Genomic DNA, 70,952 nt, shown 5'->3' on the forward strand with positions numbered 1-70,952 from the left:
GGGATTGGTTTGCTTTGCCCTCCAGCTATGTTTAAAGTATGCAAATAAGGTGTACAGATTGGAAGGCTGGGATTGGTTCGCTTTGCCCTCCAGCTATATTTAAAAGGAGCCATATCAGACGCAGAGATGGACGATCCCAGGACCATCAAGAAGGAAGACCATGAGTGCAGCATGAGACCCCTACCTAGAAAAGCAGCAACTGCAGAGGTGATGGGGCAGAGGCAGTGACATGGAGAGACAGAGCCGCTAAGGGCTCTAGGCCAAGTGACCACATGGCTGAGAGGCTAGAGTGAGAGGGCCGATGAGAGAAGTTGTCTGACTGGAGAACGGCTGCGTCCTGAGCTGGTTTTGATCCTGAATTGTACCCTGCTCACTTCCCTTAATAAACCCCGTCATTGTGAGTGTTGTTCTGAGTTGTGTGTGGCCACTGCACTGGCTTATCAAACCCAGATGTGAGGCAGAGAGCGCTGTGGGGTTAGAACAGGGTAGAGAAGGCTGTAAGGTGGAAGCATGTCTGAACCCCGCTTCATAGGACTCAGCCTTGGGGTGATGTTGACTTTGACTCTCTTTCTCCCCTGTGAAGCCAGGGAAAGTCAGACATGGTCCCCATTCAGTGTTTGCAGCCACAAGGGCCCCATCTGCCCCATTCCTGGCCTTCTACAATCTGTACTCCATGAGTCACTGATCCTGCCCTGTGCCCTGTGGCCTCACGATGGAGGCTGAGAACCCTTGGCGACCAAGACTCTCAAGGCCACTGGAAGCTTACTGTCTAAACCGGAGTCAGCCTACCCAGTTGGTAGAAGGGGCCATTCCACCCTTAGTCCTGGGATGGAGGAGCCCCAGACATCCGGGTCAGCTGGACCATGACAGGGTTGTCTGAGTTCATCTCCAGAATGGTCCTCAGGACTGCCACTGTCCACCGACCCCAGTGTCCGAGGCGAGTGTCCAGGTCTGACTTAGTACCGCTGTAAAGGGACGTGCCCACAGCGGAGGGGTTAAGCCGACAGACATTTTGTTTCTCGGTGTTGCTGGTTGCAGTCCTTTCCACTGTACGAAGTAAAAGCCCACGGGGCGTTCAGGGCTCTGACCTCTCAGGAGCAGACACACGAGCCTGGCTTCCAGGGCCTCTGGGCGGGTCTAACCCACCAGCTGTTCACATTAACGGTCTGTGCCACCTAGAAATTGCCCACGGTTTGGGAATTGGTTCAGGGCTTGGAATTGGTTCTTTCTGTTTCTACACTGCCGGGAATCTCCATTCCCTCAACACCCACTGCCAATCCCCAGGTCCTAACAGCCCACAGTACAGAGGAGAGCGACTTCCTAGGGTTTCCGAGGCTGTACATTTTTAGGGGAGCAGAGTACCTCATCATTCTCTCCAGAGTTACTGGTGGGTTTGAACCCCATGAGCCACCAGTCAGGAAACCCAACACAGTGCCATGGGGCCAATTCTGACTCGGGAGTGATGCTGTACCGGGGTGGAGGGAGGTGGGGGGGACGTTCAACAGGAGCAGAAAGCCTTCTCTCGCTCCAGCAGCAGGTGGTGGGTTTGAACTGCCCACCTTGCAGTTAGCAGTCCAGTGTTTATCCTATACCGCCAGCAGGGCTCCTTGTGTCTACCCTAGAAATGTGAGGGGGCTTCCGAAAGCTCATGGGCAAATGGAATGAGATGATCATAGAGATTTCCCATAAACTGTTGAAGCCCCTTCATACTGAATTAGAAACAGCTTAACAAGACCCCCAGGTGATTCATAGTAAGAATCACCTGGGACTCTTGTTAAAATGTAAATTCTGAATCAGTCCATCTAGGGTGGACATGCAAATCTCAGCAGAGGGTCAACCCTGAATGAACCAGTTCAAAGGCCTGTCTGGAAGACACAGCTAGACTGGGGACAGGAAGACAGAGCGGCTGGGGTCGGTATTCCCTCCGACGGAGGCCAGATGACAAGGTGTGAGCTCAGGTGTTTCCAGGAGACCCTAGGGCCTGAGGGACTTCCTTCGGGAGGCGCCTGTGTAACCACATGTGGGTTTGAGAAGGAGAAGTAACAGTAAGTCTACTGCCTCAATCTCTGCCCTGGCTCCTTGGCCACATCTTCCTTTCTGGACCACCAAGCAGCCTCTTCTCTGTCCTTCTGGCCTCCAGTTTGACCCCAGAAATATCTTCCCAAGACCCATATCAGACCCTGTCCCTGAGGGTCAAGTTCAAGTTAGGCACTCTGGTCTAAGCCCTGCTCATCTGGTCCATGCTGATCCACTTTTACACCCTTGATACTGAATGATGCTGGACTGCGAAGTCGGTTTGAATCACAAGGTTCAAGTTCACCAGTCGCTCATTGGAATCCCCATGCAGGATCGCTCTGACTTGGAACCAACTCAATGGCACTTCACAACATACTGAATTATGGGGTCCCTGTGTGGCACTGGGGGTAATGCACTGGACTGCAAAAGTCAGTTTCAAGCTCACCAGTTGCTCCTCAGAAACTGTACACAAGGTCGCTATGGGTCAGAATTAACTCAATGACACCAGCAACATACTAAATGACAGAGTCCTGGTGTGTTGCTCTGGGTTAATGTGCTAACCCACACGGTCAGTTTGAACCACAAGGTCGGTGGTTCAAACTCACCAGCTGCTCCTTGGAAACCCTACACAGGGTCACTGAGTTGGAACCAAGTCTACAGCACTTAACAAGTGTGACGCTGTAGGATAACACACTGGACAGCGAGGTCGGTTTGAACCACAAGGTGGTGGTGTTGGTGGTTATGTGCCATGGAGTTGGTTCTGACTCAGGGTTTCCGAGGCTGTAAATCTTTACGGGAGCAGAAAGCCTCATCTTTCTCCCGCGGAACAGCTGGTAGTTTCAAACTGCTGACCTTGAGGTTAGCAGACCTATTCATAACCACTACACACCAGAGCTCTTTGAACCACAAGGCAGACAATTCAAACCTACCAGCTGCTCCTTGGAAACCCTACATAGGGTCACGATGAGTTGGAACCAAGTCAACAGCATATAACAATAAACAACAACACAATACAAGAGTCCTTGTGTGGCACTGTAGGATAAGCACTGGTCCACAAAGTCAGTTTGAACTGCAAGGTCGGTGGTTCAAACTCACCAGCTGCTCCTCAGAAACCCTATGCAGGGTTGCAATGAGTAGGAACCGACTTGACAACACTTAACAACACCACCACAATAAGCGTCCTGGTCTGACACTGTAAGCTAAGCACTGGCCCACAAGATCACTTTGAACTGCAAGATTGGTGGTTCAAACCCACCAGTCGCTCCTCAGAAACCCTATGCTGGGTTGCAATGAGTGGGAACCGACTCGACAACACTGAATAACAACAATAACACAATACAAGTGTCATTGTGCGGCACTGTAGGATAAGCACTGGACCACAAGGTCAGTTTGAACTACAAGGTTGGCGGTTCAAGCCCTATAAAGGTCACTGTGCGTCCGAAACGACCCGTTGGCACTTAACGACAACAAACACTGAATTATGACGCCCCTGAGTGGTTAGATGTCATCAGTCACTCCACGGGATACAGATGTGGATGTTTGCATCTGGAAAAAATGACAGTCTTGGGAATCCTCCGGGGAATTCTAGTCTATCCTATGGGCTTGCTGTGTGTTGGAATACACCCAATGGCAACTGATTTAGCTGCGGCACAGGGGATATAATTGGTGAAGCGCTCAACTCCTAGCCAAAGTGTTGGTGGTTCAAACCCACCCATCCCAGAGAAACTCTGGAAGACCCACCCTCCACTGCCAGTGAGTGGACGCCAATTCACAGAGCCTCTGAGTCGGGTTTCCGAGGCTGTTTGCCTTCCCTGGAGCAGACAGCCTCTTGTTTCCCCTGCAGGGCAGCTGGTGGGTCTCAACTGCCAACCTTGAGTTTAGCAGTCCGGTGCCACTAGTTTCTTACCTTGAAAGACCGGCCTGGGGATCTGCCGCCAAATGTCAGCCTTGGAAATCCTGGGGCGCACACTTCTTTGCACGCACGCCTCCCTGCAGCTAGCAGCTCCAACTGTTGACCCTTGAACTACGCGGAGGTTGGGGGTGCCGACCTCCGCACTGCGTTGAAAATCCTAGTATCATTTACCCTAGACCTTTGGACACCTTGGGTTTCAACTACACTTGTCTATTTTTGTACGGATTCTTCTTTCCTGACGCCGTGGCTAGAGCTCCCGCGTTGCTTAAAACGCCGCGTGAAGGTAACCAGCTCCGCCTTCATCGCCTCCACCTGGGCAGGTCAGCGCTCCGGTACCCTGGAGATGATTGGCGTCACCTGGTGTTTTAAGCGGGTACTTGCAACACCTGACTTTACCGCCGTAGCACCCAGAAAGTACACAGAAAACCTCTGTGCAGAGGTTTAAAAAACCTGGAGATGTGTGCAATGTTTGCAGGAGCTAACAGTGTCTCCTGGGGAAAGGGAGGTGGTGGGACCGGACAGGCCGGATCGTGATTACACAAGCTGGATCCTGATTGGACAGGCCGGATCCTGTTGTACAGGCTGGATCCTGATTGGACAAGATGGATCTTGATTGTCAAGGCACCTAGATCGTTTTCACTCCCTCAACCCAGGTGTCACCAAATCAGAACCCAGTCGCCTTTGGAAATTGTGTTTCCCTTTTGATGCACCTCTCCCCACCAATACCCCTCATCTCAAACCGCCTCCTTCTGGTAGGCCAGAAACGTCTGCGTCCCTGAACTCACTCTAGTCTCTTCTGGATTCAAGTGTCGACTTCCGCTGCTTCAGTCTTCCAGGATCTTCATCTTGCGCTCAATAGTCAACATTCCGTGGATTCCTCCGCAGGTCAGCATCAGGGCTTTCTAGACCTTAAAGGGCAGACTACCATCGGTCCTCACCCACCCCCCCCCCCCCCCCCACACACACACACAGACTCTGGGCTGGTCTATGACTATGACCTCTTCAGCTTGTGAACAGTGGTTGCAGGTTGGGGCAGGCTCTCAGGGAGACACTTCTGAAGCCCAGAGCCGTCAGATCCGAAGTCTTGCCACTTTGCTCCAGAGATCACGCTACCTGGCCCTGGCTGAGGAGCTAGACATGAGTAGAGCAGCCACCTTCGAATTTCAGCCCCGTAGACACCACGTGGAGCAGAGCCGAGTCTGGCCCCGAATTGTGGGGAACAATCCTTATTGTTTTAAAGTCACTAAGTGTGTGGGTGTGCAGGGAATCAAGTGACAATACAACACCGTGGTTAAGATGAATGACTTGATACATTCCGTTAAGTCCTACACGATGACTAGGTGGGGTGGAAATAAGGTGCTATGGCCCACCTGTGGACTGGGCAGATTGCTATAATAAATTAGGTGCATGGAACCCATGTGTGAGTTGTTGTTAGGGGCCATCACGTCTACGCCAACGCATAGCAACCCTAGCTACAACAGAAGAAAGCACCTCCTGGTCCTGAGCTACCCTCACAATTGGTGTTACGCTTCAGTCTACTGCTTCTGTCATTGTACCAATTCCGTCTCGATGGAGGTCTTCCTTTTTTTCCACCCTTCGCTTTACCAAGCATGTCCTTTTTCAGGGACTCCCTCTTGATAACATGTTCAAAATATGTGAGATGAAGTTTTAACCATCCTGGCTTCTAAAGTACGTTCTGACTGAACTTCTTCCAACACAGATTGGTTTTATCTTCTGGCAGTGCATGGTTCTTTGAATCTTCTCCTCCGACATGTAACTCAAACGCACCAATTCTTCCTTATTCATTGTCCAACTTTCACATGCATATGAGACCACTGAAAAATACTATGATTTGGGTCAGGTGCACCTTCATCCTCAAACTGGTATCTTTGTTCTTGAACACTTTAAGTATTTTAAGTCCTCTTCGCTTTTAGCAAGGTTGTATCATCTGCATATGGAGGGTTGTTAATGAATCTTCCCACATATGCCACCTTCTTCATATAATCCAGCATCTCGAATTATCTGCTCAATATACAGTCTGAATAAGTAGAATGAAAGTACACATCCCTGACACACACCTTTTCTGATTTTAAACCATTCATTACCCCTTGTTCTGTTCCAACTGCCTTTTGGTCTGTGTACAGGTTCCTCATGAGCACAATCAAGTGTTCTGGAACACCCATTCTTCACAATGGCTTGTCATGATCCAGTCAAAAGCCTTTGCATAGCCAATAAAGCAATCACATCAAACAGCTTTCTGGTATTTTCTGCCTTCAGCCAAGATCACATGATGTCAGAAATAGTCCTAGCTTCATATCCTTTTCTGAAACTGGCTTGAATTTTTGGCACTTCCCTGTCGATGTATTGTTGGCAACTGTTTCTGAATTATCTTTAGCAAAATTCTACTTGCATGTGGTATTAATGACACTGTTCAATGATTTCCACATCCCATTGGGTCACTTCTCTTTGGAACGGGCACAAATATGGATCTCTTCCAATTGGCAGAATAGATACTTCGTCACTTTGTTGGCAGAGTTTAATTTGTACCTCACCAATTCTTGGCACCTAATCTTTCGCTAATAGCTTTCAGTGTAGCTTGGTCTTTTTTTCTTAAGTATCATGGGTTCTTGGTCATATGCTGCCTCTTGAAATGGCTGAGCATTGGCCATTTTTTTGGTACAGTAACTCTGTGTACACCCTCCAACTTTTTTCCATGTTTCCAGCATCTTTCAAAATGTTGCCCATAGCTTGGACATTGGCTACCCAAAATGGGGGGTGGATACAAAGGCAAGAAGTGACTGGCTTACAAGCTTTCAAGAGGGAACCTAGATCCAGAGGGTGTGGAGGAAGGTAGAGTCTCCAGTGAGTGGTGTCCAGCCTGTCCAGGAAGGGCTGATGAAACGAAATACAGATGGGTCTCTTGTGATGCAATAGTGAATAATTGTTATCAGGACTGATTGTGAGGGTTGGAAATCTAAAGGTGGACATTTTGTAGCAAAGAGGGGAGTGATTAACTTATCAGTCTAGGAGCGGAGGACCCTGGGACCATCAATGGAGAAGAGCGAAGAACGGAATCCTACCCAGAGAGGTAGTGAGGACTGAGATGGAGGCAGAGAAGACAACGTCAAGAGATGGTGAGGCTGGGGACTCTGGATCAGGAAATGGAAAGGGGCTGAGGACTGTGGTGGTGAGGGGGTGCAGGCTTACAGGCTACACCCCTTGGTTGGGCGAGGATGCATGGACAGGATGATAACTATGCCAATGAAATGATGGATGATGGAATGAATGTAAAGCTGATGTTCTCCCATGTAGACTATCACACAATTCACAATAAAACATTAAAAAAAGAAAGTTGCCCATAGAATCCTTCAATATTGTAAGCTGAGGTTTGAATTTTTTTTCTTCAGTTCTCTCAGGTTGAGAAATGCTTCCCTTTTGTTTTCCTAACTCCAGATCTTTGCACATTTCATTGTAGTACTTGCCTTTGAAATTTTTAATTCAGCTCTTTGACTTCATTTATTCTGGTTGCTTTAGCTTCTTCTCTATGCTTAAGTGCAAGCTTCAGTTTTCTGACATCCACTTTGGTCTTTTCTTTCTTTCCTGGCTTTTTAATGATCTTGGCTTTCTTCCTGTATGTTGTTTTGAATGTCATCCCACAGCTCTTCTGATCTAATTAATGCCCAATGCCTCAAATCTGTTCTTGAGATGATCTCTATATTCAGGAGGAATGTGTCAAGGTCCTTTTTTGGCTCTCAATATTGTCAAGTTGGTTCTGACTCATAGTGACCCAGTATACAGTTTGCAAGGTTTTAATTTTCCCCAGCTTCAGCCTGAACTTGCATATGCAGCAGTTGATGATCTGTTGTGGGCTACCCCTGAATGGTTTTGGCTGATGATACAGAGCTTTTCCACAGATGGAGTCAATGTGATTTCTGTGGGCTCCATCTGGTGAGGTCCATGTGTAGAGTCGTCTTTTATGTTGTTAAAAGGTATTTGCAATGAAGTCATTGGTCTTGCAATGAGGCGATCTCCAGCCTCATTTCTACCACCAATCCTTTTGGTTTGTTTCCAGCCTTTGCATTCCAATTGCCAGTAATGATCAAATACGTCTTGATAGCATATTTCATCAATTACAAACTGAAGAAGTTGGTAGAATTCAATTTCATCATCACTGGCTTCAGTGGTTGGTGTGTAAATTTGAGTAAGAGTGGTATTAACTGGTCTTCCTTATTGCAAAGTGCTTTATTGTTGTCTTTCTTATAGCTATATGGATATTATCCGATCACAGGTACACTTGTACTTCAAGATACATCTTGAATTGTTCTTTTTTATGATGTGATACCCTTCCTCTTCAACTTGTCCCCAGCATAGTAAACCATGATTGTCAGATGCAGAATTGTCAATAGCAGTCCATTTCAGCTTAGTAATGCCTAGGATATATTGATTTTTATGTATTCCATTTCATTGTTTACCATTTTTACTTTCCTAGATCCATACTTTGTACGTTCCATGTTCCAATTATTAATGGATATTTGCAGCTGTTTCTCTACATTTTGACTTGTGCCCTATCAGCAAATTAAGGTCCCCAAAACTTTACTCCACATCGTGACGGTCGATTCTACTTTGAGGTTGACGTCTACTTTTCACTGCCTTCTAACCTGATGGGTCATCTTCCAGCATTATAGTCCTTAACGTTTATATTCTCTGGTATTAACAGCTGACAGTGTTCTGCAGCTCTTCCTAAGGTTTCCAGTGGTTAGACATCCAGAAGTCGTCTGCGGTGACTTCTTAATCTGGATGCTTCTCTGAAGCCTGTTCACCGTTGGTGACCCTGCCAGTGTTTAAAATACTCATGACATACCCTTCAACACCACAGCAACATGCAAGCCATCATGGTGACAAAGTGACATACAGATGTGGGGTGGGACCATGGAAACTGGTCCGTTTTGCCATTCCACAAAGGAGATCTTAACGGAGAGTCAATCCCAAAGCAGCAGGGGACTTGACCATCAAGAAGATGCAGGAGTGACGCACATGCTTTGGACCTGTGGTCCCTGCGCTGAGAACCACCTGGACACAGGAAAGCGCTGTAACGCCGGAGACTGTGTGAGGTCAGGAGATGCGATGGCAAGCCTGGCCGAGAGGCAGAAGCAGAACCAGAACTCTGTGAGACGTGGACAGGAGAGTCCAGTGCCTCCAGGAACGTCTTGGGGGAGCGAGAGGACTTTGTAACACTTACCCCGAGCAGGACAGAGGCCAGGTAGCCTGCTGTGCCCAGAGGGGTCACCTGAAGGCTGAGCATGAGCTGTCCTAACCCCAGAACCACACGGTGAGTCATAGCTGTCATACCTGCCTAACCACCGTCACTGTGAGTGCTGTAGTCTGTGAGCTGTGTGTGTGTGGCCATTGCAGCTGAGTATTGAACATAGCAGAGACATGAGGGGGAGTTGGTGTCAGAACTGATAAAGAAGGTTGAAGGGGGGAGGCTTGTCTGACCTCCACCTCACAGGAATCACTGTTGGGCTGTTGGTTTTGATCCTTTGCCCTCCTTGGAAAGTCAAGGGGTCAGAGGCCTCGACTTGCTGGCTCTTAACCATTGTGGTGGTGATGTCATTGTGAAGTGTCAGGGAGTCGGTTCCAGCTCATAGTGACCCTGTGTAGGGTTTTCAAGGAGCAGCTGGTTTGAACTGCCCACCTTGTGGTCCAGAGCTTATCCCACAGCACCACCCCCGGACCCCCTAACCACTGTATATGTGGCCAAAGTCTGCTCAGGCAAAACCGTAGCTGGGAAAGGAAAGGGAGAGCTAGAGAAACAAGGAAGGCAAGAGTCCGTCCACACACCCAGTCACACGGACAAACCGTGAGGGCAGTCTTGGGTCAGGACAGAAACATCTGTAATGACACATCTCTGGGCAACTTCCCAATCCTTCCTTTGTTTAGAAGTAAAGTCCCTGGATTTTGGGGGTCAGGGCCAGCTGGGGAGTCCTCTGTCCTGGCTGCATTCCTGGGGGTTCCTGAGTGTGCTGCTCCTCTGGGGGACACACTGTGAAAAACAGCTCAGTAATCAGCTCTCCCAGGGAGACCCACAAACCTGTCTCGGAAGCAGCACAGTCAGAGAGCTCCTCAGACGCGCGATGCCGAGAATTGTCTCACCACTGTCATCAGGGAGGGGCCAGGCCCCAGAGGAAGACATCCTGTGGGCAAGTGGAGGGTACACAAAAAAGAGCAAGACCCCAGTGAGACAGACTGGCACAATGGCTGCCACAGTCGCTCAAGCAACAACTGTTAGGGTGGCGCAGGGCCAGGCTGCGTTCCACTGTTGCTCATACGGACACGGTGACACCTAACAACAACAACAACAACAGAGAAGGACACAGTCCACGGCCCTGCTGTGACTGATGAGTAAGACCAGACAACAAGAGTATTTCTAGACCTTTATTTCTCTGTGAAAAGGGGAAAAAGAAAAAAAAAAAAGAGGAAAATAAAAACAACACAGCTGACACAAAAAAATCACTGAGGGGGGAGGAAGGGAGGGAGGGAGGTGGAGAAGTTGCCGGGGGAGGGGCCCTCGACCCAGCATCAGGAGGCGGTGAGCCGGGATGTCCGGGTCTCTCCCCGGCTGGAAGGGTCCCCGCCTCCCAGGGCTGCGGGCCTGTCCTGCCTCGTGCTCCCCCAGGCCCCTGGGAGGTGGACAGTGAGGTGTTGTCCCAGGCTGCGGGGGGGCGAACCGTGCTGGGGGAAGGGGCCTGGGGTCAGACCATGCACAGGAAGTAACAGCCAAAGACCCCAACTGCCTCCCCAAGGTAGAGGCGCTGGGGAATGGACACTGGAGGCCGACGTTGGCCCTCTTCCAGCTTCAGGCCAGAGACAGGACTGCGGGAAGAGGAAGGGGCACCAGTCAGGAGCTCATTCTCTGGCCACGGCTCCTAATCCTCCCTGCCTGGGCTCCCCGACCCCTCACCAGTCAGAGCCTCCTGGGCAAAGTACTTGACGTCCACGTCCTGGTCCTGGCTCAGCTTCTCCAGCACAGGCTTGACCTCGCTCTGCAGTGTGCTGGACGGGAAAAGGCGGAGGGTAGGTCAGCCGGGGCTGGGGCCACACCTGTCAACAAGTCCCTGACAGGGGCCTCTGGGGCCCACAGGCCTGTCCTGTAGGGATCACTCACTCAGCACTCCCGGAGATCCACTATGTGTTCAATTCTAACAGGGGTCTGGGGTTCACACTATCAGCTGCTCCAGGGAGAAAGATGAGGCAGTGTGCCTCCCTGAAGACTTACAGCCTCATCCAAACCTACTCTGCCCTTGTGGACGGTGTCCACAGTCCCTGTGGTCAGCTGCTCCCTGAAAGGCTGGAGGCTCCAGTCCACCCCGAATTCACAAACCTACCAGGCACTGCACTTGGTCACACCTACCCGTCAGTGAGGGCAGTGCTAAGACCACAGGCTTCAGTGGGACTGCGGCCTAAGAAAGGCCTGTGGATTGATCATGTGACTCGTGGGGGCCGCAGGGAGGTGGGTGCTGACTCAGGGCAGCTAACAGCTGTGAAGCCGCTGCCCAAATCCAGAGCAGGTCTTGCGGCACGCCTCCACCCAGCACGAAGCACAGAACCAGCATTCTCCCTTCACTCTGGACTCATGGCGACCCTGGGTGCGCGAGAACACAACACTGCTCATCGGTCCTGCACTAGCCTCACCAGCCGGGCCCACTGCAGCTGTCCCTCCTTTGCCAAGCATGAGGTCCTTCCCCAAGAAGCCGTCCCTCCTGGGAACACATCTGAAGTGTATGAGACAAGACTCAGCATCCTCACTTGTAAGCGACCACGACCACTGTCTCGGGAGAAGCAAACACTTGTTTCTCTGGGCTGACGACCTTCCCAGGAGGGAAGGGCTGCCTCACAAGGCAACGGAAGCCCTGGCTGGCCACATGCGCACAGCACTGTTGTTGCCAGCTCAGTCCTTCCGGGTGGAAGAACAGACACGGTGCTTCGCTTCCGGAAAGACCACAGCCTAACTGGCCCCTGGGGCGGCCAAGAATGGGAACGGCCCTGCCCAATAGCAGCGGTGGCGCCCTTCTCCAGGCTCACTGGCTGCAGAGCCCCCTTTGCAGTGTCTGTTCCTCTTTCTGCCCATCTCTTGCTTTGGGGGTCCCTTCGCCTTACTGATCTGTAGGGAGGGGTCTTCTCTGAACTCGAATCCACCAGCCCCTCAGCAGGAGACAGTCGAGGCTGTCTGCTCTGGGAAAGGTTTACAGCTTCAGTAAGGCTACACGGGTTGGCACTTAATACCACCACCATGGTGCATAGGAGGAGCACTGCGGTTCTGGAGGATAAGCACTGGACTGCTAATCACGAGGTCACCAGCTACTCTGGGTGGGGCTTTCTGCTCCCATACAGACTCAGCCTCAGCCTCAGCCTCAGCAACCCTACACAGAGTCGTGATGAGTCAGAACCGACTTGAGGGCACACAACCACCACCGTCTTTTGATGGACAGTTCTTCATTTCACTGAAGGTCCATTCGACAGTCCTTCTCTTTGGTCAATGCTTTGTTTTTCCCGACTTTTTACAGGACAGTTGGTGACACCCCATTCTCACCGTCCCTGTAAACATCACCCACTGCCCGGGGAGCGCCCCATCCCGTCTTTCCAGTTCCTGTTGTCATGTGACCCAGCAGCGCTATCTGGAGAGAACCTAATGCTCAGGGCAGACCTCTGACGGCTTCAGCTGCACTATTTGGCTTTAACAAGACTTCAGGCTGAAACAGAGCAAGTTTCAGGGTTCACCCACCTTCCCTGGCTCCAGAAATTACATGTAGCTTTTGAGCCCCATGTAAAACTCTATGTCTACCCCAAGACATAAAAGATTCTCTCAGATTTTCCTCTAATAGCAGTTTTTTTCCATCTTTCTGATTCTGGTCTGTCATCTCAAATTAGTTTTTGTTTATAGATGAAGGTGAAAGTCAAGGTTTCTCCAATGGACCCAGCACCATTTATGGAAAACTCCCACATTTCCTAACTGTAGAGATGCCTGCTGTTATGTATGACAAGTGTGTTTCTCTCCCCTCAATTCACTTCCATTGAGTTACCTGGATAGCCAATGCCACAACGTTAAATGAAGTCTTGATAAGCAGTGTTACGTTCTCCAGTGCGGTGGGCTTTGGGGCCTCCTGCCTTGGCTGTTCCAGATCTTTGCACTGCCATGTTAACTCGGAACCGACCCGTCAAATTTCCACTAGAAAAGCAGCTGAGCCTGACTTTACTGGCTCCAATCTCCAGACTAAGTCGGGGTACTGCCCCCCTATCCCCCCAGATAACCTGTGTGGGCCTTCCTCACTGTCTCAGAGCAGCACTACTGCACGTCTTTATGCAACTGCTACTTTTAACTACATAAATATATTAGTTTACTATGCAAATAAGGTACATAACCCCTTTATAAGAATTGGACAATTTATTATGCAACTAAGGTGCCTACTGCCTACTGAAGAGATTGGTCAGTTTGTGGTTTTGGTGAGAAGACTGTGCTTATAAAAGGGCTACCTTTTAGGGGAACCTGACTCCCTAAAGAGCTGGGAGCAGAGCACAGCCTTCGGACCTGGAGTCTCTAGGCCCAGAAGACAGGCCAGGTAGTGCTCCCAGCAGCAGCCACAGCTGACTGACCTGGGGCTGAGCAGAGCTGGCCCCCCGGCACTCGCAGTGGGCCCGGTGGAAGTCGACTGCCTGGCCATTTGGAGGCACCTGCCTCTCAGTCAGCAGCAGCCTCTCGGTCAGCAGCAGCATGCTGACCGTGTCACTCGAGGACTAGGTGGGGCCCACTTTCTGAGTGTTGCTGCTTGTACAGACCTGCTAGCCCTCTCCCCTGTCACGCCATTCCATGAGGCTGTTGTGAAAAAGTGCTGTTGAGTTGGTTCTGACTCATAGCAACCCTGTATACGGCTTCTGAGGAGCGGCTGGTAGGTTTGAACTGCTGACCTTGAGGTTAGCAGTCCAGTGCTTATCCTACCGAGCCACACCAGGTCATTTGAGGAAACGGAGATGTAGGAAAAGGATAGGACAGGCCAAGGACATAGAGCAAGCAAAGGGCAGCAGCTGGTCTCCAGCCCTGGGCTCTAGCTTCAAGAGGAGGGAGATGGATGGGCCCAGAACTCGGCCCTGCTGGTGTTTGGGGGCCTCACCTGTTGTCCAGGATGGGTCCTATCTTCTGTAGGGACTTGGCCACGTTGAAGCGGACATTGGCGACGGGGTCCCCAGCCATTCGCAGGACGGTGGGCAGCATGTGCTTGGTGGTGATGTCCTGTCCACAGACCTCAGACAGGACCTGGGGGCCAAGTGGCAGACAGAAGCTCACCTGAAGTGCATGGCTAACACCCTTCCCTGACCAGGCCACTTCAGGGACTGCGGGCCCTCGGGAAACAGCCCAGATGACCCCACCCTCTAAGGCCCCCTAACACACCTCCTAATATCATGACTCTGTTCCTGGGCTCTCCCAACCCTGACTGCCCCAGTCCCACCTCTTTGTCCTCAGAATTCCTATAAAGCCTTCAGGAAATGGAGCCGTGATCCTACTCTAGGGCTCTCTCTCCTCTAGTGCGGGATCTTCAAGTCAGGCAGGGGAAGAAATGAGCAGAACACTTAAAGACTCTTTCCCCCACCCTCCAATCCCTAGTAAAGTGCATGGTTTATATACAAGCAAGTCACGGAGGCAGACACTGACGCCCAGACAGGAGCCCTTCCTGTGACCAGAAGCTGCTTCCAGCACTGGGTCTGTGGAGCCACACTGATGCTCACAGTCTGAGGAGTTCGGGACTCGGGTATCAGTATCGGCATCTTACAGGGAAGAACAAGCTACAGCCTTCGGCATTCTGGTCACTGTCCCAGGGCCCATGGTGAGCGTAGCAGAGCTGGCCCGGAGTCTGCCCATGTACCCGTTAAGGTCGTTTATCGACATGCACACATACAGCGTCCAGACAAGTCTGGAGGTCACTGGAGGACCAGGTCACGTCTCCTCGTCCTGGTCTCCCACCCCCAGAAGGGCCCTGTGATCCTGACTCTGGGATCCCCAACCTGTGGCCCCCAGGACTCCTTTCTGTGCCCCAGACTCCAACTACTTCCCAAACCCGAGCCAGGAGGACCTGTGGGGCGCCTACACCTTCCCTTCTCTCCCAGGAAGCCCTCAACCTTCCCCTGTTCCCAAGGTTCGGGGAGGTGGGCAGGTGGAGTGCTCACATTGATGCAGAAAAGCGTGGTCATCCGGTGCAGGTAGTTGGGGTCTCCAGACATGGCCAAGACTTTGGGGATGATGGTGGCATGGGCCCATTCCTTCCCAAACTTTTCCACCAGCTTCTTCAGGTTGCTGGTGGCCGCCTCTCGGATGGCATAGACTGCAGAGGAAGCTGGGTAAGCAGGTGGCCAGGCCCGAGGGGAAGGACTGCCGTGGGCAGGGAGGGACAGCACAGGCCCGGGCCACGTACTAGACTCATACGAGTGTTTCCTTCTCAGACGCCACCTTCTAGAGGGGCCAATGACGGGCCTGCGCCCTCAGTACACGGAAGCTCCACGGACAGAGCGCGCTCTGTGTGCGGTGGCCCTGCGCTCACTTCCCGTCTCTGTCCCATTTTGGTCATTCTCTTCACAGCCCTAACCCTCCTCCTCTCACGCTGACTACAGGGCGAGGGCGGCGGCGGCGGCGGCGTGACTCTACATCAGCCGGAAACCAGAGCTCACAGGACTCGTTTTATCGTGCTCTCTGCCTCACTGCTGTGCTCTGGCACCAGTGATCCCAGCCATGGCTGATGCAGAGAAAGGGGGACTTTACTCCAGTCACTCTCATGCTCTGTCCAGAGCGGCCCCAATAGTGTGGCCTGCTATGTCCTGCAAACGGAGGGACTGTGGGGCCGAAAGGAGGGACTGTAGGGCCGGAAGAAGGGACTGTGGGGCCGGAAGGTGGGACTGTGGGGCCGGAAGGTGGGACTGTGAAGCCGGAAGGAGGGACTGTGGGGCCGGAAGGTGGGACTGTGGGGCCGGAAGGTGGGACTGTGAAGCCGGAAGGAGGAACTGTGGGGCCGGAAGGCGAGCCTGTGGGGCCGGAAGGCGGGACTGTGGGGCCGGAAGGTGGGACTGTGGGGCCGGAAGGTGAGCCTGTGGGGCCGGAAGGTGAGCCTGTGGGGCCGGAAGGCGGGACTGTGGGGCCGGAAGGCGGGACTGTGGGGCCGGAAGGCGGGACTGTGGGGCCGGAAGGCGGGACTGTGGGGCCGGAAGGTGAGCCTGTGGGGCCGAAGGCGAGCCTGTGGGGCCGGAAGGCGGGACTGTGGGGCCGGAAGGCGGGACTGTGGGGCCGGAAGGCGGGACTGTGGGGCCGGAAGGCGAGCCTGTGGGGCCGGAAGGCGGCACGACCTGCTCACACTGACACAGCCCCGAGGGGGGGTTACCACACCCAGGTCGGCCTGCTTGGCAGCCCCTCCTTCTATCCTGTACTTTGCCAAGATGCTAAAAGGTAAGTCCCAGGGGATGAAGGGGTGACCCCAGGCACCTTGTCTCTCCTCCCTGGCCCCGGCTCATCTCCAGTCTCCCACCTTCCTGCTGGAGCCACTCACCGTGATCCACCAGCCAGGCCATGCACAAGGAGTTGAGCTTCTCGTCAAAGAATTCCACTCCCTGCAGGAGAACGGGGGTCACGGGGGTCACAGGCAAAGGCAGCCCAGGTGTTTCTCCCCCTTGCCCTCCTCTCCTCACTCCTACGCCTGGCACCACGGCTGATCCTGCTGTCTCCCCTCCAAGGGCCCCCAGGCCGCCTCACTCACCAGCTGTCCGGCCAGCAGGGGCATGTACTCGATGATGGCCAGCCGCACCCGCCACTTGGCGTCCTCGGCCAGCTCCACAATGGCGGGGAGCAGGGATTGGGACAGCTGGCGGATGCCGATCACCTCGTTGACGCAATCCAGGTTGGAGATGATGTTCAGCCGCACCTCGGGGCACTGGGGGGGACAGGAAGGGTCTGAGAGGACGCTCGCACACGGCCACCCGGACAGAGCAGCAGGAAGGTACAAGAGGAATCTCATGAACTGGGCACACCAAGACGTGGAGACTCGAGGGTCAGGAGGGGAGGCCAAGGGCGATGTGCTCCTTCTGTCTGAACACAGGTCCCCGTGTGTCAGCAACACGGCCTCAGTAGAGAACGCTCATTCTCAAATGAATTAACGTTTCCATGGATTAAGGCACAACTGACAGTGCTGAAAAGAGACAGAAGGAGGGTGTGGAGGAAGCGCACGCAGCCCTCATGTCCCACTGGGGGCTGAACAATGATGATGCTGTTACAGAAAAACCTGGGGGTTCCTCAAAAATCAAACAGAATCACCAAACCCACTGCCATCGAGGTGAGTCTGACGCGCGCACCCCAAGAGGACAGGACAGATCTGCCCTAAGGGTTTCTGAGAACACGAATCTTTAGGGAGGTAGGCTGCCTCATCTCTCTCCTGCAGAGCAGCTAGTGGATTCAAACCACCAACCTTGCAATGTACAGCCCAGTGCTTAACACACTACACCACCAGGGTTCCAAAATTACCATACGGCCAAGCAATTCTACTCTTAGGTATACACCCCCAAACATGAAGGCAGGAACGCAGATTCTTGTACACCACGATTCACTCTGAGTAACTGAAAGGTGTAAAGAACCTAAATGTCCATCAATAGATAAACGAATACAGAAAATGGTCCGTCCACACTACGGAATAGGACTCACCCAGAGAGAGACACAAAAGTCCTGATGCCTGCCAGAGCACAGATGAAACCCGACAACAGATCAGTCACAAAAACGACAAATACTATATGATCCCACCTGCATAAACCAGCAAACATTTGTCATGTGGATTTCTACCATTCTAGAACAACTTTAAAAACCACGTGAACTACCTACACCACCAGGTAGATGGACTTGCTACACTACTGGGGGACCTGAGCGGAGTCTACACAGACATGGTGAGGAACGAAGCCCCGCCCCAGACTGCCGGAGAACAAACACGGCTGTCTTGGGAGAATTCGAGTGGCGAGACTTAATCTCTTCTTGTCCCCTGGACGTGTTATGAGGAAGACGACCTCATGCTTGGTGAAGCAGAAAGACGACGCTCTTCGGAGATGGGCTGACACGTGGCCACTACAGTAGGTTCAAGCAGAACCAAGACTGTATGGGGGTCAGAGTGCAGAGGGCGTAGATGGTGCCAACACTGTCAAAGCAGTCTGTCCTTGCCCCACATGTGGGGTCTCTCCTCGGGGAGGGACAGCAGTCTATCCTTGCCCCGAATGCGGGGTCTCCCCTCAGGGAGAGCCGTATATGACCTGTGTGTGTGGGGGGCTGCAATGGAGGGCAATGCTTTGGTGACGGCCATCCTCCCCACTTGTGCTCCCCACACACAACACAGGAGCGCTGACGGGCTGGACTGGTTTAGGGCATTGCAAGCATAGGAGCTGCACACAAGCCGCCCACCAGTAGTAGGTCCCCCATATGCCCAGTCACCACCAAGGCCAGCCCCCACACCACACAGTGCCTGCTGCCTCCAGCCCAGCCCAGAGCCCAGTCTCTGCCCAGTCCCAGCAGCACCTCTGGCCCCTTCCCCGGGCTACCCTGTCCACACTTGCAGCTTTCCCTCCCACTACCCATAGGGGTAGGTCCTCTTTCTGGAGTGTCTGGTCCTCCAGGATTAGGGAGGACGTCTCCTGAGCCCCTGCTCTCTCCCAGGGTGTGACTCAAGTCAGCGCCTTCACCCAGCGGCACCACCACGCTCAAGTACACAGCATCCCCTGTGCCAATGGTCTGCGTCCAATCTGGAAGCATGTCCTGCCTCAGTTCTCCCTGACCTCTGGCTCTGGGATCTGAGTCTGCAGCTTCCACAGGCTGTGAGCAAGTGAGGGTCATCAGCCCCTGCAGCTACCGTCTGGGAACCAACTTTAGAAAGACAGTGGCGAGTGGACATGCGGGCCTTCCTGGCGCCCTTACCTCGTCCTTTAGTTGTGCCAGGAACAGGGGTAGGAGGTGTTCAATGGTGTTGTCTTTGCCCAGGATTGGAGAGAGGCCCATGATGACCGAGGCCAGGGCCGACTTGACGTGTTGGTTGGCGTCTGACACCAGCTCCTGGAGGAGAAGGGAGTGGGGGAGCCCCAGGGGTCAGGGCAGCCCTACAGGAACAAGTGGCCACCGACAGCCTGCACCTGCCCTCCCGCTCACGGAAGTCCTGCATACGTCACTTGCTTAGTCAAATGGCCTCGACTTTTCACAGTTCCAGCCCTAGTCCTAAAGGTCCTGGATTATTGGTTACCATGATTTGGGTGAAAGTTTACCTGAGTTTCCATCACTACACAATTCATACACGCTTTGTATCGTGACACAGACTGCAGTTCCCCCTTTCTCCCTGCGGTTCCCGTTTCCCTTCGTCATTCCTGCCTCCTGAGCTTTAACCCTGGGCACACACTGCCTCTTGGTCTCCTGGGGCTGACTGCTCTAAGGAACCTTCCCTGGTGTTTCCACTCCTCTTACAACCTGCCTTGTGTGGCTGCAAGCTGAGCTGTAGGAGCGAATTCACTTCCAGGCTTGAAAGGTGTCCAAGGACCACAGTCTGGGAGAGTCCCAAAGCAGTTTGGACAAACAGTCAAATGATCTCCACAATCAGCCCAGCTCAGATTCTGCTTCAAATCCAGGAGCTGCCCGGCCCTGACAGTCTAGGAGGCTAGACTCCCCAAAGCCCAACTCCCATCCCTTCTCCATGGGCTCCCGACTGTCCCCTCCGCCCACCGAGCTCCCCTTACCTTGATGCAGGGTAGAATCTGGGTCATGATCACGTTCTCCCGGCAATCGGCAGAAAGATTCTCACAGAACTCTGTGGGTGAGGACAGGAGGGGAGGGTGGTTGAGCCCTCAAGTTCTGGTTCCATCCCGGCCCCTCTGACACCCACCTGTCCACCCACTCGCTTGCTGTGTTCTCCTCGCCAGCACCAACCTTTGACCTTGTGGGAGGCGGCGGCCCTCACCTCGGCCTCACAGTCCTTCATCAGGTTCTGGAAGGCGGGGACCAGGTCTGTTTTGGTAATCTCAGGCCCCACCGCTTTCTGGAGCTGCAGACCCGGGAAGGGGAGAGTGAGAGGCTTTGGCAGGTACAGGCAGGCTTACAACTACCCTTTTTAAAACATCTCTTTAGTAACATGAGGGGGCTTCAAAAAAGCAAGAGAGAACACAAGGGCTGAGAAGCAGTGCTGGGATCGACTGCAAGCGCCCAGATGTGAGGCCCTGCCCCTTCCCCTGAGGCCTCAGCTTCCCCAGCTGTTGGACCACATTCAGGCCACGCCCACCTCTGTGAACTTGTCGGCCACCATGTAGCGGACACGCCAGGACTTGTCCTCAGCGGCCTGACGCAGGGTGGGCATCACCAGGGCCTCCAGGTCCTCCTGGGGCAGGAGCTGGGCAATGTTCACGCATGCCTCCACCGCCAGCAGCCGCACCGAGTCCTGCTCGTCAGAGGCCAGGTTGGAGAACATGGGGATGATCTCGCTCTTGACATTGTCCAGCTCCAGCACCTTAGCGAACTCCCCCAGCTTGGAGGCTGCGGCCCGCCGCACCATGGGGGTGTCATCTGAGCACAAATTCCGGAAGTACCTGGGGGGTGGAGCGGGGGTCAGGAGCAGGACATCAGGGGTACCACCATGCCCTATCTCGAGGTGGGGAGCACAGCCTGCCATCACTCCAAGGACCCAGACCCACGGGACCAAAAGGCCTGACCCTCCGCCCACGTGCTGCCGTGAGACTGAAGGCGGTTCTGTGAGTGAAGCCCAGTGGCCGACTGCCTATAGCCGCTCACACAGCCACCAGCACAGCCGGGGTTTGTGGGCCCTGATTTCCGAGACAACTGGGATGGGTTCACACTGCCAAACGTGGGGCTGCAGCTGAGTGCTCAGCCACTGGTACTAACAGGGACTCCATGTGTTCACCGTGTTAGAGTCTGTAACTAAGAAGCGCGTGCGCACAGCCGTACACCAGCTTTCCGGGGAGCCTCCTTAGCTCACTCCTGCGCACAGTGCTCAGTGTGGGGTTGGCCAAGGGACAGAAAGAAATAATCAGGTGAATGGGAAATTTGGATCCAATCCAGTTAGGGGCAGCTTCATGCCTTCTTGCTGAAGGAAGGCAAGCCTGAATAAAGGAGGCAGACCAATGCCAGGGTGGCCAGTGGTGGGTAGGGTGGACAGGAGCCCTGGGGCCTACAGTAACACCAGGCGTGTGAGTCGGATTCTGCCCCTAGCACATCGCTGTTTCGACTCGGAGGAAGACACAACGTTGTTCCTGTTTCCTCCGCGACCAAGCAGGCAGAGCCAGGGTTCACAGCCAGCCATCGACCTCTATCTGGGTGTGAGCAGGAAAAAGGGCTGGGGAACTGGCGGGGGTTTGAGCTCAGGTTGGCCCAAAGTGGGCACTCACTGTCGAAGTTCTGCTTTGACCGCACTGGACACTCGGGGGTAGCAGACAGAGAAGAGGCCACAGGCCGAGGTGCGGGAGGTGAACCAGTCGCCACCCGCCAGTCGCTTCACCAGCGGCACGAAGTGGGCCTCCAGGTCAGAGGGCGAGTGCTCGTGCGAGATGACCCGCAAGGACTCCACGGCCTTGTCCCGCACCACCGTCTCCTCCACTGTGGCCAGCGACTCCAGGGGCGGCTGTGGCACAAGACATGCATCACCTAACAGCACCTTCCCCGTGCCCATTCCACCTGCCCCTCCTCTGACACCCACCGGAGCCTCCACACAGAGGGCTTCCCTAAAATGCCGGTGCTTACTCAGGGGTCCCTGAACCTCAGAAATCTGCACCACATTCTCCTGAGGAGAGGTCTGCACCTTGATTGTCTACAAGGACCCAGGGCAAGCCCTGATGTGCAGGATGCCAAGCCTTTCTTCTGAGGTGCCTCTGGGTGGATTCAAACCACCAACCTTTGTTAGCAGCCACACATCTCACTGCCAGCCAAGAATGCCCACAATGACAATGGCATGTACTGCCAACATCGTCTAAGCAGGACCAGTGCAGCCACGGTTTCAGGGGGTGCAGTTTTCATTCACTAAGTCTTATTATTATCTAATTCTAGAAGAGGACACCAAGGCACAGGTGTCTAACTCATCCCAGCCACGGACTGCTAACAAAGCCATCTGATGCAGCCTGGCTGAACGGCTGAACTGCCGCCCTAAGATCATTTTAAACCTTAACCCTAAAATGTTCCCGGAAGTCTTCTCAAAACCAAGCCACAGCGCAGGTAACTGGTAGGTAAGAATGTCTGCTTTGAACATCGTGCTCTTTGAAGCTCGCTCTCTGGGATCAAAAGGACTGAAGCAATGGGGGAGACTGGAGAGGGCCTCAGGGGGCGGTGAGTTCATGTGCATGGGGGGGAATTTGGAAAAGGGGATGAGAATGGCTACGCTGCTTCAAGAACGTCACCAATGTCAGCCTGCTGAGCACGCCACTTACAGGTATGCATCACGAACGTCTGCGACAGGTCCTGCAGCTAGCTACGAGGGTCTGGGACTTGGCCACTGTGCAGACACCTTGTATGCCCTGTCCACTCCGTGTTTGTGGAGATCTGGTCTACCCTGTCCACTCTGTGTTTGTGGAGACCTGGCGTGGCGCTGCAGGACCAACACTGGACTGTGAACCACAAGGGTGGCAGTTCAAACCTGCTAGCTGCTCCTTAGAAAGCCTATACAGGGTTGCTGTGAGTCGGAACCGACTTGATGGCATTTCTAACATACATCAGAGTAAGCCTGCACAAACTGCTCTGTCTCTCCGTTAGCGCCCGGAGCCTGAGGCTGGCTGCCCTGTGTGTGCTGCCCTCTTCTACACTCGGTGAACTGGCCTGATCCACCGAGTGGGACGACTAAAGGACAGGCACCTCAATGCCCACAGCCCCGCAGACAGCAGCCAGCACGCTAGCGTTCTCCGCGCCCAGCACTGAGCTGAGAGCTTGCCAGACACATCTAAGGGTGGGCTTCAGTGCCCCCGACTGACAGCAGAGGACAGTAGTGCAAGTGGTGGAGTCTGAGCAGCCTGGCCAGTGCCGTGGCCAGTGGGTGCGTGGGGAAAGGAAGGGTGCCGCCCGTGTCTCTGCTGTTGTTACAGGAAACATCCCCACCGACAGAATCCCTGCAGTGCCTGGTGGCACAAAGGGGAAATGAGCTCCACTAATGACCCTACGGTTAGAGGTCTGAGTCCACTAAAGAGAAGCCTTGGAAGAAAAGTCTAGTGATCGATCTACTTCCAAAACCAGTGACTATAAACCCCTATGGAGCGCAGTTCTGCTCCAACACACATGGGCCGCCATGAGCTGCAATTGGCTCTACAGCAACCGGTGACGGCCTCGCCCCAGCCCGGTCCAAGGAGGCCTCTCCCCCATTCTCCCCTCCCTGTCCCTGGCTGGCAGAAGCCTGGCTGTGACTCCAGGGAAAGGCCCCTCCCCACCCTCAGACTCACCAGCAGACAGTGCACGAACTCTGGGCCTCCCACCAGGGCGGTAAAGGTCCCCAGCTGTTCTGCCAAGGCCAAGAGGACCTCATCCTCATCGTAGATGGTATCTGTGGGGGCCAAGACAGACCCCATTACAGACCCACCCAGCTCAGATGCAGCCCTCGGCTTCCGCCGATGTCAGCAGTCCTGGTCTCCCTGTGCTGGACATGAACATGATTGTGGGGTTGGAATTCACACTTGTACTGTGCTCGCTTTATGACGTATTTTTCACAAACTAAAGGTCTGTGGCAACCTTGCACTGAGCAATCCAGGGGTCTCTTCTCAACAGCGTGTGCTCACTTCATGTCTGTGTGAGCCACCTGGGTCATTCTCAGACGACACCACCTGCTAACAGAGCCTGGTCTTTCTTCCGCAGCACCTCCGGATGGGGGACATTATGTGAGGCTCCTTCCTTCTTCATTAAAGCCAAATCTGCAGTGTCCTGGCTCTGTGAGCCTGTTCTGTCTGAAACAGTTGCCTTCTTTTCTGACACGTTGTATCTGCCCTTCGTTAGTCTCAACATTCTGCAGCGGCTGCTAGCCCAAGGCATTCCTGGAGACTCCAAGAGCTTAAAGCTGTCTTTCTCTGAATCAACTTCCGTTCAGTCTTATGGCTCCCATACTACTTAGATGCCCCATCATTCATGAGTTCCAGACAGATTACACAGAACTATTTAAATGTACTCAAAGTAAGGCTAGTGGCGTAAATTGTTAAATACTTGACTACTAGTCAAAAGGGTGGTGGTCCAAAGCCAGGCTTGGTGATCTGCTCCCAGAGGTGACAGCCGTAGAGCTGTGTAAAGAACAGAGCTGGCCAACTCGGCACACACAGGGCGCCCTGACTCGGATCCCACTGAAGGGCAACACACCACCAGGCGGGTGAATCTTCACAAGGACCTGCGTGGGTATCACATGACTGTCCCCACTGAGAGCTGAGGAAAATGGGGCTGCATACTGAGCCCAGCATCTCTGCTCTGAGCCACTATCTCTTCCCTGACAGAGTCGGCCTCTGCCCTTCTCTCGTAACACAGAACCTGCATGAATAAAAGGTGTATTTTTTGACATCTCATCTCCCTATCCCTGAACCTGTGGTATCAAATCCAGACCACCCCCTGACACTGGAGGCAGGCAAAATCCAACCCAGCATTACCCAGCTCCCCCTGCACCTCTCTTCACGGTGTCCCTCATCCTGGTAAATCCCTGTGTTCGATCCCATCTCCATCTGGGCCCCAGGAGTCTGTCTCATACCTGTAAGGAACGGCAAGAGCTCGCTGCGGGTCCTTTCGACACCAAGGGCCAAGGCGATGGTGGACAGCTTCTTGATGCTGTTGAGGCGAAGCTAAAGAGAGCATGAGAAAAAGAGGAGCACAAGTTAGAAAGCCCAACTACGTCCTGCAGCTCTGGGCCCAGACACTCTGGGAATCTTGTTAAGTTTGTGATATTGTTTCCAAGTGCCAACAAGTCTGTTCCAACTCATAGCGACCAAGCATAGGGTTTCCAAGGAACCATCAACTTTGTGGTTAGCAACCCAGTGTTTACCCCATAGCATGACATACAGTAAATCCTGTGTAAGGTGGAAACCATCAAAGAAGGAAAACGCAAGTCTTTTCCACCAATAGCAACAGAAGAGCACTAAGGTGGCACTGTCAAAGGTGGGGAACTTGAGCGACCCAGAACGTGACCAAGCTGCAGAGTCCTGGCTCACACCGGCCTCAGTACAGTTAAGCTGGCAAACACCTAGCTGGTGGCTCTGTGGCCTGAGCAACACGGTAACATCAAGGGGGGCAGGGGCAGCAAAAGCTTCCTGTAACCAGCTGATGGGGCTCTGATGGGTGTCCCCTGACCACTGCCTAAAGCTGCAGCCACCTCCTCCCCAAGCCCCATCATCTCCTTTCCGCTTAGCACCACACTAGCTCTGGATTCCTGGTGTGGCGCTGTAGGATAAGCACTGGACTGCGAACCACAAGATCGGTGGTTCAAAGCCTTCAGCTGCTCCTTGGAAACCCTGTATAGGGTAGTTATGAGTTGGAATCAACTCAACGGTACTTAAGAACAATATACTATCATTCCAAGTGAAACTTCACCTCTCATACTTTGGACAGCTTATCAGGAAGGACAAGTTCCCGCAAAGAGACATCATGCTTGGTCAGGTAGAGGGTTAGTAACACTCAGATGGACTAACCGACATCATTCATGGCAGCCATTGTGAGGATGGCGCACGACCAGCTTGCTCCCTTGTGTACACAGGGTCACAGTGGACATTGACACCGCAGCACCTAACCACAATGGATGATCTGAAGCCCCTGGGTGCTATGAACACCTCAGTACAGGATTACGAACCAAAAGGATGGTGGTTCAAATCCACCCAGAGTTTGGTTTAACAAAGGCCTGGAGAGCGACTAAGAAATCAGCCACTGAAGGTCCTGTGGGGCGGTTCTGCTCTGACATACATGTGACATTGACGGTCCTGTGGAACGGTTCTGCTGACATACATGTGACACTGACGGTCCTGTGGAACGGTTCTGCTCTGACATACATGTGACACTGACGGTCCTGTGGAGCGGTTCTGCTCTGACATACATGTGACATTGACGGTCCTGTGGGGCGGTTCTGCTCTGACATACATGTGATACTGACGGTCCTGTGGGGCGGTTCTGCTCTGACATACATGTGACATTGACGGTCCTGTGGGGCGGTTCTGCTCTGACATACATGTGACACTGATGGTCCTGTGGGGCGGTTCTGCTCTGACGTACATGTGACACTGATGGTCCTGTGGGGCGGTTCTGCTCTGACGTACATGTGACATTGACGGTCCTGTGGAACGGTTCTGCTCTGACATACATGGGGGCACTAGAATTGGAACTGAATCAAAGGCAACTGGATAGTCTCGCCCACCCCCCAAGTTATGATGGGGCTCTATTCCAACAATTCCATCGTGGCAGCTCTGACATTAAATCACTGTTTTTTCCTTTAGTTTTCATTATTGTTGTCCTTTATTAGTAGTCTCTCCATAAATTCTATCTTTGTCTTTGGGGGTTGGAAACATTACTTATAATAAACTTACAGGTATGATGATACTGCCAAACTACACACTGCAACATTGTCTGTAGTACACACTGTTGTTACACAGTTGCTAAGTATTGCTAAGAGTCAGTTTCAACTCCGCATCCCACCCTGTATAGTGTCTCCGTGGATCCACCACTGACTTTATGGTCTAGTGCATCAGCCCACACCAAGACTCCAAGCATTAACAATGAAACGGGGGTGGGGGTGGGGGGGGGGGGGGTGGTGCGCAGCCACAGGTGTGGTTCAGGAAACTTGAGGACTACCCACTGGCATGGAGTAGATTACGACCCACAGAGACGCTGCTGCGGGCAAAGTACAACGTCCCACAGGGCTTCTGAGGCTGTGACTCTTTACAAAGCAGACGGCCTCATCTTTGTCCCAGGGAACATGTGGTGGGTTTGAACCACCAACCTCTTGATGAGCACCAGCAGGGCGCACTGACATTAGAGTTTACTCTGTAAGGTCCTGGGCCGAGCACCCACACACCTGACCTCCTCTCATCCTCACAACAGCCCTGTGAGGCTGCATCTAGAAGCAACCCCCAGTACCAAGGGGGACATAGGCTCAGCTAAGGAGACACGGGGCGGGAAGTGAAGCCACGAGCAGGAGCTGATGGCAGCGACAGCGGAACGGAAGTGGGAGTGAAGTTAGCAGAACGCTGACACCACTGCCACAGTGGGCTGGACAGCTGGGGATGCACAGCTGAGTCACTTCCAACCCAGTGACCTACAGGACACAGCAGAACCGCCCCATCTTTCTCCTGTGGAGCGGTTGCTGGGCTTAAACTGCCAAACTTGCAGAAGCCCAGTGTTTAGCCCACTGCACCACCCAGGATGCTAACCCAGGAGCAGTGATTCCAACCCAGCTAGATCCTCAGCCCTCTTGTCTCTCCATGGCTCCTGAGCTCCCAAACTACAGCCAGAGCACGCTGAGGTAGTGGTGTGTGTTCGTATGCACGTACGTGCGTGCATGTGTGTGCGAGCACATGCGCATGGGAAGGCACGCCCAGCTGAGTGAGCGGCAGGTGGAATCTCTTCCTGGCCCCACACACCTGGACTGTGATTTGAAATTAGGTCAGCTGGTCGGTCCTGAGGCCTCTCCCAGGAACATGCATGCAGCGTCACTGAGCAACAGGCCTTCAGGGAAGGCGCGCAGGGGCACAATGGTAAAGCGCTGAGCTCTCTGCTCCACAGGGGAGCGATGGGGCGGCTGCTTCTGTAACGACGACACCCAAAGCCCACTGCCACTGAAGGGTTCTGACCCATGTTGTTAAGTGCCATCAAGCAATGCACAGTGACCCCCCCGTACAGGGTTTGTGTGGAGCAGCTGGTGGGTCTAAACCACCAACCTTGTGGTTCAGTGCCTATCCTTCTCCGCCACACCATGGCTCATAATTCTTTATAGGGTGGGTTTCTGAGGCTGTAAAATGTTTACGGGAGCAGAAAGCCTCATCTTTCTCTCAAGAAGCAGGTGGTGGTTTGAACTGCTGACTGCAGTGAGCCGCCCACTGCTTATCCTACAGCGACACCAAGGCTCCTTGTAAAGATGACAGCCTCAGAAAAAGTCCGTAGTGGAATTCTGCTCCTTCCAAGTTGGAACAGATGCAATGGCAATGTATGTGGGCGTTCTGGACTTCAGGGAGACCTGTGACTCATTTTCAAAATGCTTCAAGAGAGAAAGAACACGTAGCAAGAGAGAGACGTACAGAAACAGACCAACAGCTAGAGTTACAGAGTGTACAGGAGTGGGCGTGGAGGCTGCGTTTGGCCCACAGGCTGTGCCAGTCTACCTTCTTCCCACGGGCTTGAAAATGTTCACGACACACCCGGAGAGCTTGGCCGGGCTGCCTGTGTCTTCCTCTGAGCTAGGGGACAGGGAAACGCATGCCTGGGCCCAGGTCCCAGGGGCTGCAGAGGACTGCTAACAACATGAGCCCGTGACCCTGACTGACTGCTGACAGTGTGCTGGGCAGGGCTCCCACCTTCAATGAGACCGGAAGCGCCACTGGAGCCCCATGTGAAGGTGCGCAGGGACGCTGACCTGCAGGGAGGCACAACCTCCCAGGCACCTGACTCTCTCGTAATTCATAATTGCAACATCACACTGTCATTTGGAAAGATCCCCAAGGGCGGCCCCGGGAGAAAGAATCTGGGAGTCTCTCCCAGGCCTCCATTCCTTCTAGCCAGCCAGCTGTGGAGATCCTGCTTCTGATTTCATTAAGAATACCTGCTGCTTTCTTCTGTTCCCAGGGCACCGCAAGGCCCCTGGATGGTATGAAGGGTTTGCACTTCTAAGGCTGACAATTTGACCCCATCCTGTGGGGCAGCAAGAGGCAGGTCTGCACACGGCTTCTATTTAACACCCGATGAGGCAGTTCACCTCTACAGCACAAGGGGCTGCCACAAGCTGGGAGCTGACTCGAGGGCAGCCAGCCGCAACCACAGATGGTTATGATTCCTAACACAACCACATTCACTGCCACCGCGTCACCTCTGACTCAAAGTGACCCTGTTTAAGGGTTTGAAGCTGTAAATCTTCACAAGAGCAGGATGCCTCATCTTATCTCCCACGGAGCAGCTGGTGGATTCGAACTGTGGACCTTGTGGTTAGCAGTCCAATGTAGAACCCACTACGAGATTTACATTTCAGTAAGCGGGCAGTGAAAATAAAGACGTGACTGTTTTTCCATTCCTATCACTGGACTCAGTTATGAATCAGGCTGCTAACCTCAGGGTCAGCAGTTTGAGACTACCAGCTGTTCCATGGGAGAAAGATGAGGCTTTCTGCTCCCATAAAGATTTACAGCCTCGGAAATCCTGTACAGGGTCGCTATGAGTCGGAACCAACTTCAAGGCACATCACAACAACAACGACATCACTGGACTCACCCTGTAATGAGAGACAGACCCCAGGTTAAAAGCTCAGGCACTGGACTATACTGCCAGTCCTAACATGCCTGCTTGCAGAAGGCATTTTCCAGTCGCCTTCATGCTGCAAGTCACCAGGTGACTAACATCCAGCCATGGAAACCCAAGTGGAAAATGGTGAACAGGACTTCTAGTGTTCTGATGGGGGCATGGAGTGGCCAGCTTTCTTCCCTCCTTCCTGAATGAAAGGGGGCTGTGATGGCTGGAGCATCAGCAGCTCCTCTGGGGCCATTCTGTAATCTGAAGTGGGGAGAAAGAAGGAATATGGCAAACGTGCAGCAAGCAGAATACAATGGTACGAGCCCACGGCCCTACAGCTTGAGGTTGTCATCAGGCTGCGTGAGCATGACTCAGAAATAAACTTCGAGCTCCCTTAAGTCCCTGTTATTTAGACTTTACCAGTTACTGACAGCCAAGCTTAGTCCCAACTAAATTCAGCACGTGACCTCATTCTGGAACAAGAGACACAAGGGCAACTGACCAAGCAGCTTCCCTGAGTGATTCCTTTCCACTGGTTTAAAAGAGAAGCACAAGAGCTCTGCTTTCAACAGGGCGCCATGAGAGGAGACGCCGAGCCACCTTACAGCCACACAAGGCAGCTGCCATCATGACAGCTCCGACTCACGGCATGCGGCGTGTGTCAGGCAAGACTGCGCGCCATGGGGCTTTCAATGGCTGCTTTTCCAAAGATCACCTGGCCGTTCTTCCAAGGGGCCTCTGGGGAGCCTTGAACTACCAACCTTTCAGTGAGCAGCGAGTCAGGCACAGTAGCAAGCCCTCCAGCCCTATTCTTACCACTGTTTCTTGTGTGAGAGCAGAGGAAAAAAAATGAAAATTAGCAACAGGAAGGAAAACAAGTGACCTCCCCAGGGCTTTGGAAAGCAGGGCAGCAGAGGAGGGACGTCCGTGTGGGAGCCTGCTGTCCCAGTTAGAAGGTGACCTGTCTCTGGACAAGGAAGCCTGGGACCAGTTTGCACTATCGAAGCCAGAGCAGTGCTGGGCGTATTAAAAAGCCCGATTAGAAACCATTTTCAGTTTTTAGGAGTGCTTACTCTGTACCAGGTAGACAAAGCCAGGTGAGTTACACGTTTCTCACATGGATGTTCTGCCAAGCCTGGGAAGTGGACACTACTCTACGTTCTCTACGTTCAGTTCACAGGTGAGGCGACAAAGGCCCAGCATGGTGAGCCAGAAGTGAACCAAGTTCACCTTTTCACCGCTCTCCTCTACCTTAGCTGGGACACTCAGTGCCCACTGCTGTCCAGTCCAATCCACAGTATCTGCAGGGCAGAGGACTGTCTCACGGGGTGGCCAGGACGCCACATCTTTCTCCTCAGGAGTGGCTGGTGGGTTTGAGCCCCTGAACTTTTGGTTCGCAGCCCAGCACTTCAGCAGTGTGCCACCAGGGCTCCTTAGTCATCCAGGTGATTCCAACTCATAATGACCCTGTGGGGTTCCCGAGGCTGTATCCTTCAGAGAAGACAGCATCATCTTCCTCCCACAGAGGAAGCCACAAAAGGCCAGCCACTGACCTTTTGGTTGGTAGTCAAGTGCTTTACCCACGGCACCACCAGAGGCCCTTTGAGATTCTCAGTGATCACCAGATCTCCCAGTTCTGCTTTACCAAGTTCCCCCAACACCACAATGAAACCCATGGGGGTCAAGTCTGTGCTGACTCGCAGCGACCCGGGAGGACAGAGGAGAACTGCTGAGACCACCAGCCTTTACAGGAGCTGACTGCCACTTCTTTCCCCTGCGGACTTGCTGGGTTCGAACTGCCGACTTTTGAGTTAGCAGGCGAATGCTTACTCACTGAGCCACCGGGGCTCCTTCCAAGTCTCCACAACCCATGAAAGAGGTCAGACGCAAGGCGGCAGCATCTTAGATTGTGTGTGTTCCGACTCCCAGTGACCAGCTGGTGGATCTCAACTGCCAATCGTGAGGTGACCAGTCCAGTGCTTACCCTACACAGGCACCTGCTGTGTCTCTCTGTACTTGGTCTTGTTTAATTCCTACAAGAACCCTGCCAGGTATACATGTATTTCTACTCTTTTTACACTTACAAGAAAACCAAGGCCCACAGGGTTCGAGGGACCATAAAGTGGGCCAGGCCAGGGTTGGAATCCTGCCTCCAGAGTCTGCACCCCGTCTTCCCTCAGTGCAGCCTCCCCACTCACCCAGGTCTGCCCTCAGCCGTGGGCCATGCTGGGGAGGGGGTACACAGAGACCAGCCTGGCTGAGGTCCTTGATCATGCCCTAGTCCCCTCACTTACTGGGGCGGTGTGGCTGGCCCTCGTTTATGCCACCAGCAGGATTTCAGAGGGAAGATCCAACAGCAAATCCCGAAGAGGCCTTACAGCCACTCCTGGACGATGAGGGTTCTGAAACACGGAGGGAGCCTGCCAAGGACCGAGGAGACAACCACGACCCCAAGTGTCATAGTCGAGCTATGTCCCCCCAACACACATGCCCACTCAGGGTTTGACAGTGATGCACCCTGCCCTGGACAGTGACTGGTGTGTGTGTGTGTGTGTGTTTGTGAGTTCTAGCGGTACAGGCTGAAGGAACTTTAAGGCCGTTCGTTGGTTCTGGTCCAGATGCTGCTGCGAACCTGCACTTTCAGCACAGACACTGCAGACACACTGACTCAGTGTGTGAACCCCTGTTCCCAGAGCCCCTGGGGACACTGGTGAGTAATAAAGCTGAGTGAGCACCGCTGTTCTCCCACTGCTGGCTCAGAACTGGTCCCTACCCACATCACTACAGCTTCTGGGTTACATGCTGACCTATGAACCACAAAGTCAGCAGTTCAAACCCGCCAGCCACTCGATGAGAGAAAGATGAGGCCATCTGCTTCCAGAAAGATTTATATTCCAAGAAACCCAAAGGGGCAATTACACTCTTGTCTTACAGGGTCACTAGGAGCCCGAATTGATGACTCCAAGGCAGACGGCTCGAGTAGGGAACGCGTTACAAATGCACATACTCTTCAGAGCCTCTGATTATTTTCAAGTGTCGTAAAATCAGTTCTAACTCACAGTGACCCTATATAGGTCATTCTATAGTGGCCTACATTTCCAAGGAGCAAGTGGTGGATTTGAACCGCTACCCTTGTGGTTAGCAGTTCAGAGCACTCGCTGTGACTCTGAGCCCCTAGAAATGTAAAATAATACATTTGTGTTGTTTAAGCCACTAAGAAGGCCCTGGTGGTACAGTGGTTAAAGCACTCAGCTGCTAACCAAAAGGTCAGTGGTTCAAACCCACCAGCTGCTCAGGGAGAGACATGACCTGGCAATCTCTTCCCATGAAGATTCCAACACGGAAAACTCTACGGGGCAGTTCTTCTGTCACGTGGGGTCACTATGAATAGAAACCATCTGTACAGCACCTAACAACCACAAGCCACCAAGTCTGAGGCAATCTGCGACAGCAGTAATGGGACTCAAAGAAAACACACACACGAACATGAAGTCTGAAGACCCCCAAACTCCTTTGTGTCTCCTTTGGGCTGTCTCAGAAGCCAGCTCTCCTCTCAGGCTCAGTACCACAGACATGCTGGGCTGAACTGTCCCTGCAAGTGACCCTGTGTACTGCAAGGTGTTTAGCAGCATCTCTGAGCTCTCCCACTCCCCCAGGTGGGACAACAAAAAACGTCCCCAGGAAAGAAACGACCCTGGCAGACAATGACTCCATTTTTCACATGTGACTCAAGCGTGTGAGAAGGCTGCACTGTTTGCAGAAACTTTATAGCATGTACCTGACTTACATGAAAACCTAGCTACTGCCATTTTCCATTCCGTTCTAGAAGGCTCTTCTCCACCTTCTTCCCAGAGCTGGCTCCTCCTTCAGGACTCACCTTGAGCCTCACAGGGCACTCCCTAACGGCATGACATCAAATGCATCTCCCCCCACCCCCACTCGACTTGCACAAGAGCCTCATGTTCTCTACCTGCCTGCACCAGGTCTTTGCCCAGACGTCACCCCAGCAGGGTCGGCCCTGATGACACGGGTGAAAACTGCTCCCATCTCCCCCTAATTGTCTCCATGCTATTTATTCCAACCGGATACAGTTACCATACTGTCCCCACATCATAGCTCCGGAAGGCCAGGAAATTTTGCCTGTCTTCTCCCTCCTGTATTCCTGAGCCTAGAACAGTGCCCAGCAGAACAGCCGGGGACAGATGTTAACTGACTTGTGATCACAACACCCTGTTGTTTCCTTCCTATCACTTCTCGCGGTAGCTCTGTTGACATGGTTCACACATGTCTCTCGCATACCAGGTGGTGTATACTCCAGCACCATACTTGATACATGTGGTCATTGTTGTTAGGCGCCTGGGAGTGACTTAGACTCCCAGTGAGCACATGGGCACCTAGCTGAACAGTTCCATAGGGTTCGCAAGGCAGTGACCTCGCGGAAGCTAATCACCAAGCTTGTCTTTCAAGGCACCGCTGGGTGGCTTCAAAATGGCAACTTTTGGCTTATAGTCAACCACTTAAGCATCCACACTGCCCAGAGACACCTCCCTGATACATTCAAAACAAAAACCAACTGCTGCCGAGGAGATTCCAACTCATAGAGAGACCCTGCAGGGCAGAGAAGACCTGTCCTCCTATGTTTCCTAGACTGTAATGTTCACAGATGGGACTGCTGTCTTTCTCCCTGCGGGGCACCGACCTTTGAGGCAGCAGAACCCTCTAAGCACTGTGCCACCAGGCTTCCCATCTGAGAAATACCAAGGCAGCAAACTCATGCCATCAAGTCCATGCTGACTCACAGCATCCCTGGGCAGGGCTTCTGAAACCGGACATCTTGTATGGGGGCAGACGTCTTTCTCCTGTGGAGCAGCTGATAAATGGCAGGTGTTTAGAGAACACCTTAATCCAAACAACTATTCAGTTGTTTGGATAATCATCCTCACTGGACAAAAGAGGAAACCAAGGCTTAAAGGAACTAATACATTCACATCACATAGAAAGAGGAGGCAGAGCCAGGCCTAGGACTGGAGCGTGTCTGACTCCAGAACAAGAGTCTGAAACCTCCATGGCTGAGCTCAGCTTTGGCAGATTTCCCAGTACATCCCCGTCAATGTTCTAACTGGGGAAATTGAGACCCAAAGGGAAGATGGCAGTCTTCCACCAGCACTCCCAGTAGTGACAGTTAACATTTATTGGGCCCTCGCAATAGGACACACACCAATCTGTCTTACTTGCATCAATTTCTCATTCAGTCCTCAAGACCGCCCAGTGAGGCCGGGGATACCAAAAGGGCAAATTTTATGGAACACAGAGGTTCAGAGAGGCTAAGGAATTTGCCAAGGCCACACAGCGGGTCTGGGATGCCCATGGGCACTCACATTATGAACTTTCACAGAGCCCTGCTATGCTGTTAGTTGTATCAAGGATGAGTCTGACTTATGGAGACACCACATGCACTGAGGAGAAACGCTCCATAAGGTTTTCAGGGCTGGGATCTTTGGGAAGCAAATTGCCAGACCTTTCTTCCGAGGTGCCCCACCCATCCACTGGACAGCACAGAACTAACTGCCCCATGGGGTTTCTAAAACTGTCTTCTTTACAGAAGCAGACTGTCCTCTCTGGAGGGTTTGCACCACCACCCTTTGGATTAGCAGACAAGGGTTTAAGCACGGCACCACCTGGGATTCCCAAGGTGCCCGCCTCACTCTTATCATTTCCTCAGCAGGTGGGGCTCAGGGTACTGGGCCAGCTTATTCTACACACACACCCCACAAAAAGACCCGCTGCAGTGTAGGAGATGCCAACTCACAGCCACCTTAAACGGCACCGGAGAACTGCCCCTGGGGTTTCTAGGGTTGTAAATCTTTACCGGAGCAGACGGCCTCATCTTTCCCGGGAGGACAAGCTGGTGGATTTGGGTTTGAACCGCTGAGTAGCGCTGTACATTAAGCATTGGCCCACCAGGTCTCCAGTTGTTCAAAACCACCAGTCGCTACTGGAAACCCGGTACAAGGTTGGAAGGGACTCCACTTTGTGGTTAGCAGTCCAGCATTTAGTCCACTGTGCCACCAGAGCTCCTTCCTACACCCCCTCCAAAAAACCTCAAAATCCACCTCCACATAGTCAAATCTGACTCACTGCTATCCTGTACAGGGTTCTCAGAGCAGTAAATCTTTACAGAAGTAGACTGCCTTATTGGACTCCCTTGGAGTCGCTGGGGGGTTTGAACTGCCGACCTTGAGGTTCGCAGCCCAACACTTAACCCACGGCACCACCAAGGCCTGCTCCTGCGCGCCGTGGAGCCGGTTCCGACTCCTAGCATCCCTTTAGTGGTTCCGAGGCTTGAAATCTTCACTGGACCAGCAAAGCTCACCTTTCTCCCCAGGACACTGGGACCTCGACCACTCCCTTGCAGTTGCCCACTACGACACCAGAGCTCCTTCCGGCACCCCACCCCACACCACCCCTCAAAAGCCCACTGCCATAAAGGTCGATTACAACTCCTAGCGACCCGATCGCTGTAAGACTGCCGAAGCGGCAAGTCTACGGGAGCAGACAGCCTGGTATTTCTTCCGCGGAACCGCTGGTGGGTTTGAACCTCCGACAGTGTGGTGAGCAGACTGGTGCTTACCATATACCCTCCCTCATTTCAAAAATTGTAGCCCGTTTAGGAAAGTGTGCACCCTCCAGTTAATGGGAAGATGGGGGAAAGCGGGTTTCTTCAGGGTCTCTGGCTCCTAACACTGGCTACTTCTCGGGGGTCCACACCAATACTGGAAGCAGGGAGGGAGCCTTCGTAATAGGTTTCCATAGGGGAGTGGACCCTCTCCTTCTCCCTAGCGCTGCAGCCCAGATGCTGAAACCCACCTGGAGAAGAGCGACCCCACCCGGGCCCAGGTCAGCCCACGGAGCAGGTCACGTGCCCTGCGCATCCCCTAGGAGCCAGTCACGGACTTTCTTCTCTCTCCCACCCGATCGCAGACCCCCAACCCGACCTCGGCCTTGGGCTCGCAGGCCCCGGGCCACCGCGCGCACTCTGCAGGCCCGGGACCCTTCAGGCTCGCCCGCGGACCCGCCCTTCGCTGTGCCCACACCTAATCCGGAGCGCCGTCTCATCGGGCCCCAGCATCCCGTGAAATAAGAGGCGAGCGCTGATTGGCCGGCGCCCCTTCCGCCACTCGCTGCGAACACGGAGCCTTGGCCGCGAGGGCCGCCCGTGCCCCCAAAGTCCCCTCCTGGCCGTCTTTCCCAAGTCCCCTGTAGCCTCCGGACCTGAACATCCTCGTTGCGGAGTTCGTCTATGAGCACCGCAATGGGATAGAGCGAATCGTCGCCGTCGGCCGCCGCCATCTTGGCTCCGTCCCGTTCCTGTCAGACTGCGGCCAGCGCCGTGCAGAAACGGGGTTAGGGAGGGGCGGGGCTGGGAGGAGAAGAGCCCAGTGGGGGCGCCCGAGCCACTTTACAGGGGCTGCCCCACGGTCATTGGCCGCGCCAAGCCGGGCCGAGCCTGCGTTTGGTTGGTCCGGGCCGATGAAGTCCCGCCCACTGCCCATTTGCCATAGCCTCGCTGAAACCTAGGAAGGGGAAAAGGAAACGGAAGTACGCGGTATCCTAGCGACCACTATTCTGCCCGCCTACGTCGCTGCTAGCAACGGCGGAGACGAGCAGTTGATGCTAGCCAATGAGAGACGAGTTTGGGTGGCTACGAAGTCTCTTTGCAAGTACGAGAAGACCTCTGCGCGTGCGTCACTAGGAATGCATTACGTTATGTGGGGACCCGGATAATCTTATGGTTCCAGCAGGGAAAATAAAGTAAGGCTTTGATTCATGCTTGGGGAAACCGAGGCTCAGCGAAGTGGGGAGTTCACTGGGTAAAACCCAAGCTTTTAGAGCTGCTGTTTAAATTCAAGGTCCTTGTGGATCTGACTACATATTTCAGCTCCCATGTGACCTCCAGTTAGAGCTGTGTACACTGTATAGGGGCCCTGGTAGCGCTGTTGTTAAGCGTTGGGCTGCTAACCTACAACGTCGTTGGCTCAAGCCCACCAGCCGCCCCGCAGGAGACAGATCTACAGTCCCGTTCTACTGTGCCCTTGTTGTTGTTAAGTACCGTGGAGTCGGTTCCGACTCGGGTTTCCGAGGCTGTAAATCTTTACGGGAGCAGAAAGTCTCATCTTTGTCCCGCGGAGCCGCTGGTAGTTTGGAACTGCTGACCTTGAGATTAGCAGCCCGATTCATAACCACTACGCTACCACAGCTCCTTTCTACTATACCCTACAGGGATGCTATATGAGTAGGAATCGGTTCCTATAGCAAAGGGTTTGGTGCAGTCTTGCTTTTTTCACACCGGCAAGTCATTGGCCCAAATTGTTCTTTCTACTTGCAGTTCACAGAGCAAACTTTTGGGTTCCAGCCCGCCTGCTACCCCTTGGAAATCCTACGCAGGGTGGCTATGAATCAGAACCGACTAGTCCATCTGCATTTCACAACAACAATAACAACTCACCTAAAGACTTTCCGTTCGGACCCACACAGTGATGCTATGAAAGAAAGGTTTGGCAACTTGCGTCAATAGAGAGAATCAAAGCAAAACGCTATTGAAAGAAAATGTTTTACTGTTTAGTCATCAATTACGTTTTCCAATTGGTTCACTTCTCAAAAAATTCAAGACTCTGAACATAAATACAATGCAATGACCTTAACTTTATGGCAAAATTATAACATATAACACAAGAGAAAACAATTTTGAGGGACTTTATCCTCCGACATAATCCTCTGGCTATGGACCGGTTGTTGTAAATGACGTTGAGTCCAGTTGGTTCTGGCTCATAACGACCCTCCTAGGAGCAGCTAGTGGGTTTGAACCATCGACCTTGTGGTTCACAGTCCAGAGCTGATCCTATAGTGCCACACCAGGAGTCCATAGAGGACTGTGGAATACATTTCCTTTTCTTGTCTTCTTGAGTTGCCCTTTGAAACTTTCTGTTCAACTGTTTCATGTCATCATTTAAAATTTAAAAAAAAATTTTATTATACAAGGTCGTCTTCAAAAACATATTTGAATATCATAATTCATCATTATAGAATCCATGCAATTAGAGGAAATAAAATGATTAAATGGAATAAGAGGTCACACTGTCCTGTATTAAACATGTCCTAACAGCACACACTCGATGGCACCTAATAACAACAACAACAAACATCAGGAGTCCTGGTGTGGCGCTGTGGGTTAATGCGCCAGACTGCAAGGCCCTTTGAACTGCAAGATCGGCAGTTCAAGCTCACCAGCTGTTCCTCCGAAACCCTATACAGGGTCACTATGGGTCAGAACCAACTCGACTACACTTCTAACAACAACACAGAAGATGCTCCCATAGTTATCTGACCTTCATGTTTTAAATGAAAATAATGTATATGCTCTTTTTTAAATGAGAAAGCAAATATACATTGTTTCCCTTCCAGCACATGAAAAAAAGAAAAAGATCCCCCCCAAAAAATTAAAGCAATTTCCTCTTTTTTCCCCCATCTTCTTCCTTTTCTTTTGAGCTGTCTTCCCCATCAGCCATGTTAACAAATGTCTACAGTCTGTCCAGTGAATAATGTTACTTTCCCTCCCACCCCTGGTAACCACGACAGAAAGTTTATTATGGAATGAAAACCTTTTCTTGACATGTGACGATAGTGGTCTCCGACAGTGTCTGTCCTTGGCCAAAGCTGAGTCTTTATGGACCTAGACTGCGTCATCTTTTCTCCCACAGAGCAGCTGGTGAGCTTGAACCATCAGTCTTTCTGTTAGCAGGAGAAGCTATTTCATCACTGCAACATCACAGTGAAATTTACCATCATGACAATTTACTTCCATGAAAATTACCATCAAGAAAGCCTGGATGGCATCGCCGAGGGCAACAGGCTTCCCCTGCCTTCTTCAAGCTCTGTCCTTGTGGATTCTAGAGCTGATGAACACCACTTCTTCAAAACCCTTATCCCTAAAGCAGGGGCTATGGCTTTGTGCTGTACTCTGTCTTCTCCATGGAATGGGAACAGGGTTGGGCCAGACTCCACTCTCTTCCCAGCTTCTGCCTCTAGACACCCTTAGTCCTAGGGCCACCATCCCTTAGGGGCCTGGGTGCTAAGTAGGGGACAGCCTGAAATTAGCTCCAGTTTGCAGGGCTGGGCTGAACTCCTCCTCCTTAAAAAGTGTTGACTATCCAAGCATCTTCTCTCAGCATCTTTCCAGGCAGAAAAGTGGTACTGTTGCTGCTGCTCTTAGCTGCCTACTCGTAGCAACCGTATCTATGCACAAAAGAAGGAAGCCGCCTGAGCTGAGGACTCTGGACTCATGGAAAGAGAAAGGCTGTGTGCTGGCAGCCAGGAGGCAGGCTTGCAGAATGCGCCCTGTGGTTGTTTAAATGATTATATATTCCTGAGTGTTTTGGTGTACATCCCACCCCCGCACCCCACCCCACCAAAAAAAAAACGGGAATAGAAGCAAATACTGTTGAATGATGACGCACGGAAAAGATTGTAATCACTGCAATGAAACGAGTGTAAAACCAACGCTCTCCCACATAAACTATCACTCAATTCACAACAAAAACTTAAAAAAAAAAGAATGAAGCTGCCTGGCCCTGCCCCCTCCTCACAATGGTCATGTTTCATCTCATTATTACTCCTATCGTGTCGATTCATCTTGTTGGGGGCAGGGGCTTTGTGGGGGACAGATCTTCCTCTTTCTTGCTGACTTTACCAAGCATGTCTTTCTCCTCGGAAGCCAGGATGGCGAGACTTCGTCTTTCATTCTTTGGCCATGTTGTCAGGAGGGTAGTCCTTCTGAGGAGCATTCTGGCTGTACTTCTTCCAAGAGAGAGAAGTGTGTGTGTGTGTGTGTGTGTGTGTGTGTGGTGGTGGTGTTTAGGGGGTGTATTGCAGCCCCTGTCCATCCAGATTCCCAGGCTTCCCTGAAGGAGCCCACTGAAGCTGCAGGTCTTAAATAAGGATGCCTGCTCTGGTGTCAGACTGCTTGGGATCTTAGGCTGGGGGGCTTTTGTCCCTAATGTACCTAAAAGAATTTTAAAATGTATTGTCCAATGTTATCCCCTCTGTATACAGGGTAGATAGGGACAGGCAACTTAGATATTGGCTACCTAAAATGAGGGGACAATAAAGGCATGAAGTGATTGGGTTACAAGGTTTAAGTGTGTGGGGGAAGAAAGAGTCCCCACTGAATAGTTTTCCTATTTCTAGATGGGCCTGGTTAAAAGAGATGGGGATAAGATTCTCACGACTCAACAGTGAGTAATTATTATCATGACTAACTGCGACTGTTACAACTGTAAAGGTAGAAGTTTTGTAACAAAAACAGGGGAGTAGTTAATCTTACAGTCCAGAAACAAAGGACCCTAGGATCATCAAGGGAGAAGAGCAGAAGCGGAATGAGAGACCTTATCCAGAGAAGCAGCAACACCAGAGATGGAGGCAGAGATGGGGACATGGAGAAAGGGAGCAGCTGAGGACTCTAGATTCATGGATAGAGAGGGACTAAGGTGGCGACTTGCAGAATGTGTCCTTTGGGGGCTTAAATTATTATATATGCCTGAGTGTTTAAAAAAAAGAGCTAAAGTGAATAGAGAGAAATACTATTATCTGATGGCACATGGAAGGGATTATAATCATTGTAACGAAACAAGGTATATGATTTGTTGACTGTAAAACTGATGATATGCCCTGTAAACTTTCACTCAACTCACAATAAAAACCTTTACAAATATATATACTGTCCAGTCCATTCAGGCTCCTGGTGACCCACCTGTTAGTCAGTTGAACAGCTTCTGAGGGTTTTCAAGGCCTTTCTTCCACCAGGCCACTGGAGAGGTTCCGTTATAGTGAGAAACCACAAGTCAATTTACAATTCAAAACTAAGAGTTTATTACAGGAAGGGAGCTTTTTTCAAAACATGGAAGCAGAGTTAAGAAGCTCTTGGGAAACCCTACACAGGGTTGCTAGGAGTCGGAACTGACTCAACAGTACTTAACACCACAGCAAGTGACATACCATCCCGCCCCCGAGACAAAAGAAAAAGAAAAACATTTTGGAACCAAAATGCCTAAATAAGGCCACAATCTTTATTTAATAAATATTTAAGAACTAGCTATACAATTAAAACAATGCCAATGATAGTAACACTGGTCAAATGTATTGTACGAATTAATTCATTTAGCCCTCAAGATCTTGCTATGAGAGAGGAGACTTACAGGAACATTTCCCTCTTATGGATGAAAACACAGGCACAGAGAGGTTGTGGAATCTGTTCAAGTTCATACAGACTGGTATTTGCATCTGGGCAGTCTAACTCCAAAGATCTGCTGAACTAAAGCTCTACTTCTGTATCGTAATAAAAAGAATCATATTTAATGTGGGATTTGGGATAATTTTGCCATATCCAAGCTCACGTGATATGGGTAACAGTCCAAGGAATAGAAATTCCGGAAGACTTGTGTCCATGACTATGTGGAAGCTGGGCCCTCAAAGAATGAGCATTTGCATTGTCGTGATGGAAAAATATTCCTTGGTGCACCTTCCCTGGCCTTTTTCTCACTAATATTTCAGTTTCCTTAAAAATTCTTCATAATAAGCCCCTCTGATTATCCTGTGTCCTTTGAATACAACTATCAAGGTGACCCTTTTGGAATTTCAAAAAAACAGTCCCTATTTCCTTCCTTTTGCGTTAATGCCTCTGCTTGAATTAACTGACCTAGCAGATGCCCTAAGAAACCACTGTTTTTATTGAACTGTTGCTGTTTTTTGGGGTTTTTTTTTTTAATTTTTTAAGGCTCTTAAGGAGTCATGGTGTGGCACTTTTGGTTAATGTGTTGGACTGCTACGTTGCTGTGAACCTCAAGGTCAGCAGTTCAAGCTCACCAGCCATTCCTTGGAACCCTATACAGGGTTGCCGGGAGTTGGAAGCGACTGGAAGGCACTGAACAAAGGCGACTAAGACAGCATGTTACTGATGCTGTCTGCAGCCACTCACTGATCACAGAGGTGTGCGTGTTTTGTTTGGAATGACTCCGTGCATGAAGTGGGGCCCGAGTAAAAATGCTGTCTGGCTTATTCACATACATACACACGTATTGCATAAGCAAGAGGGGCTTCAAAAACCTTGTGAAAAAAATTGTTCTTTCCATTCCACTTTTTTCCATGAATATTTTGAAGCCCCCTTTTTATATTCTTCGAGGGTAGCAACAGCTGTCCTAGGAGAATTTCACTGGGAAACTTTATTCCATCCTCCCTGCAGCCCTGCTCTTGTACCTTTAGACTTCTTTTTCTTCCTTAAACTCAAAGACCATTGGAAAAGGAACGTGATTTTAAGCCCCTTGAAGATACCAAAACTGCTGTTTTGACGCGATGTAAATCAAAGAGCACAAAAGTCTTGGGGGTTGTTGTTAAGTGCTGTTAAGTCAGTTCCAACTCATAGCAACTGTATAGAGTTTCGAAGTAGCGGCTGGTGAGTTTGAATGGTCGACCTTGCGGTCCAGTGCATTATCCTGCAGTGCCACCCCAGGGGGAAGGGTTAGAGAGCTGGAAACACCACCCTCAGACGTGTATGGACCTACATGGATATGTCACATTTTGACATTTTTGTTTAAATAAAGATTACGATGACTTTGTAGTAGTACTTCCTGGTTTATCCTCAGACCTTTGGGAATAGGGCTTTTTTTTGTAATGTTAACGACTTTGGGGATAAAAAGAGCAGATGGGACACAGGGAGAAGCCAGGGTACATTTGGGAAGATAGATGCCACATAGAGAATGTTGCATCTGAACTCGCCTGACTTTCAGAGGCGGGATGAGGAGATGAACAGAAAGCTGATTCCTAAAAGATGAAGATCAGACAAACCTCCACTCCAACCTTTTCACCGTTTCTAACATCAGCCCTTCCCGTCTCCACATGGCACGTCTCTACCGGGTTCAATTGTTTATTGCAATGTTGCTTCTTGTTAAGTGCTGTCGCATCAGTTTCATCTCATAGCAACCCTGTATAGGGTTTCCGAAGAGCAGTTGGTGGGTTTGAACTGCCAACCTTTGTAGTTGGAACTGACCTTGCGGCCTAGTGCTTATTGTACAGTGCTACACCAGGACTCCATATTTTTATTGCAATGTTGTTGTTGTTGTTGTTAAGTGCCGTTGAGTCGGTTCTGACCCATAGTGACCCTGTATAGGGTTTCCAAGGAGTGGCTAGTGAGCTTGAGCGTCTGACCTGTGGTTCAAACCGACTTTGCAGTCCAGCGCATTAACCTACAATGCCACCCCAGGACTTTATCACAATAGCCACAGAGAATTCAAAACCCATACTCACAACCTGGGGGTTTATTAGGCAAGTACCAGGTTACAAAGAGGCTCTACTAGCATAGTGGTTATGAATTGGGCTGCGAACCACAAGGTCAGCAGTTCGAAACAACCAGCTGTTCTGCAGGAGAAAGATGAGGCTTTCTGCTACCATGAAGATTTACAGCCTTGGAAACTCTGTACAGGGTCGCTATGAGTCGGAACCGACTCCATGGCACATAACAACAACAACCAGGCTACAATTCAGGGTCAGGGAGTTAGATCTTGAAATGTTCTTTTTGACAATCAAAGTGATGCCATTCCTCTTGAATTTGAGTATTTCAAGATCTAGCTTAAGTACAATGTTTTCTATGATAGGATAACATCCATACACCTACAAGAAAGATCAGTTCATACCACTATTATGCAAACCTACATACCAATCACTAAAGCCAATGATGATGAAATTGAAGATATCTAGCAACTTTTTCAATCTGAAATGGATAAAACATTCAGTCAAGAGGCATTGATAATTACTGGTGATTGGAATGTGAAAGATGAAAATGAAAAGGAAGGCTCAGTAGCTGGAAAATATAGTATGGATGATAGGAATGATTCTGGAAATCACATTATAGAATTTTGCAAGCTCAATGACTTATTCATTGCAGTTACCTTATTTTCAATAATATAAATGGAAACTATACATGCGGAGCTCACCAGATGGAAATCACAGGAATCAAATTGACTAGATGAGTCAATATGGAGAAATTCAGTATCATCAGCCAAAACAAAGCCAGGGGCAGACTTTGGAACAGACCATCAATTACTCATATGTCAGTTCAGGTTGCAGCTGAAGAAAATACCATCTCAAGGAGAGATTAGATGCATTGGACACCAATGACAGAAGACCACAAGAATTGTGGATGTCAAAAAAGACACAGATTTGATCTTGAACTTAGAAAAGCTAAAGCAACTTGGAAGAAATGAGGAAATAAAGGAGCTGACCAGAACACTGGTAACCGGAGAATACAAAGTGAAGTATAATGAAATGAGCAAAGACCTGGAGTTAGAAAACCAAACGGGAAGAACGCGCTCAGAATTTCTCAAGCTGAAAGAACTGAAGAAAAAAAATCAAGCCTCAGGTTGCAATACTGAAGAATTCTTTGGGGGCAAAGAATGAAGGAAGCGTCAAAAACAGATGGAAAGAATATACATTACTGTACCAATAAGAATTGGTTGCTCTTCAACCATTTCAAGAGGAAGCATATGATCACAAACTGATGGTATTTAAGAAGTCCAAGATGCACTGAAGGCTTTGCTGAAAAACATGGCGCCAGGAAATGACAGAATCCCAATTAAGACGTTTCAAGAAACAGATGCTGGAGCACTCACCAATCTAGGCCAAGAAATTGACAAGAAATATACAAGATAGCTGCTTGGCTAGGCAAATGGAAGAGACTCATATTCCTGCCAGTTTCAAAAGAATGTGGAAATTAATCTTTATGCATTCCATTTCTTTTTTTTGACAACTTACAATTTTCCTAGATTTGTATTTTATTAATAACTAATAACGAGCCACATCAGCAAATGAAGGTCCCCAAAGCTTTACTCTTTCTACCTCATTAAGGTCAACTCCACTTTGAGGCAGCTCTTGCCCAGTTGTATTCTGAATGCCTTCCAATCTGAGGTTCTAATCTCCAGCACTGTTATCAAATAATGTTCCTCTATTCAGGAACTCCTGGTGTGGCACCCTAGCAGGTTGGCAGTTCAAACTCACCAGCTGCTCTTAGAGAATGCTATACACACTCATCAGCAACACCAGACCTGGGATGTAATCTCAGAGGGTTTGTTATGCTAATGAGACTCATTAGTGTGTTGTTGAGTGCCTTTGAGTTGATTCTAATTTATAGGGACCTTGAGCAGGGTTTCTGTGGAGCTTCTGGTGGGTGTGATCATGTGGGTCAAATTGACCTTGCAGTCCAGTGCTTATCCTACACTCCCAGAGCTTTAGACTCACAAGTGGTTTCCCTTGATGACTCCCAGATATCAGGAAGGCCCTGTTTCTGCAAATCCCATCCCCATCAGTGAGCACGGGGCACTGCTCTCCTTGAGAAGGGAACCTTACTGTCTTGCATTCATTCTCTGGGAGGTCGTCTTGTTCTGAAGCTGAATCTTGCGTTCCAGAGGACGAGGTTCTGTCTGATTTCCTTTGAATCACGTGCCTCAGGACTGCCGCAAGGTTATCTACTGCCTGGAACCGAGCGGGCTGCTTTTAATACAGTCTCTTCCTCCTGGAACAAAAGGGCCGCTGCCTCCAGCTCCGCCAGTTCTAATCCCAGATGGGCAAGAAGCCTTAAACTCTTTGAAACTGACAAGGAGTTTGTGTATATGTGCAGCCAACACCACCAAGGTTGTGCCAACAGAAAGAAGCAGGAAGACACGGAAGAAAAGGAGAGAGAAGCGGAAAGTGGACGCATGGAACCTACGAGAGCTGTAATGTTAATACTGGGAACAGTGAGTGGCCCAGAAGGTGTCCAGCGGCAGAGCTAGTGGTGACAGATAGCAGAGCCCAGGGGATCCTATCCTGAAGGGGCTGGGAGGAAGCTGAGACCTGTTATGCACTGAATGGAGACTTTGTGTTGGTCTGATGCTTTCTTCACTATTGTCGAGTCGGTTCTGACCCACAGCTTCCTAATTCTGAGCCTGAGTTGTACTCTACGTTCCTTAAAAAACCACTGAACACTAATGGCCTCTGTGCAGTCACTGCAATGGATCTTCAGACTCAGAAAAGTAAAGTACTACTGGCAGGAGGGCCAGTGTTAGAGCCGATAGAAAAGGTTGGAGAGCGGGTTGATCTTGATTTGCATTTTCTCCCTCAAGTTAGATAAGTTCTAAGCACTGTGCAATACTCCCTGGTAAGGTTTTCTGTAAATATGTGTATTTGTGTTGGTTTGATGTTTCTTCCCTCGTTGTTGTTGAGTGACGGCGAGTTGGTTCCAACCCATAGTGACCCAGGCTGGAGTTATGTAATTTTGAAAACAAAACAACTCAGAGTTGAAGTGTCCTTCTCACACCTTGTATGTAGAGGTAGTTGTTGTTAAGTGCCATCAAGTTGATTCCGACCCATAGCAACCCTGTATAGGGTTTCCAAGGAGCAGCTGGTGAGCTTGAACCACCGACCTTGCAGTTCAAACAACTTTGCAGCCTGACACATTAGCCCACAGCGCCACACCAGGGCTCCTATGTATGTATGTAGAGGCATGTCTGTCTGTATGTATGTATGTAGAGGTACATGTATCCAAACAACACTGAGCTCTTGGTTAAGGTAAGATTTGACACATTTCTCTGTTGCAGATTTACGATTCTTCCTGTCCCATGCTCTTTTCTTTTTGAAGCAAGTTCCAAAGTCCGGTGCACACTCGGAGTGTTGGGAAGGGGTACCTACATATATAATCTTGAATGATTCCCAAGGAATACCTGTCCTTTTCCCAGTATGTATTTTTTTTAAAACATCGATGTGAACTATGAGGAGCGCACTAGCCCTGTAGGATGAACACGGGACTGTGAACCACAAGGCCAGCGGTTCAAGCCCACCAGCCGCTCACTGGAAGAAAGATGAGGCTTTCTGTTCCTGCAAAAATAAAAAATATAAAAGCCTTGGAAACCCTATGCATGGTCACTAGTTGGAACCGACTCAACAGCACTTAACAACAAAATGAACTATGAATATTTTATACTGTCCAGTAAGTGAAGAATGGGGTCCTGGTTCTGTGAGGAATAGGGTCCTGGTGTGGCACCGTAGAACAAGTATTGGATGGTTAACCACAAGGTTGGTGGTTCAAACCCACCAGTTGCTCCTTGGAAACCTCATACAGGATGAGTAGGAACAAGAAAGTGAAGGCTGTTCCCACTTCTAGAGAAGACCTCTCATCACATGGAAGACAATAACTCTCTTGGGAGTTGGAGGTCAGAGTCACCTGGAAGCACATCATTCACACACACACAGGTACCGTATGAAACAAGGCTTTGCTCAAGCAGAGGAGAGACAGAGCAGGCCAGCTTCTAGGCTTCAGTCCCTCACCGCTAGCAGGCCGCGCTGCAGAGCAGCTGGTGCAGGAATGAACATCTGCGCACACCCCTCTTGTGCTGCATAACACAGGCCTCCTTCCCTTCCTGGTGGGGAAATTTACAGAATTTAACGTTGTTAAGTGGTGTTGAGTTGGTTCCAACTCACAGTGACCCTGTGAACGGTTTCTGAGGAGCAGCTGGTGAGTTTGAACTGCAGGCTTTGTGGTTTGCAGCCCAGTGCTTACCCTCCAGCACCACACCTAGAGTTGGCCAGGTGCAATACAACACACACATTTGACCTTGGAGCTTGACAAGCGTTCAGAACAAGAGGGGAGGATGTGCTCAAAGGCCACTGTCTGCCACAAGATGTGTCTGGGGCCACGGTTCCTCTGTAAAGGAGGTCACCTCGTGCAGAGGGACCAGGCTGACATTCTGGGCGCTAGGCTTAAGTGCACGGTTCATCTGTAGCTCATCGTGAAAGCCAGCACACTCTTCTCAAACTATTCCTTTCACATCTACTTTGGAATAAATCAAATTAGCATCATTATTTTGTTAATGAAATTGTCCCAGCTTGAGCTATTGAGTCCTATTTGAGGCTGGCTCCTATGTCCCTTTGCCATGTCCCTACCCTTTTGTTTTATTAAGCAATTCTTCATTTTCTATCACTTCAAGATGTTCCAGGTTCATCTTGTATTTTATTGTGTTCCAGCCTTAAAGTCCACTATTTTTTCAAAGAGCCCACCCTGGTTCCTTTCACAGGAGAGTGGGATTTAGAAACCAAGCTCTGGGCAGGGGTGTTGGTGGTAGTGGTGGTGTGTCATTGTATCTCGGTCCTTTCTGTGAACACAGCTGATAACTATGCATACACGTATCCATAACTATTTCTGTATTTACCGCATCATACACATACCAAAGTGAACATGCGTTATATTGTTTGTTACATTCAACTATAATCCAAATCCACAGGGTGCATTACACACACACTGTACCTCAAGTTAGTAGTAGCTTTCCATCCAAGAATGGCTACCGGTATCTAAAACTTGTTTACGCTTTTCTTCAACCCTAGTAAGTACGCAATTGCAAAGTCACTGTTCCATGGCGAATTCATTTCAGCGACCAAACAATGACCAAACATTGAACATTTATTAGTTCATTCACCCACTCTTAGGTTCAATATATTACCATAATTTATGCAAACATGTGTATCATAAATTTCTCACAAAGTACACGACTCCCTTCATACGTAAGTCTCCCATGCACAGTATGTGTGTTTCTATGCGTTGCATGTTATGTATGTGAGCATGTTATCTGAACATTATGAGAGTTCTTTTTCTCTGTGCTGGAAAACAGAAAATGAGGTCAACCCGTGCTCACCAGTATGACAGAAATGATGGCTGCCTCTCTCAATATACACATCAAAGTGACCATCTGAGCTGACCAAACTGGTACAAAACAGTCACATATTCATCATATCAAATATGGCTAGTGCCATAAAAAATAAATTCTGAACTTTTAAAATTTTAACTTTAAATAGTCATAAAAATCTATCAAGGTATTTATAGTCTACTTGGGCGATAACGTACAGGCATTTTAGACAAAGTGTTTGTTTCCTAGGATGCTTAAGTATTATTAAAATGAGTCCTTTCCCAGGAGTCTATGGGTGGAAATGCTCTTGGTCTGCTGCTGTACTGCCGGATGTCTGAACTCACCCACAGATACCTCAGAAGAAAGGCCTGGTAATCTAGTCCCCAAAAGCAGCCTCTGAAACCCTCTGGAGCAGTGTTCTACTCCGACACACGCGGGATCACCACTAGCTGAAATCAACTCAACGGCAACTGGTTTTTCAAGAAAGTAGCTGAAGTTTTCAGCATTTTCTAACTCCTAAAAAAATCTGACTAAATCCGAAACAGAAATTACTCTGTATCTACGTAATCTAACGTACACAACGCATTCTTTGACTAGATTAGCTGGAAAGTCACATTTTCTGGGACATAGAATAAGACATAATTCATCACTGAAGGAATGAGCACGCTGACTGGATTAATAAGGTTTCCCTCCAGCACGCATTCTCTGTTACTTCCGGAGGGCTCACATCTGGCATCAGGCAGTCCCGTCAGAACGATGTTCCGATTTGCTAGGAGTCCGCTGTTGCTTAATGAAGACTGGGATGTTACAGAAGGCATCTGCATAGTCACTGTACTCGCAGGGCCTTTGTCCTGCAGGTTACTGGTCAGTGATGAGCTGAGACTTGCTGCAGAGAGGACTTCCATCTTGCCTGAACCTGCATGTTTCTCGCGTGTGTGCATTAATTTATGGTTAAAACGGTCAAGTGTGGAGTCAAAGCTTTTTCCACACATGTTGCAGACACAGGGTCTGTTTCTTATATGCATCCTTTTATGTAAATTTAGCTGTTTCTTTTGGTAGAAAGCCTTCCCACATTCAGTGCATTGAAAGCATCTCTCTACTTTCTGTGGTCTCTGATGTGCTGTGAGCCATGAGTTCTTAAGAAGGACTTTGGCACCGTCAGTGGCTGTGAAGGACACCTGTCTCGTATGATGAGCTCGCTGGTGAACAACGAGACTCAACTCGCGGATGAAGCATTTCCCACATTCACTGCAAGTATAGGGTCTCTCTCCTGTATGAATGCTTTTATGTAAAAGTAGTTCTTTCTTTCGGATGAAGGCTTTCCCACATTCACTGCATTTAAAGTATTTTTGGACTTTGTGGGTCTTCTGATGAATCGTGAGCCATGCTTTTTTGACAAAGACTGTGCCGCAGACTGTGCACATGTAAGATGGCTGTCTATGAGCTCGCTGATGGACAATAAGACTTAACTCGCGGCTGAAGCATTTTCCACACTCACTGCATGCACAGGGCTTCTCTCCTGTGTGCGTTTTCTGGTGCATATTAAGCCCTGATTTTGTGACAAATACTTTGCCACATTCCTGGCATTCATAAGGTTTTTCTCCCATGTGAGCTTTCTGGTGGTTAGCTAGCATGTGCTTCCTGGAGAAGGCTTCCCCACACAAACCGCAGCGATGGGGTTTCTCTACTTTATGAATTTTATGATGCACGTTGAGCTTGGATTTCATGGCAAACTCTTTGCCATATTCTGTGCTTTTATAAGGCTTTTCTACAGTGTGCGCTTTCTGATGCTCCGTGAGCAAGTACTTTTTGGAGAAAGCTTTCCCACACAGACTGCATCGATGGGGTTTCTCTCCTGTGTGCAGCATCTGATGGTTCATGAGCACAGACTTCCAGAAGAAGGCTTTCCCACATTCACTACACACATGCGCTTTCTCTGCCGTGAGACTTTCCTGGTGCTTCGTAAGTCGGGACTTTGTGTTGTTGAAGTTCTGACAATCAGGGGATTTAAATTCAGTAGGAAACTGCTCAGAGTTAGCATGGGGAAAGAGTGCCTCATTTCTATTAAACTGGACAGCGTTCTTTATTTCATATCGTCTTCTCTGACTGATTAATGTTAAAATCGATTTCACCGTTTTACCACGTAAGTCTAACTTTCTATGATCTTGCCTTACAGCAAAATGACTTTGGTCCTGATGAACACTATTTTCAAATTCATTAATTTCCCCGCACTGTTCCTCTGTATTTACCCCGCTGTCACGCTGCAGAGACCCCAGCAGATGGTCACTAACTTTCTGGTTTTCTGGAAAAGAAGAGAATTGGAAATCCATCCATGATCCTGAACTGCAGTAAAGCTCTGCTTAAAGATGTTTTGATGAGAGGTGGCTCTTTAGTGACAAAGCTATGAAGTCAGGGTAAACAAAGCTTCATGTATTTAATGTTTGTTCCACACTGGTTAAAAACACAACAATGTCAACAACCCAAAAGATGAAAGTAATTAGTGCAGATAAAAGATTAAATAATATATAATTAATCAATATATACTTGACTGTTCTTCGATAAGACCTTGCAAAACATACAGACTATAAAATATACATACGTAAGTCACTCTGTGCAGTGGGTCATAAAGGTTAAAGCAACACCTGATCCAAACAGGGAAAGAAGAGATTCCCACAAATCCTTATTAAATGACAACTATGTACCAGGAAAAGGAGCTCTGTTAGCGTAGTGGTTACGAATCGGGCTGCGAACCACAAGGTCAGCAGTTCAAAACTACCAGCTGCTCCGCGGGAGAAAGATGAGGCGTTCTGCTCCCGTAAAGATTTACAGCCTCGGAAACCCTGTACAGGGTCGCTATGGGTCAGAACCGACTCCACGGCACATAACAATAACATGTACCAGGGATGGTACTAATGTTAGGGATAAGCACACACATTTCTCATGTTGAAGGAGCTGGAGTGAAATGAGTTCCTATATGTGGGCTTCTGTCTTGGTCCTTTGGGAAAACAGCTTGAGTTTTCCCCCTAAGCCTTGAGGTGTGACCTTTGCCACGGTTTTGTACCCCAGAGGGTTTCTTACTTTTGTTTGGATTGATTGACATTTCCCGGGTAAGGAACAACTTATGGTTTGATACTTTTCGTCTGGCTCTGGGCTGTAGCCTGATCTGTGACTGGTCTAAGGTCGGTCACATGACTATGGAAATGAAGTTTCTGTAGCAAATAAAAGTCCTGGTGTGTCCCCCATACACAGAGTAGACAGGGATGGGCAACTTGGACATTGGCTACCCAAAATGGGGGGAACTACAAAGGCAAGAAGTGACTGGCTTACAAGCTTTCAAGTGGGCGGGGCTGATGAAAGGAAGTACAGATAGGTCTCTTGTGATACCATAGTGAATAATTGTTATCAGGACTGTTTGTGAGGGTTGGAAATGTACAGGTAGATGTTTTGTAGCAAGGAGGGGAGTGATTAACTTTTCAGTCTAGGAACAGCGGTCCCTGGGAGAAGAGCGGAGAGCAGAACCCTACCCAGAGAAGCAGTGATGCCTGAGATGGAGGCAGAGATGATGACGTGGAGAGATGGAGCAGCTGGGGACTTTAGACCCAAAGAGGGAGAGGGACTGTATGCTAACGACCGGAGGGCAGCCTTGTAGTGTATATACCCTCTGGTTGGTTGATGATGCATGGAGGGGATTGTAACCATGGCAATGAAACAAAATACGATAGGATGAATATAAAGCTAACGTTCTCCCATGTGAACTATCACCTAATTCACAATAAAACATTAAAATAAAAATAAAATGTCCTGGTGTGGCACTGGCGGTTTATGCACTGGACTGCAAGGGCGGTTTGAGCCTCAAGGTCGGCGGTTCAAGCTCCCCAGCCGCTCCTCAGAAACCCTGTACAGGGTCATTATGGTTGGAACCCATTAGAAGGCACTTAACAACAAACAACAACAGTATGCAAATGAAGTCTTTGTGACTTACCAAGATGGGACTGATCAATCTGTGGATCCTGGCAGAAGGGTCATGGCTTGAAATCGAGAAGAATTTGTTTATATATGCATCCAACACCACCGCGGGAAGCACACAGACTCAGAGGTAAAAAGAGCACAGAAAAGAAAAGGAGCAGGAGGTGGCCCACCATGCTCCAGGAAGAGCCGGACCAAGCTGAGCGCTGTAACGTGCGGGGACCCACCATGCTCCAGGAAGAGCTGGACCAAGCTGAGCGCTGTAACGTGCGGGGACCCACCATGCTCCAGGAAGAGCCGGACCAAGCTGAGCGCTGTAACTTGCGGGGACCCACCATGCTCTGGAAAGAGCTGAAACAATGTGAGCGCTGTAACGCGCAGGGACCCACCATGCTCCGCGAAGAGCTGGACTGAGCTGAGCGCTGTAACACTGAAGACTCGCCTGGCAGGGGCCTAGCAGCAGAGTCTGTGGTCCGAGCCGAAAGCAGCTGGGAGAGCAAAGCCACGCCGCTACACTGGCTAGAAGCGGGCTCCGTCAGCAGCAGAGAGACCAAGGAAGCCCAAAGGCAGCTTGTTCCTGAAATCAGCCCTTCTTTCTTCTGTAGATCACCATCGAACTCAGTCAAAATACGAAGCTCACATTTATTAGAAACCTCCTGGCGTCAACACTGCGACCCTTGGTCTACTTACGCCATTCTCTTCTATTTCTAAAGAAGGCGGGACAGAAGGAGCCCCAGAGGAGGTTACAACAGGACACAGAAGCATGTCATCTGTACAAGCAGCTGCGACACTGGCTGTGGCTTTGCCACCTCCCTGCTCCCGCTACACCTGCACCAGTGAGGAAACCGCAAGAACAGGAGGGACCTTTCAGGACGAAGGCCTTGCACACGAGCAACATTCAAGGTAACAAAGAGATGATTCGAAGGGAAGCTGTGCAGGACTAGAACCTAAACATATACGGTTGTCTTAAAAGGAACACGATTCTAGCTCCTTGGGAGATATCTTGGTGTCAGCAAAGTAAGTAAAACACTGGGATTAAAGTCTATTTACAGTCCCTGAGTAAATGCAAACAGTTAACACCCTCAGCTGCTAAACAAAAGTTGGAAGCACACCAAAGGCTGAGCAACTTCCTTCCAAAATGGGCCACTGAAAAGTCTATAGAGCACACTTCTCCTGTGACCACACGGAAGGCTGGCATGAGTCCGAGTCGAATCAATGGAAACAGACTAAAGTGTACAAGAGACAATAAATACCACAGGACATGCCAACGGACAGTCTCCTGGAGCAAAGAGAAGCTGGACTCATTGAAATGAAGGCTTAGGAAAACCAACGACAAAGTGGAAACTGAGCATTTGGAGAACTTTAGATTGAAGGTAAATTGAAAATACGGAAGCAGCTAAAGGCACAGGGAAAACCCAGTTTGCTGTGGGGGGCAAGAACTCCATAGTGGGAGTGGATGTTAGGAAAGGAAATCAGTATTACCCAATGGGGGAGAGGAGATGCCGGGCTTTGTACACTGTTATAGACTCCAAGGTCTCTCTCTCTCTGGAAGGTGGGACACAAAGAAGTGGTGAAAGGTCTCAGAATCCTGGAGAAAAGACACCTACACAAACAAAAATAACCAAAAAACCAAGAATCTGATCTCAGAGGAGGCAAAGGAGCACATTGTTCTCTAAAATCAACAACGAGAGAGGCTCCAAAGGGGAGAGACAGCTTTCAAGGCTTCAACGCGCTCTCTTACTAGGATGGGACTCGCACAGCCTCCCCAACGTGATAGTTTCTGTTTGCTCACCTGAAAAGGTACGACGGTGGAGCCCATCTTCTATAGTCCAGGGTGGTTCTCCTCGTTCCAACGTGGACAGTGCATCTGGTTTGCTCAGCTGGTACCCTGCTCATGGAAAAACCACAGGAGACTTGGACACAAGAAACTGGATTTGAGTGTGTGAAGACGGCACAACGCTAGTTTAGGACAAACCAGGGTCAGAGCACAGACTGAGACTCTTAACACTTTAGAGGCCCGCAGACAAGTCAAAGCTTTTAGTTGCTGAGAAATGAAAGGTCACCCTGACTGGACACCCTCTGAGAGACACAGTGGAGCTGTCCTCACCCAGGGACACCAGGTGGCTGTAGTTCTCCAACATCACGTCCCGGTACAGGGCCTTCTGAGCAGGGGCCAGGAGCTGCCACTCCTCCCGGGTGAACTTCACAGTCACGTCCTCCAATGTCAGCGAATCCTGTTACAACAGGGTCCAGTTTAATGAAGTGATTTTCTTTTGATGATAAAAATGAAATGTAAAAGCAGCAGTTCGGTTCGTTTCCTCTATACAGACTGTAGCTAAATACCTAAAGTTGTTTCTTAAAAAATATCTTACAGATGGAGCAGCTGGGGACTCCAGACCCAGAGAGGGAGAGGGCATGTGTGCTGATGACCGGGGAGCAGGCTTTGCAGGGTATACCCTTTGGTTGGTTGATGATGCATGGAGGGGATTGTAACCATGGCAATAAAATGATATACGATAGGATGAATGTAAAGCTAGTGTTCTCCCATGTAAACGATCACATAATTCACAATAAAACATCAAAAAAAAAAAAAAAAATATATATATCTTACAGAAAAAGCAAAGTCATAGCAAAATATAATTGTACGTTCAATCATTCATCCAATGAAATGTTTCTGTGCTGTGAGTAAGACAGCGGAGCACCTTGGGGCAGGCGGCTTGCTGGCAGCAAGGCTTGTCTCTGGGCATGCCATCGGGGGTAATGCAGGACTCATGGCACCAGAGCTGAGCACCTTTGGGCCACGGCTTACTGGCAAAGCGGAGTGGCTGTGGGCATTTTCAACAGAGCTAAGAGTTTGTAAAGGAGCTCTGGTAGCGCAGTGGTTACAAATTGGGCTGCGAACTGCAAGGTCAGCAGTTCGAAACTACCAGCAGTTCCATGGGAGAAAGATGAGGCTTTCTGCTCCCATAAAGATTTATAGCCTCGGAAACCCTGTACAGGGTCACTATGAGTCGGAACCGACTCCACGGCACATAACAACAACAAAGAGTTTGTAACATTTGTCTGAGCAGGGCAGCAGCCAAGGGGCTGCGTGGCTGAGAGGCCAAGGCCCAGAGACAGGCATCCCTGTGGACGTGGCTGAGAGCAGGCTGTCCTGATTGAAGAACTATCCTGAGTATTAGGATCTACAACTGTAAGCAGTAACTTCTCTAATAAACCCCTGAACTGTGAGTGTTGTCCGTCAGCTCTGAGTGACCACCGCAATGAGCCACTGGGCCCAGCAGAGAAGCAGAGTGCACTGTGGGAATGGTGGACGACATCTGACTTCAGTCTCATAGGAAGCAGCTCCTCCTCCCCCACCTAGAAAGTTAGAGGAGTCAGAGGTCTTCCCAACAGTGAGAAAACACATTCTGGTTCCGGAAATTCAGCCACCTTTTTGTGGCATGTCTGTAAGAGCAACACTAGGACATCACACATACTCTTCTCCGGGTTTATGCAGTAACAGCATCTTGGGTAACTGCTGTTGGTGTTAAGTGATGTCAGGTCAGTTTTGACCCGTAGCGACCTTGTATAGGGTTTCCGAGGAGCAGTTGGTGAGCTTGAACCGCCAACTTCGCAGTTCAAACAGCTTTGCAGTCTGGCACATTAGCCCACAGCACCATAGGTATGTATTAACAATACACACATCATGCATGGAGTAACACACACATACATACACATCATGTATGAAGTAGACACGATTAACCATTAAAAGAAGGAGATGTGAACAAAAGCACATGAAGAGAGAACTTCATTTCTGGTATGTGCACATGATTAGGGTTTTAGTCTTTTGCCATGAAAATGTATCCATGAGTCATTTGTGTAATTAAAGATGAATAATAAAGGCAACCCAAGCAGGTAAACTGGATAGGGGAGAGACTGCGTTCATTCGTAAGACAAACGTAGAGTTCTAGCGTCAATCCTACACGGTTCAGGAACCCACCCATTACCAAATGGCAGTCCTTCCAGCAACCCAATGCCTAATGCCACGGCTCTGCTCAAACACAGCTTCACCGAAAAACGCTCCAACCTCCTAGCATCTTTACGCTGAATTCCTGAAGGAATTCAGGAATGAGTCCATCGGTTCACTTGTGCTGGTGTGGTCTATTCCCACAGGGGCCCATGAGGGACCTGAAGACACAGTCATCGAAAACGTGCTGTTGCATCTCAGAGAATTTTGTTCTGGGCACCACCCACCATGTCACCTCTTGGAAGAACTGTCAAAGAAACCTTCTCACAAACAGTCCAATGAAATACTAAAATCTGCTAAGAAGTTGCTTTCTTTCTCCTTAAATCAGTGACACTGGGGACAATGTAATGATTTGTCAGTGAGACATGAAGTGTAAACTGACAGCTAATACAACCCACAGATCTATCTGTCACACATCATATTCCAGTGCCAGTAATCTAATGCTAACCCGATCAATAAGATTTCCGATCCTGCTTTACCTGATATTCAAGTCAGAATCTGAAGTGTATTTCTCCCAAGCTCCTACAATTCTAAACACACCCTTTTCAGATGAACTATTTTATTTATTATATTATATTATATATTTATTCAGTGCTATTTTACAGGACTCCTGTGTAGCGTCTTTGGGTCAGCACTGGACTACAAACCAGAAGGCTGGCAGTTTAAACTCACCAGCCGCTCCTTGGAAACCCTATGCAGGGTCGCTATGAGACAGAACCAACTCATCGGCACTTAACAACAACACACTTATTAAGTAGGGAACATAGAAAGTCACAAAAATAAAGCAAAAGCCACCTGGATCTCCATCATTTTCTTTTGTTTTCAGCAAACGGCCAGTAACTTGGATGCTCTGTTTTTGAGTCTCCTGGGTTAACTGTTCAGAAATCTCCTCATCTGATGAAGGGTGTTCCCAGAAATGACAATATTCCAATCCTGGAGCCTCGTCCTCATTCCTTCAGGTGGTTCTCTTGCTACTGAGGAGTTAGGACCTGTAGGCTGATGGAAAAATTCAGTGTGAGGGGGGAGATGGTGTCACCCTCTCTGCACTCAGCCTGACCAAAGGCACTCGTTACTGCCGACTGCCCCTTTCTCCAGTGATCAGAACAGCTTGCACACCTCAGCAATACAGCAGATACAGGATTTGCAGAGACAGGGGCAATCTTTTCAAATGATGGTGCTTGGGCAATCAGATGTACCTATAAAAGAAAAACGGAAAATAGTAAGATTGATCCTATCTCACAATAGACACAAAAATCAACATGACGTTAACTGTGACCTCAATGAGAAAGGCACATCAGTAGAGCTTTAGAAAGGGAAGATGACATTACAGTACAGACCCGCATTTTAAATAGGCCAATAAAGCTCTAGTTTACAGTGAAGAGGTGCTCTGGGAGCGTAGTGGTTACAAATCGGGCTGTTAACCTCAAGGTCAGCAGTTCGAAACTACCAGCCGTTCCGCAGGAGAAAGTCAGGAAAGCTGAGTCCTGAGAAGGAAATACACAAGCACATTTACTGTCATCTGGAAATATGCACCTCGCTAAATAAATGACAATGATTAGCCACAGGGCAGAACAATGAACCAAGGACTGCCAGCTCTTCCGGTGAAGACCAGGACGGTCATCACCGTGGGGTGCGGGGACCTGATACAGCTGGGGACCGTGGTGTCCACTATGCTCCTTCTCGTTATCTAAACAATGCTTGTACTGTTGCCATTTCTTTACGATAAATTTAGAAAAATTAGTAAAGAAAAAAAAGGGACCAATATCAAAGCTTGTTCTTTGACCAGACGAATAATTCTGCAGACTGGTATTCAAGTGATCACAACAGAAAGGGAAGTATGGGAACAGAGACTAGAAGGGGTCAGGGGGAGCTATGACCCAGATCAGACTGAAATCATGACACAAACCTCTTTTTATCATCACACTGAAGTCCTAGATAAATGTGTAATGTTATGTATGACGTTACCTCCTAGAAAGTTACTGACTCTAGTCAACGTGTAGCAAGTGAATTCTATCAGTAGGCAACAAGACAAAGATGTATACCCTAACTAACACCCACCCTGCTTTCCTATTTTGTATTGAGGGACTGAGCCAATGCAGTACAAAAAAAGCAGCAGCAAACATTAGAAAACAGGAAAGAACACTATCATTGTTAGATTATGATCTTCAACATGGAAAAAGAAATTCAAAGACTTGCCTAACTAAAAGAGAACCTCCCAGCACACTTGCACCCACGCACACACACACACGTGTACACATGCGCACACACAGATTCCCATACACTCACTCCCACGCCAACCCTCTCCCTACCTGCCCCTGGGAACGTGAACCACAATGGCCAGCAGAGTCAGGGGTAATGCTGACCCAGGGGGCAATGGCGCCTTACTGTGGCCTCCTTTATCTGCATTGAGGGGACGGAGAATCAAAAATCAGTTCTGATTCCTACGAGGCAGAGGGCAGGCAGCACGCCTCCACTCTCAACGTTTTTACCCATTCAGACACCAACCAACCCCCCAGGACACACTCGACTTTTCTACAGGGCTCGATAATCCACAGACCAGTCACGTCTATGGAGTTCACAGGGAAGTGGTGGTGTTGCGTGATTTCTAGTCGGTTCCTACTCATAGCAACCCTGTGTAGGCTTTCCTAGGCTACACATCTACCGGAGCAGAAAGCCTTCTCTTTCTCCCACTAGGATGGACTAGGTTACAATTCAGACTCAGGAAGGGCTCAGGATACAGCAGCTTCTCTGCAGTCCCCATGGGCAGGCCTCTCTCTAGCCTCTGCTACACAGTCCTCAGTCCCTCCGTCCAGTCTGGCCTCGGGCCTGCTTAGGAATTGGCACTCTTTTAAGCCTAGCAGGATAGTCACACTGACCAAGCCCCTCATTAGGGTTCCATACACCGTATTTGCAAGGTCCCACCCATACAACAGTCGCATTCACCTCTCTGTGGCACTGTAGGATAAGCACTGGACCACAAGGTTGGTTTGAAGTATAAGGTTGGTGCTTCAAACCCACCAGCAGCTCCTCAGAGACCCTATAAAAGTCACTGAGTCAGGACCGACTTGACAGCACTTACCAACAACAATCCAATCTCCTCGGTGGGCCATAAGCACCTTACTTATGTAGTTCTACCCAGTCCTGGTGCGGCACACTGGAGGACAGCCGCTGGACTGCTAATTGCAAGGTTGATGGTTCAAATCCAGCAGCTGCGCCTTGGAAACCTTATGCAGGGTCACTGTGAGTCAGAACCAACTCCATGGCACTTACCAACCACCACGAGCACCCAACCTTTTGGTGGGAGTTACAAGACACCACAGGTGTTGGTAATAGGTGCTGTGGGGTCAGTCCTGACTCATGAGCAACAGAACGAAGCACTGTCCACTCCCCCCAGCCTGGCCCCAGTCCTGTGCCAGCCTAATAATTGTCGCTATGTTTGAGCCCACTGTTGCTGCCATTGTACCAGTCCATCTTGTTGGGGGTTTCCCTCTGTTTCACTGACCCCTAACTATACCAAGCATGATGTCCCTCTCCAGGAATTGGTCCCTCTTGACATTATGTCCGAAGAATGAGAGGGAAAGTCTCAGCATCCTCCCTTCTAAGGAGCGCTGCGGCTAAGACAGCTTTGTTCTTTCTGGAATCAGGTGGTACTCTCAGCATCTTCCCCATCACTGTAATTCACACGCATTGTTTAGTCTCCAGTCTTCCTTAGTCATTGTCTAACGTTTGCCTCCATAGTGGTGGTGGTGTAGTGTCAAGTTGGGTCCAACTCCTAGTCACCCTGTATCAGGTTGCAAAGGCCAGAAAGCTTCATGGGAACAGACAGTCTCATATTTCTCCCACAGATCCACTGGTGGATTCAAACTGCTGACCTTGTAGTTAGCAGCCCAATGAGTAAGCCACTACACCAGTAGGGTATGTTGTTGTTGTTGTTGTTGTTGTTCAGTGCCAGCGAGTCAATACCGACTCATAGCGACCCTGTGCCCAACAGAACGAAGCACTGCGGGTCCTGGGCCATTTTTCCCTCCTGAGCACAATTGAATGTTCTAGAACGCCATTCTTCACAATGTTAGCCACACTTTGCTCCACATAATCAAATGCCTTTGTGTTGCCGATTAATCACAACTAAACATCTTTCTGGCTTTCTCTGCTTTCAGCCCAAATCCATCTGACATCAGCAATTACATCCCTTAGTTCCATGTCCTCTTTTGAATCCTGCTTAAATTTCTGGCAGTTCCCCATCAATGTCCAGCTACAACCATTTTATCTTTAGCGAAATTTTACTTGAACGCAATGTTAAAGGTATTGTTCAGGGATTTCTGCCCTTCGTTAGATCACCTTCCTTTGAATTAGGCATGCACATGGATGTCTTCCCATTGATTGTCCAGGTCGCTGTCTTCCGAGTTTCATGGCACAGGCGAGTGGGCACCTCCAGTGCCGCCTCAGCGTGCTGAAGCATTCCAACTGACACGCCATCAATTCTTGGAGCCTGGTTTGTCTCCAAGGCCTTCAGTGCAGCTTGGCCTCCTTCCTTCAGTCCCATCAGTTCTTGATCACATTACCTCTTACCACAGCTGAGCATGGAGCAATGCTTTTTGGTACCGTGACTCTGTGTATTCCTTCCATCTTCGCTTGATTCTTCTGCATCGTTCAGTATTTTGCCCACAGATTCTTCAATACTGCAACCCGAGGCTTGACTTTTTTCTTCAGTACTGTCAACTTGAGAAATGCGGAGCATGTTCTTCCCTTTTGGTATTCTAACTCCAGGTCTTTGCACATTTCATTATAATACTAATGCATCTTGAGCTGCCCTCTGAAATTTACTGTCCAGCTCTTTTATTTCATCATTTCTTCCAGTTGCTTTAGCTTCTCTATGCTCAAGAGCAAGTTTCAGAGTCTGTTCTGACATCCATTTTGGTCTTTTCTTTCTTGCTCCTGTTTTAAAGGTCCTTTTGCTTTCTTCCTGTATGATGTTCTTGATGTCATCCCACAACTCTTCTGGTCTTCAGTAATTAGTGTCTAATGCATGACACTTATTCTTGGTGGCCTCTAACTACAGGTGGTATGTATTTACACTCGCAGGGACTTGTTTTAATCTTCTATAACTTCAGTCTGAACTAGCATATAAGTAATCGACAGTCTGTTCCACAGTCAACCCCTGGCTTTTGTTTTGGCTGATAATATTGAGTTTTTCCATTGTCTTTTCCCACACATGTAGTCAAATTGATTCCTGTGTATTCCATCTGCTGAGGTCCACATGTATAGTCACCTTTCATGCTTTTGAAAAAAGGTATTTGCTATGAATAAGTCATTGGTCTTGCAAAATTCTACCATGTAGTCTCCTGCATCATTTCTATGGTTGTTGTTATGAAGTGCCATCGAGTCAATTCTAACCCATAGCAATCCTGTGTAGGGTTTCCGAGGAGCAGCTGGTGAGCTTGAACCACTAACCTTGCAGTTCAAACAACTTTGCAGTCTGACACATTAGCCCACAGCGCCACACCAGGACTCCATTTAGTTACCCATTTATTTTAACCAGAAAGAAGGCAAATAAAGGAAGGTTTCAGAGAATTCCCAGCAAGGGCAATCCATTGTCTCCAGACACATGCTGCTCCATCTCCTGTGACCATATGTTCTCAGTCCACGGTTCCCGTCTTCTAGTGTCCCTGACCTCAGTGACCAGCCATGACCTTGGACCTTGATGTACAGACAGCATTGATACAATAAGTAAACGTGTAGAACTGTATCAGACCACACCTGCTTCTTGAAGTCAGTTCATCGGGTGTCGTGGGGCCGGTGTGCCTCTACTTGCCTGGATATTTTGAAAAAAAAACAGAAGTATCTTGACTGATTGGACTTTTTTCAGAAACCAGAGTCAAAATGTCCAGCCAAGTTCTTTGTTCCACAGTAAGACACACACATGGAGTCCTGGGGTGGCGCTGGGAGTTAATGCGCCAGACTGCAAAGCCGTTTCAACTGCAAGGTCGGTGGTTCAAGCTCACCAGCAGCTCCTCGGAAACCCTATACAGGGTCGCTATGGGTTGGAACCGACTCGATGGCCCTTAACAACAATAACATGACACACAAGAATTTTCTAATAAACTGGGGTATGGGTCATCCTGCCAGAGCTGAGTAATTAACAAGATAGACATTCTGTCAACAAAGGGAAACGTGTGCATGTCTGTGACCTTTCGCGGGTCCATAGAAGCCAGAAGGCCAGACTTCGTCTCTCATATTTTGGACATATTATCAGGAGGGACCAGTCCCTGAAGAAGGACATCATGCTTGGTCAAGTAGAAGGACAGTGAAAAAGAGGAAGGCCTTCAACAAGATGGAATGGCCCAGTGCCAGGAGCAATGGGCTCAAACAGAACAGCAATTGTCATGTTGGCACAAGACCGGGCAGTGTTTTGTTCTGTTGTTCATACGGTCACTAGGAGTCGATACCGACTCAACAGCACCTAACAACACGGTCTCTGTTGGGAACACAGTAATTCTGTACGATAGCACTAAACCATGAACCACAAGGTCGGTGTTTCAAGCCCACCAGCCACTCTGCAGGAGAAAGATGAGGCTTTCTGTTCCCACAAAGATGTAGACTCAGAAACCCTATGCTGGATCGCTATGAGTTGGAACCAAGTTGACGGCACGATAAAGCACTGGACCACAAGGTTGGTGGTTCAAATCCCCCAGTCTCTCCTCAGAACCCTATACAAGGTTGCGATGAGTCAACTGACTGGACAGCACTTAACGATACATATATTCAAACGACAGAATGCTAGTGATCAACTACCTACCTATCCAACGGCAGGAAAGCAGCCACACACACACACACACACACACACACACAGACACACACAGATACACACACAGACACACAGACACAGACACACACAGACACACACACAGAGACACACACAGAGACACACACAGACACACACACACACAGACACACACAGACACACAGAAACTGATGAGCGGGACCGGCATTTAACAACTGTCTGTACTTCATCAAGCCATGAGTTAGAGGAGAGAAAACGATTGTCTAAATCAATGTTCACAAACTACTGCCTGGGGACTGTACCAGCAAAGTTTAAACCTCACCTAACCATCAGGCAGGGTCCTGGACTTCCAAAATTTCAGTCCTTACAATTCAATGTGCTACAGACAGAGACCATCTCCATCCTGTATTAGTTCAACACCTGGACATGATATCCAGCCCTCCCCACATCACTGAGCTGCATATGAAATGCCGTACCTGATCCAGACACCGTAGCCATCATTCATACCACCTTCACCCCTGCCAGGAGGGGTGAAGAGCAAAGACCCTAGATCCTGATGATCAGACAGCCTTAATCTAGTACAAAGGCACTCTCCCCTGCCCCATATCTCATTCCTGCCAAATGTCCAATCTCAAGCCGGACATTTCTACTACTCTACAAAAGAACTGGAACATTCCCTGGGGCTAGTTTTCAGACCGCACACAACTGATGCTGGGTACAGTCACACCTCTCTCAAGAGATACTGTCGTTGATAGCTGTCATCGTGTCACCGTGACCCCATGTGAGAAAAAGTAAAACTGTACTCCCAAGTTTTCTTCTTTATAATTTCTAAGGAGTTTTGGTGGTGAAAGGAGGAGTCCTGATGGGTCAAAGGTTAAGTGCTACGCTGCCAACCAAAATCAGCACTTGGAATTCACTCAGTGGCTCTTTGAGAGAAAAGATTTGAGGATCTTCTGCTGTAAAGATGTCACACTAAGAAAAATCTATGGGGCACCTCATGGCTCAATTTTCAGCCAAGCAATAGACAAGCTAAGCAATACGTAATACAGTAGGAACAACAACATAGATTCGCACATTATAGAATGGTCATTTGATATCAAAAGGCAGCTTTTACCTAAGGACAAAGTTCAGAAGGGTTGGGAAAGGAGGAGGAATGGAAAGGCGAAACCCAGGGCGGAAGTGAGGTAGTGATGTGGGGATTGCAAGTAAGTGTATGACGGGCTGAATGCAAACCGATGAAACCTTCATTAAGTCACAGTGAAAAATGGAGGAGAAGGGAGAAGAAGCGAAAAACGTCCATGGAGGTCTTCTACTGTCACTTGGGGTCGTCTCTGGGCTGAAATCAACTCCATACACAAACCAACAGATCTCTAACGAAGAAGACCGCAAGCCTGAGGGCTGGCCTCCAAACCTCCACTTTCGGGTACAGCCCACTGCAGAACTCACGCGACACTTGGGAATCTCGTACTGGGGACCTACGAGACGGCATTCTATCCCGCCGACAGTTCAAACTTTCTCTGACCCAGTCCACTGAGGCCAACCAGAAAGAAAGAAATCGACCCCATATTAAATCACAATTTCACATTTTCTTTCCCCGTTTGTTTTTTAAACAATCATTACCCCTTCCCCCCAACACACACACCGTAAAATGCAGCCTTCTCGCTTAACCAATCCCTCGAAACTTCTGTTAGCGCTTCTTTTACTTTCTTTAAAACATTTCCCTTCGCCAACCAGCAAGCAGATAATCTACTTAATAAACTCTCCACTTAAATTTCTACATTTCAAAACCCTCCACGCTGGCGACTCTCACTTCACTGCGTCCACAACTCCTTCGTCCGACAAAATACACACTGACCTATTTTTCTCCAAAACGTTGCACCTGTATTTTCCTAGTAACGGCTTCAACTTCTTGACCCTTAGCCCGGAACCTTCGACCGGCTACGGCATCTGGCGAGGGTCAGAAAACTTCGAAGGAGCGCAAACAACAGGATTTCCGGCATTGTCTTAGGAGGCAATATGTCTGCGCCCACGTTAGGACTCCCTGGAGCCGACCATATTTGAATATCTGCCGTACGGAAGGCTGTCTGGTTTCCTGGCCCTTGAGACAAACGGGTAGATAGGTTTTCAGAGGCTCCAGCTTCACAAAGTGTGAGAATGAAAGTGGACGGCTGAAAGTAGGGCTCAGAGCAAGAATCGCCGCTTCAGGCATAAGAGCTTGCTCTGAGACCTGCTTCAGGCCGGGGCCATAAGGACAACCAGGCATGGCTAGGCAAGTCCCCAACAGAATGTCTCAAGAGACACAAATGCAGGGTAAAGAGCACACTCGTAAAACTGTCACAGTTGAAGACTCACAGGCCAGGTGGCCGGAACAGATAACAGATAAGATGAGGCCGGTAGGACTGGAAAAAGTCTTAGTACTATAGGTCACTTATGTGATGTTATGTTTAAATCTATTGGATCCTGCGGTTTCTGAATGCTCCATTGGGTAAAAGTTGTAATCCTAGTTTGCATATCCCCCTCCCATGGTGTGTCCCAAAACCCTATATAAGGTGCGGTTTGTGAACTGCTTGGGGTCGAGCTTTGGTGAGCTGATGCAGTAACACTGCTGTAACACTGCTGAACACTACACTGCCAGCCGCCACTCGACCCTAGCATGCTAGCTTGAATAAAGCCCGCCTGCTTTTGCATTATCTTTGTCTCTTGGTCTCCTTATTGGGTGGTGGTCTCCTACCCTAACAAAAGAAATCAAGGCCGGTAGTCAATTGTTTTCAGCCGGCTGGGCAGAGGAATCGATTTTTTTTTTTTTTTTTAAGTTAGGAAATGTACAAGTGGGAGTTCAAGTGTCTGTGTATAAAAAGCCCATGAATGAAATGATTAAATTACAATCTCCAGCTCCAAGTGCTGAGAATGCTAGATTTTAACGTGTAACATCCCGCAAAGAAGTCAGTCTGAAGAACTGGACTCCTAAAGCTGGCGTCGCCTCCCTTAGGCTAAAGATAAGGCTTCCAGCTGCTGTAGAAACCTTTGTTAGATAAACCTTGAAGCGAATTAAACAAGTTTTCTTGTTCATTTCTTACATCAGAAGACCCCTGTCTTTGGGAATGGAATGTGTAAGACGTGACTAAGAACTTTTGCAAAACATATAAAAGCTCTGCTCTGAACTTTCTGCAGGAATCTGTGGCTAGCATAGATTCTTCACTGGTGGTTGTTACTACTAAATGTCGTTGGTCAGTTCCAACCCATAGAGACCCGATGTAGGGTTTCTGAGGAGCGGCTGGTGGGTTTGAACCATTGGCTTTGTGGTTAGCAGTTCAGTGCTTATCCTACAGCGCCACATCAGGGGTCCTTTGTTTAGTCGTTCAATATATTTTTATTAGTCGTATAAATCACGTATTTTGTGGGTTATGTGCCGTGGAGTTGGTTCCAACTCATAGTGACCCTGTACAGGGTTTCCAACACTGTAAATCTTTACTGGAGCAGAAAGCCTCAGCTTTCTCCTGCGGAACAGCTGGTTGTTTCGAACTGCTGACCATAAGGTTCGCAGCCTGATTCTATACTTCTCTTTTATTTTGGATTATAATCCATAGCATCATTATTTTGTTGCACAAAGAATCCCAGTTTTAGCCATTGGGAGCTATTATGGGTTGGCTCCTGCATCCCTTTGACCTTCCATATTTTGTTTTGTTTTTGAAGTAATTCTCTATTTTCTGTACTCTCTTGATCTATGTACAGTTTCCTCGTGAGTGCGATGTGTCCTGGAATTCTCACTCTTCACAACTTTATCCGTAGTTTCTATGACCCACATAATGAAGCACAAGTAAGCATCTGTCTTAGCCTGGAAGCCCTTCTGAAATCTGTCCACCATGGGCGACCCAGCATCTCAGCAACCCACAAACCACCACAGTACAACAGACAGAGCAGTGCTTTCTTTCACTGGAGAGTGGTACTTAGAAACAATAAATTGGACGGCATTCTTCTTGGATCAACTATCAACGCTCACGGAAGCAGCAGTCAAGAAATCAAACGACATATTGCATTAGGCAAACCTGCTGCACAAGACCTTTTTAAAGTGTTGAAGAGCAAAGATGTCAGCTTGAGGACTAAGGTGTACCTGACCCAAGCCGTGGTATTTTCAATAACCTCATATGCATGTGAAAGCTGGACAGTGAATAAGGAAGACCATAGAAGAATTGATGTCTTTGAGTTATGGTGTTGGAGAATAGTGAAAGTGCCATGGGCTGCCAAAAGAATAAACAGATCTGTGTTGGAAGAAGTGCAGCCAGAGTGCTCCTTGGAGCCCAGGATGGCCAAACTTCGTCTCTCATACTTTGCACATATTGTCAGGAAGGACCAATCGCTGGAGAAGGATATCATGTTTGGTAAGGTGGAGGGTCAGAGAAAAAGAGGAAGACCCCCCCAACAAGATGGACTGGCCAATGGGCTCAACCAACAACAGTGAGGTTGGCCCAGGACTGGGCAGTGTTTCGTTCTGCTGTGCCTAAGGTCTTTGTGGGTTGGTACCAACTCGATTGCACCTAACAGCAACATGCTCACTGGTGTCACTTTCAGGTCTAAAGTGTGCCTGGCCCAATTTTTTTTTTTTCAATTGCCTCATATGCCTGTTAAAGCTGAGCAGTTAATAAGAACGAACAAAAAAGAATTGATGCCCTTGAATTATGGCCCTGATGGGGCACTGTAGGATAAGCACTGGACTGCAAGGTCAGTATAAGGTTGGCAATTCAAACCTACCAGCCACTCTTTGGAAACTATACAGGGTCACTATGAGTTGAATCTAACTGAATGGCCCTTAATAGCAACAGCAGAGCCCCAAGAATGAACAGATCCGTCTTGAAAGAGGCAAGTAACAATACTCAATGGAAATGATGACGACAAGACTCTGTCTTATGTACTTTGAACTTGTTATGAGGAGGAAGCAGTCCCTAGACAAAGACATCGTGCTTGGTTAAGTAAAAGGTCAATCAAAACCAGGAAGGCCCTCAGTGAGACAATGGGCACAATGACTACACAAATGGGCTCTGACAGAACAGTGCTTGTGAGCCCGGCCCAAGGCAGTGTTTCATTCTGTTGTCTGCTGGGTCACTGTGTCTGCATCAACTGACCGTGCCTAACAACAGCCTCTTGCAACGTGAAAAATCATTTCATTCAAGCCACTCATGTGGGATTTCTGTCGCAGAAGTACTAAGAAGCTATGACCAGAACTCTTCTAGTCCCTGGCCCGGTGCCTTCAACTCTCTGTATACAGCTGGCCTTCATAAAACAATAACCCTACGGTTTTCCATCCGTTCTGAGTCGTTCTAGTCAATTCTCGATCTCAAAAGTGTAGGGGGAGCCAACAGTTCACAGTGATGTTGTCTTGGGGGCTACAAATGGCAGCTGGTGTCTGAGGTTGTAGGCAGATTTGGTGTTCTGGTGGACTGTGAACTGTTAACTTGTGGGACCCAGCGTAGCTCCAGGTGGTTAGTGAGAGGAAGGAAATGCTTTACGCGAGCCCTATCCACCTGGCAAAACCTTCCGTTTCCACCCACTCCACACCAATACCTTCTTTATAACCTACATCACCAACCCGGCCCCCTTTACTTGCTTATTGTCACTAGCATGCTAACATGCTCTAAGATTCGCCATCTTTAGGGTAACAATCCTCCTCTGGACGCACACCTCCTGTTTGCTACCCATCTACCTTTCAGGCGTGTCTCAAATTCTTCTTTCTGTATCCTGCCTTTAAGTGCTAGCACCAGCCTGGCAGTCACGTGACTGAGCAACTCTGGAAGGTGATCCCCGGACACCAGCTGAGCTTTTGGATGGTTACAGCCCTAGCTAGTATCTGACTTAAACTTCGTCTAAGAGCTAGAGCCAGAACCATCCAGTGAAGACTCTTCCCAGTTCTGGACCTACTGAAATCATAAGGTAACAATGATTTAATCTCTGAAGATGAAATGTTACAAGTACAGCTGGTGTCAGAAGTGGAACAGAACCAGACCCCATACTTGATTTTGACTGATCCATACAAATTGGAGTGAGGTTACGTAGGGTTTTATTTTCTTATACAATTAGAGATCATGTTTCCTCTGGCCTGTGAAAGTTATTCAGTCTTTTCTCTTTCTCATGACCTCCAGAGTTTTGAGTACTGGGGAGGTCTTTTGTAATCTACGTTTGTATTTGTCTGACACATTTACTTGACAGATAGATGTTAGGCAATTTTGGAAAAGAACTTCTCAGTTGAAGAACTTCTCTTTCTCATCACCTTACATCTAATGGTTAAGTGCCCTCGAGTCAGTTATGACGCATAGCCACACAGTATAGGGTTTCCAAGGAGCGGCTGGTGAATCTGAACTGCCAACTTTGCAGTTCAAATTGACCCTGCGGTCCAGTGCTTTCTCAACAGTGCCACACCAGGACTCCAATATCTAATGGTACATGGTATCAAAATTACATTATCCCTTGTAGCATAGGGTTTGGCACATTTCCCCATGGTAAATTTCTTGTTTTTACTGTTCTGTAATCTTAATCTTTTCAAAACAAGTCAAAGTCCACACACAAAGGGAGGGCAATCAATTCTGCCTCCTGCTGGGGGGGAGGTATCTACATAATGAGAGTGCAACTTAAAAGTATCTATAAAGAGTATCTGTCCTTTCCCATTTATATAGGTAGTCAGTCATTCAGTGTGGGTTACAGAGATTTTAGACTGTTCTGCAAGTAGCTGTAACTGTTTCCAGAGGAGAACTCCCATCACACAGAAGATAACAATGAATCACGCTATAGTTGGAGGTGTCAGGGTCACCAAGAAAGAAGTGACTTATGCCCAGGAACTGGATGAAACAAAATGCTTTACTCAACCAGAGAAAAGACAAAGCCAAGTATGTTTCAAGTGGGTTTCAGTCTCTCAAGACCAGCAGGTCACCCCTACACATACACAAACACAGCAATGAATGCAGGAAGGATTATCTGCACATGCCCCTCTTGTGCTGCGGAACACAGACCTCCCTGACAAGAAAGTATGCAGAAAGACG

At 49.4% G+C, this 70,952-nt stretch overlaps 3 protein-coding genes across 4 annotated transcripts in view; all 3 read right to left on the minus strand.

Moving 5' to 3' along the window:
• Positions 1 to 10,548: 10,548 nt before the first annotated feature.
• LOC102814083 (serine/threonine-protein phosphatase 2A 65 kDa regulatory subunit A alpha isoform-like) lies at positions 10,549 to 37,037 on the minus strand. 2 transcript variants are annotated; one of them, XM_006868123.1, is made up of 14 exons: positions 36,684 to 37,037; positions 24,685 to 24,775; positions 23,405 to 23,505; positions 21,374 to 21,606; positions 20,254 to 20,557; positions 19,905 to 20,019; positions 19,715 to 19,785; positions 18,909 to 19,043; positions 16,720 to 16,893; positions 16,513 to 16,573; positions 15,146 to 15,300; positions 14,095 to 14,237; positions 10,890 to 10,981; positions 10,549 to 10,801 (listed from the first exon to the last, which is right to left on the minus strand). In XM_006868123.1, exons 1-14 carry the CDS (start codon positions 36,759 to 36,761, stop codon positions 10,785 to 10,787), a joined length of 1,770 nt encoding a protein of 589 aa, XP_006868185.1. In that variant the 5' UTR covers positions 36,762 to 37,037; the 3' UTR covers positions 10,549 to 10,784. The 2 variants fall into 2 exon arrangements, with proteins under 2 accessions (XP_006868185.1, XP_006868186.1); XM_006868124.1 differs by lacking the exon at positions 23,405 to 23,505 and having other exon boundaries at positions 10,563 to 10,801; positions 36,684 to 36,781.
• Positions 37,038 to 49,903: 12,866 nt separating this feature from the next.
• LOC102836482 (zinc finger protein 350-like) lies at positions 49,904 to 65,413 on the minus strand. The gene is made up of 7 exons (XM_006868337.1): positions 65,336 to 65,413; positions 55,242 to 55,368; positions 54,939 to 55,022; positions 53,892 to 53,916; positions 50,614 to 51,454; positions 50,325 to 50,532; positions 49,904 to 50,019 (listed from the first exon to the last, which is right to left on the minus strand). Exons 1-7 carry the CDS (start codon positions 65,411 to 65,413, stop codon positions 49,904 to 49,906), a joined length of 1,479 nt encoding a protein of 492 aa, XP_006868399.1.
• A 427-nt stretch (positions 65,414 to 65,840) lies between these two features.
• LOC102836861 (zinc finger protein 350-like) overlaps positions 65,841 to 70,952 on the minus strand; it is a 9,693-nt gene continuing 4,581 nt past the window's right edge. Inside the window, exon 2 of the mRNA XM_006868338.1 lies at positions 65,841 to 66,022. Coding sequence (XP_006868400.1) covers positions 65,841 to 66,022 — 182 coding nt within the window. The remainder of the gene's footprint in view (positions 66,023 to 70,952) is intronic.

The sequence above is a fragment of the Chrysochloris asiatica genome, unplaced genomic scaffold (genome assembly GCF_000296735.1).
Source record: "Chrysochloris asiatica unplaced genomic scaffold, ChrAsi1.0 scaffold00116, whole genome shotgun sequence".
Classification (NCBI taxonomy): Eukaryota; Metazoa; Chordata; class Mammalia; order Afrosoricida; family Chrysochloridae; genus Chrysochloris; species Chrysochloris asiatica.

Excerpts from the sequence above, each read along its gene's own strand:
- LOC102814083 (XM_006868123.1), bottom strand. The coding sequence starts at position 36,761 with ATGGCGGCGGCCGACGGCGACGATTCGCTCTATCCCATTGCGGTGCTC. Across the intron at positions 23,506-24,684 it reads GCTCTTGCCGTTCCTTACAG|ATACCATCTACGATGAGGAT; the intron begins GTATGAGACAGA and ends TGGCCCCCACAG. Across the intron at positions 19,786-19,904 it reads CGCCTCCCACAAGGTCAAAG|AGTTCTGTGAGAATCTTTCT; the intron begins GTTGGTGCTGGC and ends CCTCACCCACAG.
- LOC102836482 (XM_006868337.1), bottom strand. The coding sequence starts at position 65,413 with ATGCCGTCTCGTAGGTCCCCAGTACGAGATTCCCAAGTGTCGCGTGAG. Across the intron at positions 55,369-65,335 it reads GGCTGTACCCGAAAGTGGAG|GATTCGCTGACATTGGAGGA; the intron begins GTTTGGAGGCCA and ends CTGTTGTAACAG. Across the intron at positions 53,917-54,938 it reads AGAAGATGGGCTCCACCGTC|CTGCTTGTACAGATGACATG; the intron begins GTACCTTTTCAG and ends CCAGTGTCGCAG.